Consider the following 72,089-nt stretch of genomic DNA (forward strand, 5'->3'; position numbering starts at 1 on the left):
GGAGAGAAGCTGCTGCCTTGGAGATGTCTCAGTGAAAACCGGTTCCAGAGTTCAATGTTTCTGTGACCATCTTGCTTCAGCACAGAGAGGAGACCTGCAATTTCCCAGGGTTCAAGGGTGAGAATGGGAAAGCTCCATTTCAGTGCTGAGCTTTCCTTCTCCACGTCCCACTGGTGCTGGCATTCTCCACTGAGCAGCAGAGCCTCTGTCTCCTGCAGAGCACTGGGTGTTTCCCCTGTGGGAGATGCACCCAGCAGATAGAGGCTGCAATCCCACGTTGTGCAAGGAGGCAGAGCTTGGCCCAACAAGCAGGGAGAGGGCTGGCTGCTGCAGACGGCTCCATCAAAGCATTTCTGTCCTCTCCTGAAACTTCCTCCACCGCCATCCCTGCAGCCACAGAGCATCCCTGCCCATGGCTCCACAGCTTCAGCTGAGGCTGCCCCTTCATCTCAACCACGACTGATGCAAGATAATCCCTTCCACCTGGAACCTCAAGTCCATTTCAAGACTGTTCAGACCTGTAGGTGTAGATTCTGTAACGATTCATTTCCACTCTGCTTTATGACAGTTTCCCTGAAGAAATAGATTTTGTTAGGAAAGGCACTTTGGGGGAGGTTCTGATGGTATACTTGCATTTACCTTGGGCTGTTGGGGTGTAAAAACACCACTGAAGAATTTCACTTCTAACCACTCTGGCTGCATTATCAATAGAATGTAGACAAAATCTGGCCCAAAGGGAAAGTACCAGGCTTGCCAAGGTTTGAACATATTTGTGAACCCGAGTCTGAAAAAAGGAGAGAAATTAGTGATTTAATCCACCAGTACCACATCAGTCAGACAGATGAAAGGCTTGCAAAGAGCAGCACAAAGTTATCTGGCTATTTCAATCCCACTGAGCACCAATTTCCAACAGCCAGAGACAAAAGACATGAAAAAATATCCTAATGTAAACTGGCACGGGGGCCAGAGCACAAGCAGTTAACGTTAATTATGTATTACCCAAGCACTATAGATAGCACCAAACAGGAAGGGGAAAAACTCATAAAGCTATTAATAATGAACATAAAATTTGTAAATGCACTATGAGGAATAATTTGCATAGCAATATAAACACGATCTCTAATGCTGAAGAGCTGGAAACAGCACTCTGGTTTAAAAAAAATCATTATTTTATATGTTTAAAGCTATAGTTCTATTTATTTATTTATAAGCATGTACTATGGTCTCTTATTTTCAGATTCCTGACTGTGTGGAACGCAACCAGTTGGCTGCTGCAGACATTCCTGTTTGCTGGACACACACAAAAACAAACTTGGAGCATTTGCTTTGCAATGGCCTGGGATGGACAGTGGTTACTGGGGATACCTGTGTGTGCTTGGAGACAAAGGTCAAGCATGCCAGGGGTAATTTACTCCATCCTTGTGTTTTAATGAGCCTTACAAGAAGTCACTGCGTTGGATTTGGTCATATCAAAGCGGGCAGACCTCTGTCAGAGTCAGCCCTGGGTTCTCTACTGAAAGAAGGAAATGGCAGCAGTGGCTTTCACCCACCCCATCCTTGAAGAGCTCACGTGTTTGACTCCAATGGCATATCATCCTGCAACTTGCTGGAATTTCTCTAATCATCAACATTTTGGTGGGAATAAAAATTCATTCGCTGTATGTGGAGCCCAGCTGGTGTAAAGTTTCAGGAGCCCCAGGATGTTGGCAGTGTCCTGACCTGGCTGGGATGGAAGTCTGGACCATGAGCAAGGCACTGCTTCCCTCATCACCCTCATGATTAACCTCAGGCTCCTACTTTTCATCATGGGGAAAAAGGTGCCAATTTGTCTCTATTTTAACCACAACTGTTCCAAAACGTTCAGAATTAGTTAAAACGTGTGGAAACCAATGCCATTTGTTGTATAACCCTCAGGGTTTGCCAGGCTTCTCTGGACTGCTTAGGCTAACCCAAGGGACTGCAGGAGCAGTGCACACCTAGGAGCTGGTCAGGCCTAGGAAAGCTCAGAGTTAATTCACATCTGGAGATTTCAGTGAGAATCCTCTTCCTTGGCAACCTGCACCTCTGGCTGTGACAGAGATTTCCCTGTGACACAGGAGGACAAAGCAGGGAATGGGTCAGCATCTAGTTCTGGGGTGGGACCATCTCTCTCCCTGCCTGGCACTGGTGCAGAGCAGCCCTGCTCTGCCCCTGCCCCTGGCCAGGAGCACAGCTCTGCCCACTCCCCTTGGCTGGGGAACTTTTCTGAGCTCTTCACAGCTGGAGGCTGCTTTTGCATATATCACAGACACCTCTTGGTGGGTTGTGATTTGATTTTCCACAGAGGCCTCCTGGGAATGTGTCTCAGGAACAGGGTGTGGGGGAGGATGGGGAAGGATGTGGTCGCATGCTTGATCAGAAAAGCAATAATGAAAAGTGGATGGAGAAGGGGAGAGAGCAGTGGGAGTTTTCTCATCAATCCTGGGCCCTGTTGGGCCAGCAGCCCCTCTGGTATGTTTAGGGATGCTGTGTGCCTTAACAGCTCCATTTACTAATGCAGTAATGACCTGCTGGAGGAGGATTTGGCTGCTGTGCTAATTGCATTCCTCTGCTGCACAATAACTTAACACGTTATTAAGATTCCACAGAAGAGGGTCAGGGAATTCATCTCTTTCCAGTGCTCCCCTGACCCCAGCACCATCTCACACACACACACACACTCCTCTCCTCTCTTCCCCAAACCCAAATGGATGCTTGCAAAAGCTGAAAAGGGAATACTCCATCATTTGCAATGCTGGTATAGTCACTTTCTTTTTTTTTTTTCTTTTTTTGCTTTCATATTCAACATTTTACACCCAATTCTGAATGGCAATCTCTAGCTCTCCTGCTTTACACTGTTCTTGCAGAGCACAAAAGCTCAGAGACAGAATCCATGGAGTAAGATGTCACAGCTTCAGGAGTGAAGGTCCAAGATATGATGAAGATAAGAGCACCCCTACCAGAGCTCAGATTTTCCCAAGCTCACCCATCTCTGGGGGAAGGACAAAGCACAGTAGAGAGAGCACAGCAGAGAAATGGTTTTTCCTTGGCAGCTTTGCTTTGCTTTAGTTTATGGGTGGCAAAATGCACAATCTGACCCAATAATTTTCTTCTACTGGATCAAGGGCTGGGGCATTGCCCTGACTCACCAGTGAGGCAGAGACCAGCCCTTCTCCTCCCAGTGCCTGCTCTCAGCCCTGCCCACCCCAGCCTTGCACTCCAGGCTGCACATCCTCACCCTGCTCAGACACCAGCAGCAGCTCCCCTGCTAATCTACCCCAGCATTCTCTGGTTTATTTCTTCAGAAATCTTCTTGGGAGCCTCCCCTGTGCCACCCCATGGCCAGGATGTCAGGGTGGTATCAGGTTGTGCTAGATCTAGTTCTTATCCTGCCACTTTTGGACCACTGGATTCCAAGGGGGAAGAGACTGTTTATTTTGTTGGCCCTTAACAGAATAATAGGTACATTCAGCTCACTAAATAAATTAATCAGTAATCATCTTAAATAATAATTATAAATGAAGGTGTGTGCAAGGTTAAAACTCGCTCAGTAGAAGCTTTCCTCTGACTCTGTCTGGTTTGTACAACTATTTGGTTTATAATCTATTATGTTCTGCTTTTTCTTTATTTATATATCTCCTCACCTATCTATGTAAAAGAGCAAATAAAAGGCAGCAGTTCCAGAATATTTCTACTGCTGACATACCACAAAGCTTCAGCATTCATCCCTCACCTGGAATGAGCCAGAGAATCAGAAAATCACAGAATGGTTTGGGTCAGAAGGGACCTTAAAGATCATTTTATTCCACACCTTCCATTATCCCAGGTTGTTCCAAGCCCCATCCAACCTGGCCTTGGACATTTCCAGGGACAGGGCATCCACAGCTTCTCTGGGTAACCTGTGCCACAGCCTCATCACCCTCAAAGAAAAGAATTTCTTCCCAATCTATAATCAAAAACTACTCCCTTTTCATTTAAAGCCATTCCCCTTGTCCTGAAAGACCATTCCCATGTCCTTGAAAAAGTTTCTCTCCATCTTTCTTGTAGGCCCCCATCAGGCACAGGAATTCTGGAATCAGGTCAGGTAGCTCAGGATCAAGCACAGTGAGCTGAAAGCCAGGAGCATCCACATGACCATGCTCCAGTTCCTTCCCCTCACAGCTGGCTGCAGGGAGGTTGGGAGCCTGCACCTGTGCAGGTGCACTGATCCCAGCTCATCCCCACTCACTGCCACCCTTCCCTCCCAGCAAGGTCACAGCAGAGACAGTGCCTGAGTCATCCCAGGGGCTGGATCCAGCCTGGCTCACTCCCAGGAACTCCCAGGCAAGGTGACTTCTGCAGAATAAAAGAGGCTGTAGGGTCATCAAAGTGAAGTTAACTTATTTTGTTGTAATTAAAAGTTCTCCATGAGTGTTGGGGTTGTATTTGTTCTCTGATGCAAGGAATGGTCTGGTTTGAATGTGTCAGTCCTCTGCTCTACTGGGATCACAGGATCATAAATTTGTTTAGGTTGGAAAAACCTTCCAAGATCATTGAGTCCAACCCTCAACTCAGCACTGCCAAGGCCTCCACTGAGCCGTGTCCCCAAGTGCCACATCCACACACCTGGGAGATCCTTCCAGGGATGGTGACACCACCTCTGTCCTGGGGCAGCCTGTGCCAAGGCTGGACAGCCCTTCAGTGGAGAAATGTTTTCCTGATTTTAAACCTAAACCTCCCCTGGTGCAACTTCAGGCTGTTTCCTCTTCTTCTGTCCCTTGATGCTTGGAGAAGGGGCTGACCCCCTGCTTGCAGCTCCTTCCAGGTGGGTTCATAGAGGATGAGGCTCCCCTCAGCCTCCTTTCCTCCAGCTGAGCTCCCCCAGCTCCCTCAGGCTCCCCTCACCAGAGTTGTTCTCCAGACCCTCCCCAAGTCTCATTCCCTTCCCTGGGCAGGTGCCCTTCACGCTCAGGTGCTGAAAGGTGGTTTTGGATTTTCCCCAAATAAGCTCATTAATGTATTAGTCACAAACATGCTCCAAGGACACCTGACCTCAGTGTCTCCACTTTCCTCTGTGATCATCTTCCAACTTCTGCTTCAGCAACAGAAAACTACAAAGAAATGAGATGGCAGAGTCAACAAAAGAAGGAAAAGCCAAAGATTAGGGCTGTGGTTGGCTCAGTAAAGCCCAGCCTTTGTGCCATGATCCCTGTAACTGTTTCCAGGTTACTCCCATGATGTAAATCCAGGTAGTTAAATAAGGAAGGATTTTGTCTCTTCCTTTGGATAACTTTTCACGTCTCTCCTTGTGCTGAGTTTTAAAAAGTTGTGCTCAAAAGGAAAGCACAGTCATCTTAAATGATTAGTGCTTTATTGAATGATAATTAATACAACTGGGAGAAGTCTGACAAGCAGATTGGGTAAACAGCAAAGGAGGCCATGCAGCAAGAAAGGGGAAAAAAGAGCAGCAGACAATCTAGGAGAAAACAGAGTGACTTCTGAGCTGAAATTTTTTAACAAAGAGCTTTTCTTCCCAGCTCTGCCATTCCCCAATTGCATTAAAGTGGTTGGCAAGATGAATAATATTTTTAGATTAAATATACTGGCAGAACAACAGGAACTGCAGCCCCTTTACTGTTCTGCTGGAAATTTCTGCTGCTGTTTCTGGTAAATATGGCTGGTGGCAGGACCTGGCTTGTAGCTTTAACCACATGTGGGAAGTTCATGGGGCAAGGATGCCAAGTCTAAAATTAACCCCCTTAGAAAGAAAAAAAAAAAAAAAAGAATTAAAAAAAGTGCCTGGAGCAGGGTGAGAGTGTTTAGGTTGTTATTTTTAGGTTTTAATTATATTAAAACATGTAAAGATTTAGATTAATTAAGGATAATAAAAAAAATAAATCTCAACATTTTCTGGATTGAAATGAATAAAACATTTCCACAGAATATTTTAGTTTAAATCCTTAGACAAGAACCAAGTAAAAGACAGAGCACTAAGGGTGAGGACTCTCTGAAGCTCCCAGTGTTGCTGTGGAGGATGAATCCAAGGTGTTGCCAGGTTTTGCCATGAGCTGCACATTTCTCAGGGCTCCACTGCTGGCACCCCAGAAACACCCAGAAAAAAACTGAGTGTGATGTCCTCGGGCTTGGGACAATTCAAGAATGTAACAGGAAAGGATCAAAATCTCTAAAGCAAGGAAGAAGCACAGCATCAAAGCATTGGTGTTTCCTCATTTTTATTTTTGTTTCTTTCTCAACTTGTGGAAAATGAGTTCTGATTCCCAGGGCAGTTTAACCCCTGAGCTTTGAACTGGTAACGCACACACCAGTAAAATAACTTTATTAATATCACCAAGGTTAGTCTAAGATAACCACTGCAACACCTTTCACTCCATGCAAAACATTCTCCTCAATGTTTTGTGCTTCTTCTAGTCTGTCCTTTGAAACAAAACTCTTATGGGATCAGCTGTTGTAAAGCAGAGGTCTGTGCTAATAAGGGATAGATTGGAGCTATTTAAGTACATTGGATTCCAAAGAAATATTAACATGGAACTGCTGAGAAACCAGTATTTATCAGTTCCTTCATTAATCCCCACTTTTAAAAACAATCTAAAATAGACATTTAATTATGCCTCTCTGCATATATTCTATCAATTTCTTCATGTCAAATCCCTCCATGTTACTCACTCTGTGGTTTTAAAGCTTCAGTCAAAATACCAATGTCAATTTTCAATTTAATTTTTTTCAATTAATATGTCCCTGTTGAATGTATTATTCTGCCAGCAGACATGGACACTGCTGTACAAAATGCTACATATAAAACTTATAGGAAACAGTCCCTGCTCAAAAGAAATAATTCTATGAACCATATTAATAACAAAAGAACGTCAATATTTTTGCTGATTTCCAGAGATGTCATTTTCAGCACAAATATTTCCCAGAAGCTGCAAAAGAAACTCAAACAGCTCAGAGTCTGAGTGCAAATCTCTGAAACCCTTGCTCAGACCTCAGCCCCCTCAGTATTTGGACGAGGAAGGATGGAACAAAATCCCAAAAATTCCATCTGATCTCAGACAGAAAATATGGGCATCACATGGAGAGGGTGTGATGACTGAGCAGATCCTGGCAGTAGAAACATGAGAGAAAGAATCACTTTCCTGGGGCTTCCTGTTGTCATTCAATAATAAAAATCATCTCAGTGGAGAATTCCTGGCATAAGACAATGGTGATCAATAACCAGGTCCCAGCTGTTGCTGGAAAAGGTTTCTGAGCTATTGCAGACGGGACAAGAGTGTTCTCAGTGTCATTACTGAAAGCAAAGTTTTCAGTCAGAGAGCTAAAATGAAACAAAGCAAGCTTTCAATTAACTTCTCAAAGTGCTCCCAGTTCCCAGGTCGGGGCAGATGAAAAGATAAATATTGAACCAAGAGGGTTGATCTGTATCTGAACCATCTTAATGAGCACACAAACTCATACAGCATATCCTAGGAGTGCTTTTGCCTCACATCAACTGCTCCTTCCTCCACGCCAGGGATGAGGTCATGGCGCCTCACAGGTGATCAGCTCTTAACAGTGGGATGGGATGATTTACTTCATGCCTAAAGTCAAGCTGGAGCTTCCCCCTGAACTCTGGAAAATCAGATTTGTCACTGACAGGAGAGGGGAAATTTCTGATTAGAAAAAACTCAGTTTTCTGAGAAAAGGGGGGAATATAGCCATTATTAGATGTTCTCATGACTCTTGTTTCTGAGTTATGTGGCATGGGCAAATGACACAGCTGCTGCCTGTCTGTTGTCAGTATTATCACCAGACATTGTCCCATCTTGACTACTCAGGGAAAAAAACCCAAACCTGACCTCTGAGAAAGATGCTATTGCTAAACAGAAAAACCAAGATTTTTCAGAGCCTGAATAAGACATCTGCAGCTTCCCAAAGATTATTCACTTTCTCACTTTATCTAGTAGCACAGCAAACTCGAGAAGAATACATTGGAGGGTCAGGGACATTAAGTGTGTATAAATAACATTTGAGGTTGTATTGCTAAGGCCAGAAAGGGATTTCTCTAAGAACTCCAGTAAGTGCAGTCCCTGGGGGGTTTTGCTTTAATAAATTATCTAGGGAGAAAATGGATTAATCCTTGTCTATGCTATGGAATAAATAAGCATGTTTGCAATTTATCTATGGTGTATTCTGATCTAGTGTTACAAACACTGATATATCACATAGTGCAATCATATCAATTCAAATAAGAGAAAGAGATTTTTGTGGGTCAAAAATTCATTGACATCAAGAGGGAGGCTTTCTGCAGATTTCTGTGAGATTAGGACTCCATAAATATGGGCAGGTTATTTCATGGCTGGTCCTGCAAAACCAATGAAACTCGGGAGAACTCTGGTTTGTGTCTCAGGCATCAAGAGTGCACTCATGAACTAAATTGTGACCATCAGAAAGAGCATGGCTCTGCTTCTAAATCCTCCACTGTTTGCAGGGGAGTCCCGAGAACTTTTAAGAACAGATTTGGGATTAGGATCTGCAGGGACAGCAGAAATACCAAACCCTGTAATTCTGAGTATAACTTGTAAAACTTGCAGCCATTGTTATTCCTTCTTAATGTTCAAACAGACAAACCCAATATTTTATTCTCAATGCAACTCAAGATTCAAAAGACACCCAGAGTAAGATAATTCCTGGCACTAAGTTGCCATGAACTGAAACCTTGAAGCTGCAGGAGTTTTGCTGCTGACTTCATTGGGTTAGAATTTCACCCAAAGAAATTACCACAACTTTCAATCTCCATAAATGTTGTGTAATGTTGGATTGTCTAAGCCAGCTCTTACAAATGAATTAAGTAGAATTAAAATTAGAGAAACTGAAGTTGTGGCAGAGAATACAACAGTAATATTTTGACAGTTATAGTTTGGGGCAACCCTCTATGACCTGACACCACAGTCTTGCATGAAGTGACAGTGGAGTTTCACCAATACCACTCAAACAAATAATATTTGCTTAATTTTCTTTCCCTAGCAAAGTATCCTAAGCACAACTACAACCAAGGTATTCCACGTGGACCACAAGAAGAGAAAGAATGACTCTGCACTTTCCTCTCATGTCCAGCCATTCCTTTTTTGTCTCAATGTAGCCATTTCATTTTGTAGGAGGTGGAAATGAAATCTCACATTGCATTAACACTGAGACCCTTTCATGTGTACATGCCAAATAATTCTCTGTGGGTGGGTGCATGGAGAGGAAGATCAGGAACTGTCAACTCCTGTTCCTTTTACTTGTTGTCTTTTACTGGTTTTATTTTCTTCTGGTTTAATGCTTTGCATGTGGGTCTTTCGTGTTTTGCTCCAATGAGTGAGAGTGAAAAAGAGAAAAAGGGAAGGACATCAGCTTCACTTTTGAAATATCTCAAGAAGAGCAACAGATAAAATCCTCAAGAATAAAATAAACAAAAAACAACCAACCAACCCAAAAAAAAAAAAAAAAAAAGGAAAAAGAAGATAACATAAACCATCTCAGAGTCTCATGCACTGCAGTGTCTACTGCTGGATCCACTTTTCCATCTCATGACAGAACAATTTTTTTATTTACAATGACCAAACCAAAGTTGGCTTTAAAGCCAAACCAGCACTGTTGGGCTTTATCCAAAGAAACCTTCTCACCACCTTTTCCAGCCTGTGCCTTTGCTGAAACAGGCTTGTTGTACTAATTCCCTTTTCATCCAGTCTCATCTAGATCTGGGTTGCATGTTAGAGTTGTCTGCATGGGGAACCCAGGTTCTCCTTTTTTTCTGTAATAGGAGCCAGCTGTTGCAGATCCCCTGCTCTTTAATCTTCCTGTTTTAGAGAGAAACAAATAAATGTTATTTCCACATGTTGCTTCGTCCAGTGTGATGCCGTGGCCAAAGAGGCTGCCCATGTAATCACAGCTGGATATGACAAAAACTAAATAACAATGAATTGTGGCATGATGAGGAGTCCAAGATCCAGCCCCTTGACTCTCTGTTCAAGGGCTGTACCAACACAGAGCAAAAGGCAATCCCAGGGAAATAGTGAGCAACAGTCCCTGCCTGCATTTTAGGGCAGCAGGATTGTCTGCTCTGGGCCACTCCAAACAGTTCCATGTGAGATGAACAGTGATCACCCAGAAAAGAACAGGGCTGAAGTTCTGTCACAGACCACAGGCAAGGAGAGCATCCCAAAGCACATCCCACAGGAGATCTCTCTCTTTCAGATCATGGCACAAGTCAGTATGCAGAATATAGGGGTTGACAACAATAATTGATCAGAAATGACACAATCAGTTGACTCAAGTGGCTACGTGATTAATTGCCAGGGTCCAAAAATGCCATTAAAAGCTGCAAATGATGTGAAAATTTGAAGTGAATTTTAAACAAGTGTACATTTCCTGACTCAAAGGCACTTTAGCCCTATAGCCTGCAGCTTAGAGACATCCATCTGGCCTTCTTCCGTCAGTCGATACCATTAAAGCCCTAAAAACCCCTTCTCCACACAGTTATAAAATATCAATTACATACATTTTCATTAGCTGAATGCAGTGATCAGGACTGATACATTGGCTGTTTGTTTCTCAGTGAGGCACTGCTGGCATTCCTCCAGCCCCAGCCTTGTCCAGTGGGAGCATCCTGCAATCACAGGGATGGGGACCCACCCCCTCTGCCCGTGCCCCGTGGCACCAGCTCTCAGTCACTGAGCACAAAGTGGGGGTGCCAGGCTGGGGATCCCCCTGACCATCACCCCAGCAGTGCATTAACCTCTGCTCTCTGCAGAGGATTTTCTGCTGCAGGATTTAAAAGCTGGGAGCAGACACTAATGAGTTATGCTAAACTCACTGACACTCCTGTGGAAAGTGCTTTCACCTCTGTTTCACTGATGTAGACGTTTAGATAGAGGAAAGATAAGTCCCTTGCCTGAGGCCATGCACTGATTGAGTATCAGAGACCAAATTAAACTGACATTTCTTGGCCCTTAACTCTGCATTGTGGAAGTTCTGTCTTCAGGAGAAACTGTTGCAACAGAAACTAAAACACATCATGCCCACATTAAATATTCCAGCTTCTCTGTGCTCTCCCGTTCCTTTGTTTTAAATCCCACCCTGGCAGCAGCAGTGTGCAGATTCCTCTACGTCCATGAGAACCTATCTCCTTTTCAGCTTGGCTCTTTCCCACATCCACCAGTGTGCATTGGCATCCAGATCACCTTCAAATGGGCCAGCACTCAACTGGAGACCTTTTCTGGAAAAGGCAGGAGCTGAACGTGTCCAGAAGTGTAGAGATATTTTTAAACCAAGCGCAAACGTGCACTGCCACCACCAAGTGTGGTTTTGGAAAATGCAATTTTGTTTTCATCCAGCACTTCTCAGAAACAGCACAAGAAAGGGAAGGCAGTGGAAGAAGGTTTGTTCTTCAGAAGGAACATGTTAAACAGCAGCATTAATTATTACTGGGTTTTATCCTCAGGGGAAAAAACACATAAACAAATAAACAAACAAAAAAGACGACACACCTCTCTCCCAACCTGGTGGAATTTATGGTTCTGCAAGACTCATTTCCACTGATAACCCTCTTGCTGGCAGCCTACTTTGGAATAAAAGGTCTCCCTAGTCCCCAGATCCATCCTGTGCAAGTTCAGAATTATAAATTGCAACTGGAGTCCTAATGGGAAGGGACAAGGGCATAACCAAAACACTGCAGAGGGGAAAAAAATTCTGCATTTTACTGCTGTAACGATGGACACAGAAGGGGGCAGGAAATTATTCACCCACTGCAAAATTGTCGAGTTTGCACAGACTAAAAATATTTTTATTGCAAGAAGAAAAATCCATTGATTTTTTTCCCCCTGTTTTCAGCAACCAAAGAAGATATCCAGCTAAACCTTGCAGGAAATATCTGCATGACAGACTGGAGACTTCCACTTTTTGGTTGTTAGAGAAATGGTTTGGCTACTGCAAACTGAACGCTTTCAATTACATGGGGTTTATTTCTTTGGAGGTAATTAAAAACCTGACATTTTTCCTTGAGGTTTCTTTCCATTTTAATGATAGAAAAATATACCTAATGTCAACTAGCTCTTCTTCAGAGCAATTTGCAGCTTCCCATGATCACCAGACCTAGAGGCAAAACATGTCTTAAATAGACCCAAGAGCTGCTTCCCCATGTGGTTATACAGGAGGTTAATCAAGGTTACATGGGCATGTGTGCTGGAGATTTGGAAATTTGAATTTGGGTGGACCAGAGTGCAAAATAGAACAGACCATGTCCGTGCAGCCCTGTGCTAACCTGGTGCCCAGAGCTGAGCAGTGCTGGGAAACCTGCACAGAGGCTCCTCCACGCTGCCCACACACTCAGCTGAGCCCTCTCCCCAGCAAATCCACCACTTCCAGCAGCCCATGGCTGTGTGCCTGCCAAAACCAGAGCTGCCCTCACTCTGCTCAGGCACTGCTGCAGACTGAGCTTCAGCCCCTTTGACTGTTCCAGGAGAGAGTGTGGTTTGATCTGCTCTGCCTCTTGGCTTCTGCTCCGCATCTGCCAGGAACTGAACCTGCTGGGGTTACATCCACACAGGGAGATGTATTTATAGGTAAGCCCACTGCCTACAGCCATAAAAGGAACTGAGTCAGTGCTCTGGATCTGGCCCTCCAAGGCTTGCAAGTTCTTCCAAGCCCATGTCTCACTGGGGAGGTTTTGGACAGATGGAAAGAAGTGAGATGTTTAGTGGTAAAAATGACACCACTGTTGATTAGGAGAAATGGTGAAGTTTCTCTTGAGGGCAAAAAATTGTAAATTGCCATGAAAATATATCTTCCTCAGAAACTCCTGAGTACAAGAAAGCAGAATTTTATAGGGCTTTTTTTTTTCTGCCAAGGAGCTGTGCAGATGTGACTCACTTGCTCTCCCCAGGCCAAATGTTGGTTGATGCCTAGAAAGAGGTTTAAGCCTCCCTCCAGATTCACTGAGACTCTCCATCAGAAACAGCATCCCAGGCCAGGTTCCTGCTGAGAGAAACCTCTCCACAGCTTTCTGGGGCTGTCCACAACACCAGCAGAGGATTCTGTGACGTTCATTGCACATCCAACAGACCTATGACTGTCCTGAACACCTTCCTCTGTTCTGGTCTGTGCCTCATGAAAAACAAGATTCTGTGTTTCTGGAAACAAGCCTTCTGTGGATGTTGCAAGAGATTGAGTGCTTGGCATCAGGAATTTCACTTTGTTCTCTCTGCCTTTGAGCCAGTCAAATCTGATAGGCAGGAAGGGGCCTTGAGAACATCACATTTCTCCAAGGTCTGCACAAAGATTCCACCACACTCTTGCTCCATCTGCTTTTGCACAGGGGAAAGTTTACAATGTGGGGAATTTCTTCCTTCCTCTGTCCCCCTGGGGTGGGGGGAATCAGGGACCTTGTGCTCCCTGCTCAAGCTGTGCCCAGGTGAGGGCTGTGAGATATGAGGAGCAAAGGGTTCCCCACAGACCCACATGATTTGAAACCAGAGGATCTTGGTCATTTTTACAAGCAAAACAACTTTGGGCAAGATCTAGGGTTTTTTAACACCTGGCTTTCAAATGATTTATATTATTTTATAATCAGGAACAAAAGTTTCACCAGCCTGCACTCTGTCATAGGACAAGAAAAACAGATCTTTCACCACATGTATTTTTGAGCTTATTCTTTGTCTATATAGTACCATTGCACATTATTTATATCATTATGCTTATCATTGTTAACATGAAGCTTTCATACTTTTATCAGGTGCCTGGGTTTTTTTATTTCCTTAGATTTTTCTCTGCTTTGCCATGTGCTTTCTTCAGAATACTTCCAGACAGCTTTAGCTGACAGAATCCACGTTCTTCTCTAGCAGGACTCAAAGTCTGTTAGAAAACAACACTTTTTTCTCCAGAGAAAAAACTGCATCTCTGTGTACCTAGGCCACTAGCACATAAATTTAATTGCTATTAGAGGTGGTAGCAACAAAATTCCTGTTGAAAATGTATTATGCAATGCAACATATATGACATTTCCTGTTCCCTGTACAAGAATAGGGGTTATCCCAAAACAGTGATGGGGGCCATACTGGGAAAGGAATTCAACCTTGCTCTACAACAAGTCTGACACATTTCTTGCTGCTACTTATGAAGATTTCATTTCTCTAGAGCTTTATTGCTGTTGGAGCACTGAATGTTTTGGATGTGAAAGAAGATGTGATCAGACATTAGATTCTGAGGGTTCAGCTTTCCAGGCAGTTCAGGTGTCTGTCAGGGTTGTGTGGTCCCAGCTGAGCAGGCTGAGCTGTCTGAGCTCCTGCTCCCACTCAGACTGGCCACTATCAATCAGAACACCTCAAATCCACAGCTTGCTGTGCTCCTTCCAGTCAGGATGAAAGGAGACTCAGGCAATGCATTATGTACTTGGCTCCAGCACCAAGGTGGGTTCAGCAAACTCTGGGACAAAAGCACCACTGGAGCAGCTGTCAGAGCAGCATAAAAACTGTGTTTGATCTCCCCTTTGCTTCCAAGGAGGGTTTTGCAGCCTGGATGTCTTGATGAGGATTTCTGCCAACTGTGACTCAGGAAAAGAATTTAAATGTGATGGCCTCAGCCTAGTCCTTGGTGGAATATTTGTCCACATCGTAAAACCACTGGACACAATATGGAAATGCAATTGACATTAAACCAAATGATATAATCCCATCTAATGATATTATAATGAATCCCAAGTAGACTCAACATGATTGGGCAAGTATTTCAAAGTGTTACTGAAACAGCTTTTATAGTGTAAAGGTCTGCATTTGCCAGCCAGTGGCCAGACACACAGCACAGACTCTCAGAAGTTAGCCAATTCCCACCCTGTAAACCTGTGGCTACTTCTTAGAAAAACATGTTTTTATAATTAGTGCTTTTACTTTTTGAAGGATTCGAAGGCATTTTCTGAAGTGTGTTTCATTGTTTTTAAATGCATTGCTTCTATTCCCAATTAGCTATTTCTGGTCTCTAGTGAAATCCCCCGATGAGTAGAAGGAGATTAAATTTCTGTAAATCTACCATTTATGAACTTGTGAGTTGCTAAATGATGTTGGCCTTTCACCTAATGGCTGGTTGTGCCTGACGTGTCTGCATGGTTTGCTGTGTTATTCCTCTGCTCTGGTGTTATTGTTTTTACTAATTTTGCATAAGGTACATTCTGGCATGGATCTAAAAACCTGATCCAAATGTATGTGAGCACAGCTGACTGTCTGCTTGATTGAATGCCTTCCAAGTGCAATTTTCAAATCTTTGCTCTGGAGAAATGGGGAAGGAAGAGAGAGAGAGCTTTCCCTCCAATCTGGGATTGCATCTTTATTTTTGGCCAGCTTGAGAAATTCATCCCTACAAAAAAAATAGAAAGATCATTTCTTAGCTCAATGCTGCTCAAGGACCTGGATGTTCTTGAAAGCTGCCCTTGGTGTCCCTGTAGATCACTTGAAATGCTGAATACATTCACAAAATTTGGAGATTGTGTCTGATGTCTTCTAATGTGTTTCACACACAAGCCTGAAATAGATGAAGAAGGTTTTTTTTTGATTCAGCAACATTTGCAAAAAGCATGTGTTTTACATTCTCTGTTTATTGATCTAAAGAGCTGCAGAATATTCAAGCTGATAGAAAAAGAAACTCTGTATAGGTGGCCTTACTGCAGCTTGAATTCTATTTTCTGATAATTGTTAAATTATTTTCCAGTGAAGTTTGCCTGGAGACAACGATTGTCCAGAATTACAGTGTTACAGAGAGCACAGGCATTCCTCCAGTTGCATGGGATTGTCCAAATTTCCACCAGTGACCATCTCAGCTGCAGGTGAGCTAAGAGCCAAAGAACCATTGAATGGAGTCTGGGCTCTTTCCTCCCTCCAGCCTCTAGGGCAGACAATTATTCCTCAGAGTTTTGAGAACATATTTTGGTCTCTGTCCAACCCAGACTGCAGCTCCCAGAGGCTTTAATCTTTACCCCTGTTCAAGCTGAAGCAAAAGCATCCCTCATCTTCAGACCTTTTGGTCTGAGCTTGCTCACCCTATTAGACCTCTACAAGGTTCAGCTAATGCTCACCTAACACCCAGTCACCCTTCTGTAATCCTGCCTGAATTCCACTGGGCTCCCTCAGGAGCTGCTTACAGCTCTTGCACCTCCACTGTGGAACAAGACAGGTCTTCTGCTGCCTCCACCCATGTTTGGTTCTGGGACAGAGCAAAAACAACCACCCAAAACACAAAAGGCTCTGAACTGTACAAAGCTGTCTTATACACTGGGGCAAACACAAGGGCAGGACACTTTTAAAGCACCTTTGCTGTTGATTAAGAAGTTCAAGTTCAAGACTGGCTCTCCAAATATACTGGAGACTCTGAGCTGATCAAGCTGAGGCTACCTGATGCCAGGGAAATGTTTGTGCACACACTCTCAACCACAGAGGAGAGCTTGTCCACTGCTCTCAGCAGCTTAGCCTACCTGAACCCTGGGATTAAGAAGATTAAAATGTAAGAATCCATAATCAGTGATCAAAATGATCCCTCTTGGCCTTGAGACACAATAATTCTTTGACAAGCTCAAACACCCTTGGAGATAGCAGTGGATGAGAAGTGCCTCTAGCAGGCAGTTTGAAATTATCCCCACAGAACTTGCTTAACCAGTTAGGTTTCTACACCACAGCAATACCTTCACTAAGACTACTGGAAGTCATTAAAGTGCTTTTGAGTTATTTATATCCAGTGAGGATTTCCCCAGGAAAGAGAACATGAAAGATGATCTTGTCCCAAAATGCCTGGAAAACGAGCAGTGAGCTCTTTCTTGAGAAAACAAAGGATTTGCCATCTTTGCAAACAGTTGGGGTCCCTTCATGATGTATTCAGCAGAACATTTCTGGTCAGATGTGTCAGAATGCTTTTGACTACTCTCATAATGTTAGTGCCTGAAGACAAAAACAGAATGATAAATGTATTAGGCTCAAAAGTAAAATTCACCCTGTTTGCAGATCTCGAGAACAAATTTAGACTTGTTGATATTTCCAAGGACACAGCATAATGCAACACCAAGAAAAAAATTTGGGAACTCAGTCCTCAATCTCTGCTTGGGAAAGGTCAAATTCAAAGAACCTTACTTGGTTTTTTCCTGATTTCAGTGATTCATTGGACTTCTGTGTTGTCCCTTAGAGTACAAATCCTGTATGTTTTAGGGGGAGAGTAAGCAATTTTCAAGGGCACTTTTCCACCCTAAGTGAGGAGAAAAAGGTGTGATCACTCACAGATATATATCATGTTACCAAAGTGTCTGCCATTGCCATAAGGTATTGACTGCTCCATGATTTTCACCTGCTCCTTTTGGGTTAGTGAGTCTGTGTAAGAGCAGCTCACCATCACACAGCAGCAGTCTGTCAAACAAACAACAATTAAACCAAGAAAGAAATGGAAAGAAAGAAGGAAAGAAGGAAAGGGCATTTTGCCAGAGAGAAAAATAATAAACCAAGAGCAGGTAACAGTCAGACAGTTTTAATTTTTTCTTGAGTAAAGTGTGGTAAGTACAGATCAACTTTGTTCAATACTTACTCTATTTTCCTTTAACCTGCTCTGAAACGAGGACTGGAAGCACTTTGCTAAATGGATTGAAATTATCCTGGCTTCACAGCATGCCTTGTAAGTGCCCTGGTACTGTCTGTGGTCCTGCTGTTTGGAGACTGCCTGCAGTGATGCCCTTTCAGGGGTGTCCATAGATCCCCTCCCCTGCTATGGCAACAGCTCACTCAGCTCTGCTCCTCCACAGCTCCAGAGCTGTTTGCACCAGCCAGGGGCTGCTCCTTGGGGAACCAGGCCTTCCCCTGGCTCTGGAAGCTCAGACCTGCCCAAGAGCAGAGTCCCCTCAGAGTTTGTGGGACCCCAGCACACCCAGTACCTGCTGCCAGGTGTTGGAGGCACCTGAGATTTGGCATTTCATTCCTGAGGCCAGGCTTGTCCTGAGAGGAGGGAACAGGGATTCAGGAGCACTGAATCTCTCTATGGGACTTTCACCATCTGAGCCACTTTTCCTACACATCCTGGCCTTCAGATAGGGGTTTCCTTGCAGAAAAGGCAGTCTTGGCACCAGGGAAGCTGAGAGATGCTGCAGCCTCTCCATGGCACAAACTCTGCTGTTTTCAGAGAGGCAGAAGGACTCAATGACATCATGTAAATTAGATGCACCTCTGTCAGCTTATTGCCTCACCTCATTGATTTTAGATCTGGTAGAAAGAATTCTGAACTCCATCCATAGATGTTTTGCCCACAGTCTCATATTTCTAACAAATTTTCAGATGTTTTGCTGTATTTAAAACTTTTAATTGTGGGCTAATTGTACATCTCCTGTGGGCTATTACCTCCTCCATCCCCTTAGCCTGATAGATAATCTTGTGGCAACCTCTTTATGTGAATTATTTGTCCGGCATTACTGATCTTTTCTTAAATTTTTGAAAATTATAGATATCTAAGGGAGCAATCTACACACAGGCACAATACTCACCTCCCCAGACAAATGAAGAAAAGTTCCCACCTATTCCAGGGTGCCAGGAACAGATGGTGGGAGACTTCATTGCTGCTGTATCAGTGCCTTTTCCTCCTAAAACTTCTGTACAGTTCCTGGCCCAGTGATGGAATGGTTTTTTTGCACTCACTGAATTCTCAGTCGATGTGTGTATCTGTTGATTTAGTGTTTCTCTTCCCCATTATGTGGAGGGAAGTTGCCTGAGGCAAATACAGTACTTAGAGGTGTAGTGTTCCAGGAAAGCCCCAGCTGGGAAGTCTGGCCTAGACCCATGGCAGTGTCCTCCCTACCAAACATCTCTCATTTCTTTTCCCCTCCTGCCAGGAGTTTGATGTGAGCTGCCCCTGTTTGTGGTATCAGAATCACTGAAGAAGATAAATATCGGAAAGAGATGCAAATGTAGCACTTGGCCAGTCCTCAGAGAGCCTACACCTTCCCTCCAACCTTCACACAATATTGATGGTTTCATAATGGACATGCAGGAATATGGGATCAAAGGGAATATCTGAGTGTTATTGGTTCTAACTACCCAAGCTTAGCCACACTTTTATCTTTAAAAGCCTTGGAGAAACAGCTTCTGGTTTGTTTTCTATTCCATCTGATACAGCTTGCCTTAGTAACCAATTAGCATTTTGTGATTACATGTAATAATTCCACACGCTCAGGCTGTGCACTTGGTGTTTCTGAATGCTGTGCTTCAGGCTGAGGTGATGATGGGGGACTGTGACCCTGGCCCTGGCAGCTTCAAAACACGTTAGGTCATCATGGTTAAGAAAATCTTTTGGTGTTCAGTCCAGTTTAAATTGCCCCTTTATTTTGTTTTTAATTTTTTTATATTACTATATTGAAAAAAAAAAAAATAAGATCTTTATGCTGTAGAGGAGATCTAATAAAGGGGACACTGTGAGGTACAGTTCTTTACAGAACAGAAGTTATGATGCTTTTATGGTCATGCATGGGGAAAAAAAAAGGGGGACAAGGAAAGCAGTTATAGCTTTTTTACTAATCTATATCTTGTGAGAGCCCATTTTGTGTGCCTATAGCAATACAATTTGAGGACGTGCTTTATTTTACTGTCATTTCTCAGTATTATAGATACTGATCATTAAACTCCCAAAACTATTACAGTTTGTGAACCACTTGAAACGTGCAAGCCATAAATCAGCAAAAACCTGCACCAAAATCAGAATTCACCTCTGCTCCTTTACTTAATTCCTTCTCCCTGTTTCCTCCAAAGAAAATGCCGGTTGTGACAGACTCCACCAGGGGAAAGGAGCAAGTCCCCAGATCCCAGGCTGCAAAGTTTACATGCCAGAAGTGCCTCCGTCCCCTGGCGTTGGGTGGAGCTGATTTGTGGCTGCCGGGCAGCCCGCAGGAGCCCTGGTACCCCCCGAGCCGGGAGCGTGTTCGCTTTCCGGTGGCTGCCTGCCCTGCAGCATCCCTGGCGCTCGGGGCCAGCCCGCATCCCAGCCGGGCCATCCCCGCTCCTCCGGGGAAAGCCGCGGAATCCAGAGCCCAGAAACGCGGGCTGGGCTGTAACTGCTGGCCCCGGCTGGGAGGAATGGAAGGGAAGCTGTTGTTTGGAGTGGGGAATGAAGGAGCAGGGCTGAAGTGGCTGTGAAGTGGCTGGTGATAACTGGAAATCAGGGGTGATGCTGGCTGCAGGCAGTGGCACCCTTGCAGGCTCCAAAAAGCCAACTATTTCCATCATTTGCTGCCTGTCCTTCAGGATGCAGAATAGCTCTGTGTATAGTATCCTTTTCTTTTTTTTTCCCCTTTCTTTCCCCACAATTTTTTTAATCTCCAGATTTAAACCTGTTTCAGTTTGCTTCTGACCCTCTCCCTGACTGAGGGAGCAGCTCTGAAGGACTGAAAACCTGGACTAAAAACCTGGTACTTGAGTTTCCAGCTGAGGAAACAACAGAAGTGAGTAGGGGTGCAAACTTCCACAGCTGCAAGATAACAGCTGGAGGTTTGAGGGGCCTTCCTGGAGCATGAACCTGACCCCTGAGCTGACACAACAGCACAGAAATCCCCAGGGGCCTTTGTAGGACCAGATGTCAGGCTGTGGAAATCAGTTTTATAGTGATTTTCAAATATCTGCATTGTGTCTTGTTAATTGCTAACCAATATATTTTATGTTTTTCAGGCTTTACAGTGTTTTATTTGCCTAGATCAATATGGAATGGCTACAAAACAAATACAGACCTCCTCATGGACAACCTGCCTTCAGGTGGAAAGGTTACTTCAGTGAAAACCTTGGCTTGAAATGAATAATTGAGCCATCCATAGCTACATCCATGTTTAAACACTCTCACCACTGCCTTCTGCCAGCATCCAGCTATTAAAAGTAGCAACAACATAGAGTAGCTTGAGCCAGCTTTGTATTTACTTGTGTGTGGTTTACAAGAGATATTTATTGAATGGTTTCTGATGGTCAACAACCACTGTGAATAAATATCAAGGTCTGTGTCACTCATGAACCATGATTAAAAATCATTGCTGGACTTGGCCTGAGTGGTGAATGAAAGATATTTGCAGTCTGATCTCCTTGGTGCCGTGGTGTGACACAGGGCACTGGCCCTATCAGGACCTCATCTGTGACAAATCTGTGCACAGAATGTGTCACCTGCACAGCTGGGATGGTGCACAGGGGACTGTCCACATTAAAATGGGATGTTTGCCAACACCACTGACACCCAGGCCAAAGCCTGCTGCAAAATCTGCTGCTGTGCAGAACATGGACAATTTACCAGCAGTGCTGTGCTCTTACAGAAAGGGCTTTAGGAAAAGTGCTTTTGGTCATTATTTACAGAAAACCTGTGAAAGAGCAGGACTGTCTGTTCAGAATGCATGGATCCCACAGCTCCAGTTATCAAAATGCTGGTGAGTCTTATCTGGGGCTGTTTGGAGGGTAGTAACAGTGATATTCCCAGGATAAAACCTGGAAAGCCACTGGACAGATGGGATAAGAACTTCTCACAAGATAAGAGGAATTGTACAGATAAAGCAGGATGTCATTCCTCTTAAGCTTCTCCTTTTGGTGCTCCCCAGGAGCTGAGGTGAGATCTGTATTTTACTTGGCTTCCAGCTCACCTTGCTCCTTGACCAAATCATTTATCTCCCTCATATTTCAGCCCAGCAATCCAAAGAAATGCAAATTTACCAGAAATGGGCATGAGCTATGTGCACAGACAATTGAAGTGGTGAGGAGTATAAGATATAATTCCACATCTTGTGCACATCCAGCCTGAAACTAACTGCAAACCTTTTTTATTTTAATAGTGCATGGGAACCTTGGTTCCAGAAACCACTTTAGGTCACTGTCAAGTACATAATTTCCTCACATTTCTAGAGCACTGCATCAGGGAAGTTGCTAGTTTGTGAAATACAGGATTACAGAAATGAGTCACAAATGCTTACTGATAATAGAAAATAATTGTAGAAATGTCATTACTATTTCTATATTTACTACTAATCAAATTAAAGAAATCAACAAGATGAAAGTTTTAAAGTCTGCATAGAAACAGAGAATCTTTCCTCTAAAAGTTTAATTTCCTGTGAGGAAGACTAGACTCATTTCTGCATCTCTGCTCTGCTCTGAACTGCACAGCTCTGTCACCAAGCTGGGAGTGGAGTCCCTGTGCCTCCTACAAAAAGACTGGGAGAGCATCCTTGTCACCTTCTTTGTGTATTTTACAACACCTGAAACATAAAATAACCACTTTTTTCATCTTAATCAAAGGCCAGTTTCTCCATTTATACTTTTCCACATCACTGAATGAAGTGGAAGAGTTTTGCAGGTCCCTGAGGTGTACAGCTGGAACCAGTGCAGGACTGCAGAAGGTGCCTTGCTCTCTGCAATATTGATCGTGCAGCCTTTCAGAGGGAACATTTCCAATTTTTTTTTTTCCAAATAATTAAAGTATAATATTTTACAGCCTGATAAAATTTACAGGGACCCTTGGCAAGTAATTATAGAGCTTCTTTAAAAGAGACCCCATAAAAGATGCATGATTAGAAAGTTAAGGATCTGGATAGAATTACAACGATGTGACAAATAATTTACAAGCGATAAACCATCCCAAGGAGAGGGGGAGGGTGATTAAAAGAAAAAGGGGGAAAAAGACATTAAACTAACCAGTGGTGAAATATCACAATTAAAATAATAAATTTGCCCCCTGTGTTTAGTGTTAAGTTTTTGTAACTACAAGTTTCTGTGCTTTGGCTAGAGAAAAGATTCTCTCTGGCTAGAAAAGCTCCAGCTTGATGTTGATGTGAGGCATTTCTTTTCATCATAGGTTGTTCTGAATTTGGCACTGTAGCTTTCATTTTATTACATACTTAAGATAAATATTCTGTATAGATGTTCTGCAGTACTAATGATCCCTAAGACTGTGGAACAGTAGCTTGGAAGATTTTTATCTGCCTCCAGATGTTGGCCAAACTCATTTTTTATAGAGCACATTTATTAGGTTTCAGCTGGGAAAAAAAAATGGATTCCAGCTTAAAACACTTTGAGATTCGGGGAAAATGCAGGTTTGGATCTGGATTGGAATTTTGATGGCAGGACCCACATTGCAGGAGATGAAGGGCAGCTGTGACAAAATGAATAAGGGAAAAAATTCTTTCTCATTTTTTCCTCATATTAATTGCTCCCCCTGATACAAATACTGAGGTCAAAGTAACAATCAGCACCAGATCAGGCCTACAACGAGTGGCTGCTGCCCCTGGGACTGGTGACCATCAGCTGTCCTGAGCTGGGGAGGGGATCCCAGCTCCCACCCACTGGAGGAAGTGGAAGGCAGGGGTACAACATGGGCTTCACTCAAAAAGTGATGCAGAACGTGACACCCAACAACCCCTGTGTGAAAGCTTTTCACAGCACAGGGCAGTGCAAAAGGCACCTTACACCAGCAGAGGATCCATGTGGATCTTCCCACTCACCTTTCCCCTCACATGGACAACAAAATCAGTCATAATCCAGTCTGTAGAGAAAACTTCCTTAGTTTTAATTCCTGTGTTGGCTCTGTCTCCTATAGCAGAAAGACCTTCAAAGAAAACATGTGCTGAGACTTCCAGCTGATTTACAGAGCAGGGAGACTGATTCTCCACCAGATAATCCATTGCATCCCTCAGCACTTTCAGAAAGATGTATCTTCCTTGAGTCAGTCTATATTTTATATTATATATATACATGTATATATATTTTATTTATATTTATATTAATATATATTTCTATTTTGCCTTGACAACTTCAAGTACTATCTAAGAAGCTGCAGCAACTAAATGAGAAAGGGATATTTCTGCCCTGTTAGCACGTAAGATAACTTGCAGCTATTTTAAAGGCACTGATTTTTTCACTGAAGCCCCATTATTGATAACTCCAGATGTCAGATCATCTGAAATGCTCCATGTCCTGACACTGAGGATTTTATTCCAGCTCTTTTGTACCTAAAGAAGTTTCACAGAGCAAATACCTAAGTCAAGACAGGCTGGGTGCTGAAGGTGTAGGAGAATGAATTTGACACCAGGTTGATTTTAGTGCGCTGCTGATTTATCCTGCAGTAATTGCAGAATCAAGCACATTAATCAGATTGATTTGTGCACATCTGTTTTTCAAAAAACCAGATGTTGGATCAGAGGAAAAAGAAGTGCAATTTGCCTTAAACCAACTGTAAATCAGGAGTCAAATAATTGAAGGTACCTGCAATAGATGCCCTTGGCAATGAGAGAATAACAGTGCCTGAGATCTCATGGTCCTTAAGAAGCCCATTTTGGGGCTCACTTTATTTTATTAAATCACGCACATGAGTCTGCCCAGCGTCTGTAGTTTAGTGATAGAAGAAAAGGCTTTCAGTGGTTTTGTGAGACTCTTGGTGGGATATAACCATCTCTTCTCATATTCTATTATGGCAAAATAATATTATAAAATATTTCTATTCTTAGCATATGTGATAATTCCTCCCTAAACTCCTTTATTGGGGCAGACTCTAATTTATTCACAAGTAACAGTGAATTAACAGGAACTGGAATAAAGTGCATTTTTGCAAATAAAAGGTAAAATACTTCTCTAGAACTAGCAAAACGCTCTGGGCTTATCACCTCCCAAAGATGATCTGAAGAAAGGATTTCAAGGCCTCAGTTGTCACTTGCAATATCAATCAGACCTTACCTTCCCCATGGCCTGAGTGCAGAACAGTCAGTGAATAAAGTCAGAAAGAGAGAAACTAGAGGAGAAACTACAGAGATTTCCCAAAGAAACACCTCTCCTGCTTCTCTCATTCTAGCCCTAGGATCCAAACGTTGTAACCCCGCTGCCTTATTCTTGCGGTTTGCTGAGTGGAAAATGCACATGTGTTCAAACAGCTGTATCGTCAGGGGCTCCATCCCAAACGCAGCACAACATCTGTAGGACAAGGGAGAGGTGTCAAGTGAAGTGTGTAAACCTGGAGCTAACGGCACGGAGCCTTCTGTGAGGGCTGAGATTCCCCTCCTGCAGCGTGGCAGGCGGCTCGACGTTTCCCAGACATTCTCAGGGACGCCTTCTGTGGCATTGCTCGTGCTTCCCTGCCCGCGCGGAGATCCCCGGCGCCTCCCGGCAGCTCCGCGGCAGCAGATTGTGGGATCTCGCCTTCTGGGGGCTGTTTGTTCTCACCGTGTCTTCCGAGCAGCTTGAGAGTGGAATTTTGTTACTCTCCAGCCCTTTCCTTTCCTCAAAGGATTCCTGTCAAGGGTAGCAGGCGCCCAAGGAGCTCTCGCTGCGCTCACTGTGCCGCATTCGTAACTCCTGCGCCAAAGGCACTGGTGGTGCTGGTGGGATTGATGGCTGGGGAAAGAGAATTCTGTCCCAAATTATTTTAGTGAGGCACTACTCTCTTGTCTATCCAACAGGCAAATTGAAAGCAAGATGGTTTTGCAGTTGAAATAAACACAAACGCATGTTTTCTTTTTCTTCTTTATTCTCATCGTAAGAACTGAAATGTAACAATTGCAGGCCTAAAAATGCACCAGCTGAGGAAGAAAGCAAGGAGCATCTTAAGAAGAGGGCAGTATTTCATCCTTGTGATGATCCCAGCATCAAAGACGGGCTGTGAGCTTCCCCATAGTCTGGGAACGTTCTGATCCAGGGTTTGGCTCCAATCTTTGAGTAAGTTACAGCCATGTGCTAAGCTTGGATCCAGACTGGAGTCTTCCCAAAATCTGAGGAAGTTCAGACCCAGGATTTTGGCTTCAGCCCACTGCTAATTCAAACCAAACTGTCATCTAGATTCTAAGTGGGAATGAGTCAGAAGGCCTCAGCAGCTGACGAGGTGTCCACACTGTGTAATCACCACGCACGGTTTGGCAGCCGGCACGGGCCCTGACTCAGGAGTGGAGATCACGGTGGCACCTGTGACTTGCAGAGCTTTCGTGGCTTCCAGGGCCCCTCTGTGTGCCCAGCACCCACACCACAAGCAGTGCATCTTGGAGGAGGTGATGGTTTAGCCCTCTGAAGCACCTGGACTTCATCCAGGTTTCAACCAAGAACCAAATGAGATCTCTTCATGCAATATGACTGCCTCTGTTATTACACAGCTGGAACCCTCTGCTCCTGCACAGGGAGAAGCTACTGTGTGTTCCCATCTCTTTACTGGCTCTACTTGCTTGCTGCTGGGAGTCTCCTGTCTGAACCAGTTGTCACTCAGAGAACATCTTTATTCCAGAACACTGGGGAGACCTAATTAACTGAGCAGAGCTGCCCTGCACGGCAGTGGGGAGGTTCATTGTGCTGCTGGCAGTGTCAGATCTGAGCCTGCCTTGCCCTGTGGCACCCACTCACTGCCTCCCTGCTGCCTGGGGATTCCTGTAAACCTGCAATGGGACTGGGTCTCATCATGTGAGAGAGGTTTTACATCAAATCAGCTACAAACACATGAAGGATTGCTCCCCTACGTCCTCATTTGGATTTCAGAAGCAATCTTTTTCAGAACACCACCCTGCACACGCAGTTCCTTGTCCCAGTCTCCACACATTTGGAAGCAGCCATAGCCAACTTTGCCTTCCTCATGCAGCACCCAGTAAACAGTTTCTTCCTGCTTTCATTATTAACAAAGTTTATTATCAGCACTGTAGTAATACAATCAGACCCTGAAGTGCTTTGCAAACATGCAGGAAGACAGTTTTACAAGATATTCCCCCCTCTGACCAGAGCCTGGGGTGCAGGCACACTTTAGTTGGTCTGCTTTTTCCCACTAGCAAAGAGTGCTCAGCGAGGGAGAAGACAACTTCTTCTCTAACTGCCCATTGCCCAAACATCTCTATTCAAAGAAAGCAGGAGGGGAAAAGCAGTGCTGTAAGTACATACTCGATAGAGAAATTTAAAAGAACTGGATTTCTCCATGTTCTGCCCTCCCAGGATTTCAGCTTTTCTAGAGAAAGAAAAAATCTGTTTCATTCCAGACTCTGTTTCTTCCTTCCTGCACCCATACGACAGGACCCAGATGCCCATCCTCCAATTTTAGGAGAGCCAGAGTGCTCTGGGCTGGCACACAGGCACCACGAGGTCAGTGCTGGGCTCTGCCTGTTCACAGAACCTTATCTGGAGTCGAGGTATCTTTAGTGTATCAAACAAAAAGCAGCAAAGCTCCTTCACACAGCTCCAGCCATGGCACAGCCATGCACTGCTCTCCAAGAGTGCTGCCCTCCTGGGGCAAAACGCCCCCACACCAGAGGGCACTGCCAGAAATTGCCCAGCATGGGTTCCACAGATAGAGGGGCACATATCAGAGTTTATCCAGTGCTTTTCCTCTGAGAGGAAAGAGTAAAGAAAAAAAAAAAAAACAGGCATGGAGTGGTGTCTCTTATGGAATCACGTGTGGGGGAATAATGCAAGCAAACCTCTTTCGCAACGATGCTGAGGTCACTCAACCACAAGCCTCCAGCTCCATTATGTGTGAGGGAGATAATGGGGCAGCACTGTGGGCAAAAGTTCTGTTCCTGGGAATCCTGTCAAACCTCCACAGGCCTTGGAGACACCTGGAAGGAGATAAGCACGATAATTATTTTCTAAAATAAGAGGCTCTTCTATTCTTTCCCTCCACCCACCCCCACCCCACAGCAAGTCAGCAGCCTGTTGTGGTTTTGTTCCACGTGATTCCTTGAAGAGAGACAAAGAAATGCAACATCCCATCAGAGTGAATCACATAACTTGGAAATGACCTGATTCACATGTTTTTTCCATTCCCTGTCGCTGATGTGAGTCCTGACACAAAAGGAGGAATGATATGTCCTGGTGTTTAGTCTGTGAGCTGAGTCTGTGCTCCATTCTGCAGCTCAAGACACAGGAAAACACTTTGTTCTCCTGCAGAGTCTTCTTTTCAGACATGGCTGAATGCCTGCACAGGGCAGATGCTCAAAGACCTTTTGGGGGGGTCAGAAAAGCAAAAAAGTGACATTTGTGTCAGTGTGACCCCAAGACATGGAGTGCTCAAGATGTGGGCCCTGGTTCCCCATGAAACACCTGATGACAGGGTGCAGCCAGAGGCATTCACACAGGTTCTGCTCCTCTGCATGATGGTACCAACCTGCCTCAGCCTCAGCACTTCTGGCCCAGATGGGGCCTTTCTCCCTGAAGGATTCTCACCACAACACAACTGGCTCAGAGAGACTTTCTTCTCCTCAGCCCTTATTGCTGCTTTCTAACATTAGTCACAAGCATCTCACTGGGCATTTCTTTAGGTCAGAAACTGTAATTTTTTCCCTTTTTATGAAGCATCAAGTGTCATCCCACTAAGGAGATGCCCCCACAGAATAAAACACAGACACAAATAAGAAAATGGCATATTTCTGTATCTAATTGCATAGAAAAATCTTATTGATTTCTTATTGCACAGAGAAATCTTCATGGTAGGGGCACTGAAAGCCAAATGATGCAGCTTCTTTTGCCTGACAAATCTATGACAAAAAACTGGTCCCCATAGTCAGCTGAAAATTTCCTGCTGACTGGAAGAGGGAGTCAGGCTCCCTGTGACTGGAATAAAGTTGCATAAGAAGCTCATTCCAGGAGTTAGCCTGGCACAGGAGGGGACACAGGATCTGGAGAACATGCAGAGTGCATGCTAAGTGCTGCCTTGGTTTCAGTGGCTCACTCAGCCATTCAGACTGACACATATGTACTGAATATATTCCAAAAAAACCTGTTTCCAAACCAGTGTGAGCCCCATGGCTGGCATCTCCCAGTCCTAAGTGCCAACTGCTGGCAAGTTGCTCTTTTCATGGTTTTTATTGGAGTCATTTACACAGGGTAGGCCAGCAAAAGAGGAGGGAACAGTGAAAGGGAAAACAGCATTTCCCCCTACTCTTGTTTTCTTCAGTTTGTTTGATATTTGCCATTATTTTGTAACTCTGTTTGGGGCCTCCAAAGTTGGTACCAAGTTTGGTGGCAGTCCTGCCTTGCTTCTGTGGAAAAGCCAGAGGGTTGGTTCTGCTTGGGGTTTTTTATAATTATTTCATTTTGAATTACTTTCTTCTAGGACATGTACCACGTTTGGAGCAGTAATTGTTCCAGATGTGCTTGAGCTTAAAATCTGGGCCTAAATTATTTGGAAACTCAGTGAATTTGAGATGTGGCTTTACAGCCTTTCTCCAAAACATTTTTCCTCCCCAAAGATACATGCTGTCTTTCAGACTCACTTCTGTGTCTGATCAACCCTTTCATTTTAAAGATCACCTGGGTCAGTGTGGATGATAAAATCACTGCAGCCAAGCTGTGCCCAGGCCAGCTGGACAGCCAAGAGCTGGATGGAGAGACAAGGAGGTTAAAGGGTTTTTAAGGGCAAATGGGCACAACCATAATGACAGTAGTATCTTGGGTATTATGACCTACAGCCCAGTGGTCCAGGCATGCTCTTTCCTACCCAAACTGTTCTTTTGCATCACTGGCAGCCAAAAAGTCCCAGTAGATCTCATCTCTCCCAGGGCACCACTGTAAATAACTCCTGGTTTGTCCTGAAGCATTGACGCTGCATGGGTAAAACCAAGGTCAGGCTTTTCAGTATCATCCTGAACTGGGCACTCCCTGGCTGAAATCTGCTGTGCCACAGAATGCAGGCTTTCAATTCTATAACATTTAAATACCCCTTATAACATTTAGATACCCCTTTAGAACCAAGAGCTCTTGTGTAAGTAGATTCTGGATGTGTGTTCCACATGCTCATGTCTTAAAAAAAGGGAAAATAAGTAAAGATTCATTATTTTAAGAGAATAAAACCTAAAAATAAGGTAATGAATGAAGGGGGCATAACATCCCTTGCAGGTGACTAAGAGTTTATAGTTAATATGTGGTGGTTTACACAGCCACAGAAAATAATACCTGTGGCCTCCCACACAGAGCAACAAAAGTCATGTTGGTCTCACCATAGTCAGCTGTGATGGACTCCCACGGTGCCTGCTGGAAGCCCCCCTCCTTTGCAAGGGGAAAGATACACAGTGGTTGTATCTTCCCTGAGGTTGGAACACGAGTTTTTTACAAAATAATTTTCCTGCACTGTCATATCCCTGGTGGGGGCAGAGGAGACAACCTCTGGAGATGGTTGGGATGGCATCAGCAGTGGCAGGCAGCTCTGTTGGGAGCAGCTGGGCTGAGTGTAGGTGTAGGTGGTCCCAGTGGTGAGCCCAGTGTTTAGAAGGGAAAGCACTGCTCACTCAGGGCAGCACACAGTGAAATTCCTGTCATCCTTCAGCCTGCAGGCATGGAGGACTGAGAGGGAAAATGCTGCATCCAGCTCTCACTGATTTGGAAGGCTGAGTCTAGTTCTGTTCTCTGCTGAGGTCTCAGAGAAGAGGAGCCATAGGCAGCTGAGTACAGCTGGTGAAAAGGAACAATAGAACTCCTTCCACTTCCCCTTGAGCATGGTGTTAAACATGGACAAATCACCCAGAGAACCTTTCAGAGACATTGGACACCACCAAGAGGGTCTGGGCTGTCAGTCCTTCCTGCTCTGACCAACTGCACTGTGTGTGTGGCTCTGGGGAATTATATTTTCATTCCAGGTATTTGTGTTTACTTTTTTTTTTTCCTTTTTGCAAGCACTTTGGATCACTCAGGGAGCTACTTGTGGGGCTGAAATAACATCAGACCAGACCTTCTCACGGTTCTTCAGTTCCCTGGGAGCCAAAACATGGGGGACAGAACAGATCTCACAGTGATTTTTGCCACACAAATTGTACCCATGGGAAGGCAGGGTAGAAGTCCATTGAAATATATAATCATAAACAATAAGATATTTAGGTTTAGGGGGGAGTTTCTGTAGAGTCTAAATACCCAGGATAAGGATCAGAGGATGATGGGGATTCCTTTCCTGGTTCCATACATCTTACCTGCTGTTCCCCAAGATTTGTACAGCATCCTGTGCTTCATCATTGTATTTACACCCCAAAAGCACACTGGAAGGTGCTAGCTATGGAATGGATTCCGCATTTGTAGGGAAGATGTGATGGATCTGGACCTTCTGGAACTGCTTGAGAGCTGCCTCAGTGTGGGTTTTTGGAGGATCCAGTGTTTGCTCATCTTAGCTTAAAAGGGATGTTGCAAGATGATTTTAACCCCTTTTAAAAGCAAAGAGCTTCAACTTGCTTTGTTCCCATTCCTTTCCAAGGCTTTGTTACAGAATAAAGCAGAAGACCTGGAGGTCTCCTAGATTTCAAGTGGATTTCCCTCAGCTGTAGGGTGAGGGAGGGGTTTTAAGGAACAGGCAGTGCAATGGTTCCTCTGTGACAGCAGCTTTTAAAGCCCTTGTGCACAGATTCATCACACCAGAGAGGAAGGTAAGAAAATGAAGACCTGAAAAGACCCACATTGAGCAGTAATCCCCTAAAACCCCTCCTGCTCTGGAACAGCTAGACCAGGGCTAGCAGCACCCAGCACAGCTCTGTAGAGCTGGACAGGAGCACCCTGTGGAAATTTGGCATCATTTTGTGGCACTGGAACACCACAGAGCAGTTTCACATGTATGGAGCCACAGAAAAGCTAAGCTTGCCAATGTAAAACAACTCCAACATTTTTAATATTGTACTTTTGCAAAGTAGATAGGAAATGTAAAGACAGTAGACTAAACAATAGCAGGAGTGCTGGAATTAGATGGGAGAAGATGCAAATAGGGAAAAATTGAAAAATGTAAAGGAGAGGTGTTGTGATATTGAAAAAATGCAAGCATGAAGCTATTGGAATTAAAAATGTTTGTCATTTAGGTCCTTTTATATAAAATGACTAGAAAAAGTATGAAAGCATAAATGAGGAAGCATTACTGAGAGGCTTGTGAGACAGGCTGAGAGGAAAATGAAAGGAAGGTAGGGGTTGTATCAGACTGAAGAAAATCTAAAGAATCAAAGGCAATTTATGGCAGAAAACATTTTGCTTTCAAATTGTCCCATTTCAGGAAGATGCCACTAAATTCTGTAACAACCAGCCAAGCCCCAGCCTTTGGACTCAGCATATTGAGCTTTTTACCAGAACCACCAGAAAACATTTGCATGTTTTTGCAGTCCTGTCTTCACTGAATGTGTTAGCTCAGGATTGCCCCCATTTTTAAGGTCTCACCTTGACCTCACCCAGGCACAAAGGTTCTTCAGCTCTTATGGAGCTCTCATTTAGTTTTTCCCCAAGGTTTTACAAGCAGGGTGGCAATTAGGCTCTCCTCTCTTTAAGGCAGAACCTTTCAGGGCAGGATCTGAAGCCATAGCTTGCTTCACAGCAGCTCAATGAGGCACCATCCAGGAGTGGATTTTGACACATGGCACAGCCATGCCAAGGGCTCAGGAGGTGGGACAGCTGTTAGATTTTGCTGTGGAACCATCAAATCCTCCCTTCTTCTCAGTGGTGTGAAATTTCAGGCCAATTTCAAGAGATTTTACATCACTGATACGCGAAACAAAAAGCAAAAAAGCACGGCTCTATTTTTAAACATCAGAGAGAGAAAAAAATTGAACTGAGTTTTCTTAAAATGTGGAAAATGAGTTTGTGATATCTTGAGCTCTTAAGAAACTTGTGGAGGGCAATACCTCACCCTGTGCTCATGCTCTGATCTCCACAGAGAGCTGCTATGGGCACAAACTCAGGCCATGCTGGAGGAGCAGGGTGATGGGGGTGAGTCTGTGGGTTAAACTGCTGGTGATGGCAATCTGACCTCCCTATCCCATGTATCTGGGGGATATCCTGCAGTAGATCAATCCAGTGCACTGGACTGAGAGCTCATTAGCAGTTGAAGTCCTTTGAATTCACCAATTTTGGTCGAAATTTCCCCCAAAATAATGGAATTTGTACATTTCCAGGCTGTTGTGCATTTCAAATTTAAGCATAGTAAATGAAGAGATTTGGGAGATTTCCTTCAAAAGGGGATTGTGAAAAGGCTGGTGTTCAGGTATCTATTTTATTAGCAGCTGGTTAAAAAAACAGCCCAAATAACACAGTTTAGAGAAGGAAGGTGTCCTTGTCAAGAGGTGCACTGAAATCTGACCTGGCCTCCTAAGCTACAGAAAAGTGACCTCTTAAATACCAAAGGTGTGATGGTGAGAACACAGCCCCATTTATCAGCATCAGGTTGTGAATGTAAGGATGAATAATCACCAGTCATGCCACAAATACCTTGATTATATTCCCTACATGCAGAAATTATTGTTTCAGGCTTCATTCACATTGTGAATATACTCATGATGAATAACTGCTAACTTAATTGTTTACCTAGCAAAAATAGAAGACAGCTCAGTCTCTTCCTTGTTTAATGGAAGAAGCATTTCCATGAGCAACACAAGTAATGAATTTAGGTTTCTTTGTGATATGTGGCTTTCTAGCTTACTTGAAATCTAGGAGAGCTGCATCAATGTTTCTTCTCTCAAAAAGCAAGTCTGTGAGAAGGAAAATCTTTAAAGATAGCAGGAAATATTTCAGATACCTGTAAGAGAGAAAAAATTTCACTGAGGAGTGGAGTATCTGCTGTCTAGGACCAGAAAACTGAGCCCCTTGGACTCTGTAAGGGCGCTAGCTGGGTTCTCTCCCCTTCCCCTATCCTCTCCCCATTTTTACAAAACCTAAAATCTTTGGCACCTCTGCTGTTTTATTGAATTTGGTTGCAACTGGCCAACAAGTTCAGATGTTATTGAAGGTGGCTGACAGCTGGACACTGGCACACAGCAAAGTTTGCAGAAGCCTTGTATTGTTTGGGACGTGCCCAGCAAATAAGCCTGGATTTTTCAAGTACGTGGGGGGGGTGCTATATTCCCTGTTTCTGGGGAAATGAGCACTTTTGGACTGCTTCAGAGATTCCAGTCTGAACAAAGTAACTGTCCTTTTGCACTGAGGCTGCACAGATGCTCCTCCATCTGCCCATTGTCATGGCACCAGGAATGGAAATGCTTTGCCCCAGCCCTGGCGTGTTTGCTCAGCCCGTGCAGCAGCGGGGCCTGAGCAGATCTTTTCAGATCTGTGGATCAAAGCAGGAGGTCACTGCGGTCAGCCAGCAGCCTTGGTTACCACCACACCCAGCCCAAGCATTCTTCCTTCTCCTCTGCTGACAGTCAAGGCTGACTCCCTGCATGTGACTCCCCCAGCATCCCCTCCCCACCACAGGTTTCTGGTCTTGCACAACTGACACTACAGATTGCGTGGGCAAATTTGTCACACTGCAGGGCAAGAGTCCCAGAAAACATTTCCCCTTTTCCCTGTCCTCTCCCCCCAGCACACGAGTGCACCCACCCACCAGAGGTGCTGGAAGCTTTCCTCTGCCCTGCTTCCCCAGGGAGCCACTCAGGAAACATGCAAGGAGATATTTTGCAAAATCAAAAGGCTAAAGGTTGTCCCCTCAGATTTGTCATAGGCAAAGAAACATGAGTTAATCTTTCCAGGAGTTCTTGAAAGCTAAGATGAGAATATGTATATATAATTTAAAGAGAGAGAAAATTGGTGGGAAGCAAATAGCTCTTTGGAAAATCCTCAAAATGCAATGGATATCAACAGAATGTTTCCACCACTCTCGGGAAGTACTGCCAGCCCACATCTTTCTGCTAACTCCTAATGGGTCCATTAACTACTCCTAAATAATGATGGAAACCATATGGGTGCACAGGTGGTCTCTCAATAAATACCAAATGAATTCAGTATGATCACCATTAACACAATTAATACCCAGCCAATCTACAATGATGGAACTATTAAAATTAAGCGCTACTATATTTCCTCAGTCCCACAGCAATTTTACAATGGAAACAAACAAAAGACTAGAATTAACTTTTTTTTTATTACAGTTATTTGGTTTTATTTACTTACAGGAGGATTGTAGGCTTCTGTGCAACCTGCTGTGTCTGTGCTCGGTGCATTTTGAGGCGAGTTTTGACTCTGAGAAGAAATAATTTGGGGAGAAATAATTTTAAAAATATATGCATGTTTATTTGGGGGGGAAAATTACATGTATTTGGGTGTTGAAGCACAGTGCTTCCTACTTTCTGCAGAAGGCTGTAAACACAAGTAATGAATATAAGATTGCTACAGCTGCTCTTTTTATCATCTACACTGTGAGTTCATCGCTGTTCCCTGGTGGGACTATTAGTGTGGTCGGGATTTTAATTTTAATTTTTTTATATTAGTACTGTTCCAGCATATATGGTGGTCCACCCAGTTGTCAAAGGAAGGGGAACATGTTCACAGGTGACCTTCTGTAATGAAACACCTGCTGTAGGCCCACTGCTGCAGTGACATTTTGGCTTTCCAAAAAAAGGAAGAGTTTGGGTTTTATTTTTTAGGATAAGACTAGTAAGCTGGTTTAGGTCAGATTGAACCTCCATTCTCATGTTCCCCTTGAAATCACCAGCTAAGCTCCCTAAAGCTGAGCAAGGCTGTACTGGTTCCAAATCCTGTGTGGTCGAGCACAGGTCACATTGAACACCCTGGGGTTTATCCATTTTGACAACCAAGGAAAAAAGAGTGCTTTACATTTTGAAAATTTATGCCTGTTTGTCCCCAGAGCCTGTTCTATATGAACCACTTCAGCCTGGTTTGTGGAGGAAGATTCAGAGAGGAACATTTTGGATCTTCTTAACCATAATGAAGTTGGTTCTGTTGTGCAGGGCAGTGGGGTCAGGGAAATGTTGATGACAGCAAAAACTGAGTATAGCAAAAGTGTGATTTGAAATCAGTGCATTTCACCACTGGGGCTTGTGAGAGAAAAGCAGTGTCTCATCAGTTTCATGGGGCAGCTCAGTGGCAGTTTCGGGCTTGCTGCAGCTCCTGCCAGGTTAAAGGAGAGATTTCTCAATTCATGGGTGCAAGTCCTGTTCTGAAAAACACAAAAGACTCCTTTTTTGGTGCTGCAGTGAATGAGATGGATCCTTTGTTTTGTGGCTGGAGAGATCCTAGGAAATCTTGAGTTTCAGCATGAACTTTTGGACCTGCTCTGCTCAGCGAGGCTGGGATTTCAACCTTACACTCTCCCTGGGGTGTTCCATTTCTGCAACTTCTCTGTGCTCAGTTTGAATCTATCTGGCAAAATCAAAAGGACCCATGCAACCCCAAACTGCCTGTGATTACACTTGTGCTTGCTATTCTTTGTGTCCTTCGACAACAAACCCTTATTTCTCTTTATTGCACCAGATTTACACTTTTCCTCAGAACAATCTCTGTGAGGTTTGGGAGAGCTTGGAACTTCCCTAAAGTTCTATGAAATATGCTACATGTGGAGCACAAAGCTCATTTCCCAATTCCTTCCTAACTTTTCTAATAAACTGTCTCACATCTATTGCTCTTGAGTGTTTCTGATTAACTCCAAGTATCAATGCTCTTGTTCTTGAAGAGACAAGTCTGTGTTTCTAATTTGAATAACATAATTTCCAAATGTATTAAGGTAAATAAGGACAATGCACTCTTGTTCCAGAACTCAGATGCCCGTGAAGTTATTCATCAATCTCTTTTTCATTTAAATTCACTCTTTAATTTGTGTTTCAAATGCAGATGAGGCCTTAATTAAATAAAAATTCAGCAGATGGTTTCAAATTCTCTGTTCAATTTACATTTCTTGTACCTCTCTAAGTGCTGGACTTTATCTTTGGAGACAGAAGCATTGCTATTAGACCTCTTCCTTTAAACAAATGTGTAGGAATTGGTAGCTGGAGCTGTCTAAAGGAATAAATTTAATATGGATTACCCAATCTGAAAAGCCTCAAGTTTATGTTTTGATAAATTTCCCAAACCTTTCTGAACCTTAAGAGATTATCAAAACTCAAGAATGTATCAGAGGTCTTGGTTTTCTTCAGTTAAAAAAAAAGAAATTGGAAGAGTAGCCTCTACCCTTAGGTTTTATGATATATTTGATTATTGACAGGTCCAAGAAGTTAATTAGGCAGAAGTGCCAAATGACCTGGGGAAAAACTCACTAAATATTTTTGGTCTCTAGAAAAAGTTTCTGTGTTATTCAAGCTCAGCACAGGAACTGAGTGACTCTGAGTGTGTTTTGTTCTATCTGAAGCCGCTCATTATTAAGAACTGTGAAAAAGTAAAGGAGAGTAATAAGCAAAATTACAGGATAAAACCCTTCTATTATCTCTGAATCAGGACTCTGCCTATTGAATAAGTAAATATGTCCCATCCTTCTCTGACTGGCTCCTAGGAGAAAATCATTTTCTTCTGCAGCAGTTGCCTCCTTCAGAGGAAATTATGAAGGAAAGGAAAACACTGCTTGTCCATTTATGTGACTTTTGAGGTGGAGGTATAAAATACAAAAAACCCCTTTTCTTCCCCTAGTTCCTTTATTTTATGCACCTAGTGTTGCCCATGACCTTGCCACACACTCCCTGGTACCACTGGGCAGCATTTCTTCTTCTCACTTCAGTTTCCCATTCAGCCCTGATTTACAAGCCCACGTACATTCACTCTGGCACACAGGCTCTCCTACCTCTGCATTGCTAACCATATCACTGGATTACTCAGAGCTAACTCATAAATTGCTTCCTTCCAACTTCCTTCCTTTGCATGTTGTGCAAGGGGAGCAGCCCTGCGGCGGGGCCGTGGATGGGGATTCCAATTTTACACCCTGCAGCTGTAAACCTCCATCCCTGCCCAGCCCACAGGCTTCATTCATTCATTTTGAAATAGCCCCAGCAAATGTGACAATATTTGTGTATTTCGGCAGCCTGGGGGGAAAGAAATCCACCCCACCTCTCCCTTAGAAGAGAGAGCCCCTTGTGAGTGATAAAAACTTTAATAAAAACTTAGTTGATGTGTTGCAGATGTCTCCAAGAGCTGAACACTGGGTGGGCATAGTGGAACTACCAGGTACAGGGAGACAAAATTTGGGTCAGAGAAGCAATTTTATGGCTGCTAGAATTGAATGTGAGTGAGAAGGGTGCCTGCAGGATCCAGCTGGGGTTTGTGCTCAGGCACAGATGCAGCATTTCAGCTGTGTGGCTGAAGCAGGGCTCTGGTTTATGTTTGCAGCTACTAAAATGTCCTTATTTGTTCTGACTGGGCAAGTATCCCTTCAGAACAGGGGAAATGTTATCAGCCTGGCTGTCCTCGTGAGATTTCTAGTATCTGTGGGTATATGCAAGAAAGCATTTCACAAAGCAAGTTCCTCTTTTGGGATCATGGGATTTGAATCTCCTTCTGCGGCCCTTGATGCTCACAACATCTGTTGGCTGTATGTTTGAAGTTCCAGTTTGGACCTGCTCTGGGCTCAGATAAAAGAGGAAGAGCATGGTGTTGCTCTAAAGGAGGGTGCCTGACATGAAATCCTGAGCAGTCCCTTGTAGCAGGGGGCCATGCTTTGTCCCTGGTGTAGAGGAAGAACACACATTTGTGGAGCTCCAGGCTGCTCAGAGGTCCAGATTTCTACCAGAGCCAGAAGACTCTGAAACATTTGTCTCCTCCACAAGCCAGGATGCAGATAAAAGTGTCATATTTGGGGTGGAGGAGATCAGGGGATTTGTCAGGTCTTGGTAGTAAATTGCTTAAATGCAATAAACTGCACAGCAAAGTGAGTGCTTGCCTTAATTCCAGCACTCCTCATTTCCCAGTTAGCTCAGAGCAGGCACACTTAAAAAAAAATAATCAATGTTTTCTTCTTCCAGTGAGTGTTTTAAGAGTACAGACATGCAGGGCTGGGGGAAGCTCTCAGGCAGTGGCTGTCAGCTGTGCTCTGTGTGCTTAAATGAGAATCAGGACCTGCTTGAAGACTTCTGCTGCTCCTTGTCCTGTTGGGAGAACATCACTGCTCTGCATGGCTAGAAATGTTCCTTTCTCCAGCACATTTCTTCATGTTGTGGCTGGTTTTGTTTCTTTCTCAGTAAGGGCTGTAAAACCTTTATTCATGGACTACTACTCTATTCCCTGGCTGCAGTCACAGACCATGTTACTGCTGGGGTAGCACACACAATTTTCACTGCCATTTTTTCTATGTCCGATTTTTTATTTGACAGCATGTTATACCTTTACAATAGAATCAACTGTTTTGGCTTCTTGATGACATTAAAAAAGAGCATGGATACCTTAATATTTCCAGAAAGAAATGAGGTCAGTTACTGATACCTTCACCAATATTCATGCAGCCCTTGCCAGCTAAAATTCTAAGCAATTAAATTTGTATGAAAGTGGAATGGAAAAAAAAGCTGAGTGTAAAGTGACTGATTTTGCTCAGTTCAGGACAGCTTAATTTTGGAAACAGAGGCATGAGAGCAGTTGAGATGCCAAGAGAGACTTTCTGAGGTAAAAGTCCTTTTTTTTTTTTCCACTGAACTTTTCCCATGATCTCTTGATAAAAATGTCCTCATTGAGAAAAATGAGATCAAATAATTTATTTAATCCTTGAAGAAGCCATCAGTGAAGATAGGGTTAAATTTGGAGTGAGTTCTGTTGCAGAAAGAGATTTTGGGAGAGCCATCGATCTATGGAAAAGAGGGAAGTGAAGATATTCACTGCTGGATAAAAATAAGCCACTTGAGCAAGAGATGGCACAGTCTGTTGTGGTTTTCTTTCACGTGATACCTTGAAGAGGAATTAGAGATGACTTGGAAAAGGCAAGGTAGGGCAAAGCCCTCAGAATGATTCATACAATTTCAAGGCAACCTTTTTACTGGTGTGCAAATCTTGTGTCGTTTGACGTGAGCCAAGAGGAGGAAAGGGACAGTCTGTCTTGTGCCATTCCCCTGCACACAGAGCCCATCAATCACAAAAATGGGCTCTGCTCTGACTTCAGCCACGCTGAAGTATATTAGCCTAGGCTGGGTCAAGTGTTTTTAACCCAGATTGCCTACAATATATATGTACACAAAATCCTTAACCACCTGCCTTCCCCTGGTTCTTCCAGAGGGGAGGAAATCTGTGGTTTAGACATCTGAGGGAAAAGTTTCCCTAAAGCCATGAAGAACCACACCAAATTATCATCAAATATGTGCCCTTCCTACCTGTCACAGGTGGAGAGGGGAGTGTGGACTTCATGCAGTGGGAAGGTGAAGCTCTCACCATTAATGGAAACAAGGAGTAAAAGGGAATTGGGAGGTAAGAAGATAAAAGTAGAGCTCATAGAGGCTCCACACCTGGGAGCCACCCCAGGCAGACACTGATCTGGACTCAGAGCATCTTGGAGGGGCTGAAGGACTCCTGGTATTCTACCTGGGCTCTGCAGCCTTATTTCAGAGTTCTGGTTTCTCTCTGGTTTCAGCCAAGAGAGAGGGGCTCTTTCCCTTTGAAAATAGCACCCAAACATTTTATCCAGCAGGTTGTTCACCACATGCCTTGGGTTTGTGTGCACCACACACAAGTGTTCTCACACACCAAGCACAGGAGGGCAGGGAAGAAAAGAGGGATGGAGGCAAAGTGGATCCAAGGTGTGAGCTGTATCCTTGTGAAAGACAAAGCAGAGACTGTGTAACTCCCAGAGCAGCACATAAAGGGTTCATCCCCCTCAGAAGCAACAAGACCCAAACCCTCATGTGGATCCCACAAACCTGGAAGCTCATAATGGTTCACAGAGAATTTTTTGCCTTTAGAAGAGAAAGGTTTGGACATCCAAGGGCTTGGCCTGGCTGGGGCAGCCCCTTGCTCTGCTGCATTGTCAGCTGTGAGACAGCCTTCCCCAGGGCTTCTGGTCTGGCTTTCATTAGGAGGTCTGCAATGACACTGCTTAAAAATCAGAAAGAAATCCAAGATGGCAGCAGCTGGGGTGGCTTTGCTGGGTACTGGACCAAGAATTAAGCATTTTCCTGCTGTTTTCAATATCCCATTTCTCTCTCAGAGAGGAGTCTGCTTGTACTCTTGGCTACACCCACGCCTGGCCCACTGGAGAAATGAGAACAAGGTCTAATGTTCTAGGGCTGATCTGTGCATCCTTTACTTACCCCAGTGAAAACACTTTTAGCCCCAGAATTTCAAATATCAAAAGATACTGAGACTGGTTTTAAAAAGTTATATTTTTCCCCAGTTAAAATAAATAAATAAATGAATAGGCTTCCACGTATTTGCTTATTGTTTTTGGAATCCACACCATGACTATTTTGAAGCCCCTCTCTGTAGCAAAAGCACCCTACAATCTCAATTACTGAAATAAATGAAGGCAGGGATTTCTGGGTAGATGGAGGAGCTGGGGACCCTCTGAAAGGGCCCTGAACCCCACAGCCATTGTCAGGATCACTCCTCTGTGCTCCTGGCTATGACATGGAGCCAGTGTAATTCCTCCTGCTGCTCTGCATGGCCCTGCAGAACCCGTCCTGCAGCCTAAGGACAAGGAAAGGGAGAGCCCTGGGAGCACAACCCTGCACTCAGGGCCAGGAATGGGGCACTCACCCTGTCACTTACAGCCTGCACCATCAGCAGCACAGTCCTCAGGCAGTGCACCAGCCAGGGCTCCCTCCTCTGCCCTCTCTCCATCTGAAGAAAAGACAAAAGTCTTCACCATTTCTCCTTCTTCTTCTTCTTCTTTTCTCCCCCACAAAGAAGAACTTGCCAGGTCTGCATCTTTTTTCCTGAACTGTTTCCTCTTTCTGATGTTAAAAGCATCTGCCAGACAGCTCAGTTCCATGCTGAGATGCCAACTCTTTTTCAGCACTGCTGTCCCTGTGGCTGCTCCGAGGGGTGGCAACAGCCCCCAGGGCACTACAGGACGTTGTGTGTGGAAACTGAGGCTGGGAGGGACAGGACAGCTCTGCTCTGGCCAGGTGAAACCAGGGGCTGCTTTGCCCACCTGCAACACAAACTCACCCACAGGAAAAGCAAATCTTCCTCTGGGTTTTGTGTGTCTGTCACAGGGTTTGTTGGCCCTGAGCTGGAGCTTTGCTGCCCTGCTTGCTTGGCTCCCAAAGGGAGCTGGGGTGAGTCCTTTTGGCTCAGAGCACGAGCAGAGCACGCTCAGGTTTGTACCCAGCACCTCCCATGGTGTTTGGCCAGTTCCTTTGTCCCACAGCTCAGCTGGATGCACAAACCAGTGCTGGGGCTGGGCACCAAGCAGCTCCAGGGGAGTGGAAAACAGCAGCAGCAGGATTCCCTCAGCCCAGCTGAAGTCACCTCAGCCCTTTTACTCAGAGTGATTCAGCTGCAGATGAAGCATTAAAGCTGTATTGGAAATAGCTTTTGTTTCCTGAATAGATGTTTGAAGTTTTGACTGGATTTTTTTTTTTTTTTTCCTCATCTAAATCAGGATAAAAGGGGGAAAAAATTGAAATTTCTTTGCAGATCTGTAATTTAAATATAAGGGGAAAGGCTGGGCCAGTGGAATTCCTTTTTTTATGCTGACCCTTTTTTATAAATGACTATACATTATGTGAATTTCAAACACAAGACTTGTTTCAAACAGAAAAATGGAAATTTTGCTTTTTGAAAATATAGAAACCACACCTATTGTTTTCTTCTAAATATCTTTCAAAGACAGGAATCAGAAAACAGCCCTTTCCCACAAAAAGGTCTGGTTTTCACTGAATTTGCATTTTTGACTGAAAGCCTTGTTTCAAAGTCTTGAAATTAGATCATGAAGCAGCATTTATATCTAATTGGCCTGGAGGAAGAAGAAAGCTCTGTGGGTGGGATCCATCTCACTACTTACAGGTGTTTAGTCTAAATTATACCTCAGTAATCAGGGGCACCTCCAGAAGACTTTTCTCTCTATACTGGTGGTAAAAAGTGCCTGGGGAGGTGGTTTGCACTTGATACCCACTTTTTCAGTGGTTAAAACTACAGGGGAGAAATCCTGTCCTTGCTGTTCACACTCTGGCTGAGGAGGAAAGCTCAGCATCACAGCTCTGATGTTTTCAAGCTGGAGCATGTTGGGAGAAGAAAAAGGTGCCAGGTCCTTCATCAGTTCTTCAAAGAGGAGCCAGATATTTTTAGGTGACAGGAAATAGAACAGTTTTGTGGAATGAATCAGCTGAAGGAACACTGGTTATTTCCATGATCAGGTAAAACTTTTAAACTCAATTTTTTTTCTGAATGTTCCTTGGTATATTTTTTTGCAATTCTCTGTAATGTATTTCTGATTGTAGATGGATTTTTTTTTTCCAGAGTGATGTTTATTTTTCTTCCCTGCTGAGTTCCTTCCCTTTTTTTTTTTTTTTTTTTTGTCTTTCCATCAAAGGGCTTTGAATCCATTTGTAATGCTGCATCCAGGACAGGTAACATCACCTGCAAAACTCCCATCTGGGACTGAGGCAACCTGGTATGGAAATCAAAAGTGAGTACAACAGTGCATGCATTTTGCTTTATTTAATAGTTTCTAAAAGGAATATTTTTTTTTTTTATTGTGGTTGTTTGTCCCTTTTTGCAGGGGTGTGTGGCTCCTGTAATGTTTGTGCTCACAGACTGGTTTGTAAGGGGCAGAGCTGTAAAGCCATTTGCCCTTTAATTTGAGATGCAAGGCCAATTCATAAAGAGAATTCTTCTGATTTCATTTTCAGACACCTGTGCTGGATGGAGCTTGGTCTGTGCCTGGAACATTTTGGAAAGCAGATGTAGGAAGTGACCACAGCAGACTGTGTGAGCAGCAGACATTTATAGGACAACCTTTCATAATCACCAGGAATATTCACAATAATAAACAGCCCATTGGCCAAACCCTGATGACTTTGATGGCCAACTCCTTTGAAATGTATGGTGATAAATACACAGAGAAATTGAGCAGGGACATCTCAGTGAGAGCCTTAGCATACACTTGACCAAAGAATCATGGAAACATGGGGTAGTTTATGCTGGAAGGGACCTTTAAGGTTCCAACTCCTGCTTGGGGTGTTTGATGCAAAATAACCTGGGGTTTCCTTGGGTATGTGTGGAGTTTTACAGGGGATATATTTAGTTAAGGGTTCCCACAGGATAAAAAAGAAAGCAAATTTGTAATCTACAGAAGTTGGAGAAGTTTCTGGTTTTGTTTTTTGTTTGTTTCAAAGAAAAGAAACAGAAAGGGAAAGGCTATTCCTCTATGTGTTACAAAACAGCACAAGTGTCTGTGTGTGACAACACAGCACTCTCTGCACTCTCACCTTTGCTCTGTGCCCAGGGCACAGCCCTTAGCTCTGCCCTCTCACCTGCCTCTGGGGAGGGTTTCAAAAGCACCTGGATCCACTGCAGAAATCTTTCTCTTTCACATCCTAGTGTGCAAGATTCCTCCCAGTGGTGCCTGCAGGGCCCTTCCAGCTGTGCCATGGCCAGTGGGGAGGCAGCTGGGCAGCCCCTCTCACACACTGAGCTGAGGGGCACAAAAGGGATGGAAATTCAAGTTTCCCTTCACAAGCAAAGGGCCCACAGCTCTGAGGTGTCAGGGCCCAGCAGCTCTTTCTGGAGACCTGCCCTGCTGAATTTGGTCTCTGCTGAAGGGTGACAATTGCCAGGGCTTTGTAGAGTTTGAAAAAACAGACTGGTTTTGTCAGCTGGGAGTCTCATATAAGTACAGCTTTTTATTTAGAACTGACCACAAGCCTGGAGATAAAGGCCTAGAGAAGAGTGTGAGGCCTCAGAGTTAAACTGAAGGACTACTTTTATTAATATATAGATTTTTGACAGACTATTTTTAAATGTGTCTCCCTGCAGCAGGCAAGGAAAGACATTATTTCTCTGGCAGCAGAAGGACCAGGCCTAAGGTCCATTCTATTTTCAGGGCAGACACATAACTCCCATTCACGTTAATGGGGAAGCTTCTCCTGCTTCCAGGAAAGACCAGAGCCATTTGAGATCTAGGATATTATTTTAGATCCCCCCATCCCCTGCAGCAGTGGGAGCTGGTGCACAAGTAGGGTGAGGGTCAGAGCTGTTCCCTGCTGGTTTGTTCCTCATAATTCTGTCCCACACCACAAATCTTGCTGCAGTACAGGACCATGGTGGTTTTTGTCATTGCATTGTATCAACCTGGCTTGGTTTTGTTTTGTTTCCCCTTCATGACGTCTCAGTGAGACAAAAAATGAAAGGTCAAACCTGCCAAAGCCAGGATTGCCTCCTAGAGGAGAGCCCATTGGAGATAAGGCAAAGTTCCATGGGTTTGGGACCTGGCATGACCCAGCTGAGGCAGAGTTGTGAGAAGCCCTGCTAGGACAGTTTGTTTTTCAGCCTGGTTTCTCATGGGAACAAGGCTTATGCAATCCTTCTGTCTGTGTGTCTGTGTCTACATCCTCCTCCCCTCCCCAATAACTTTTGGACTCATTGCTCAATTTCTACAGGGGGGGAGAGGTTCCAGGACTGCTTCTGGTCCTGCAGGCATTTTAAAATCAGTAGAGGAGGGTGAGGCTACAGGTGGTGTGGCTCAGCCAGGGGAGCAGGGCAGAGCTGAGGCAATGGCACAGCCACGGTGCAGCACATTCTGCTGCTCCTTCTGGCACTGACACCCTCACTGCTGAGCCTCTCAAACCTCATCTCCTACTTTGTGATTTTTTCTGTAAGACAAGGGGAAATTCAGAGGTTCTGTTCACTAAAAGCCTTTTAAAACACACTGAGGGATGGCAGGGGAGCATCCCTGCTGCAACCTGAGGTGGTTAAAGCAAGGTTAGAGGGGGATGAGGAGCTCCTCTGGGCTCAGGAGCTTCTGACCTGAGCAAAAGTTCCCTCTGCCTTGGCTACAGGGGATGTGATGCTGCTGAGTTTGTCACTGTAACCCTCACCCACCCAGGAATCAGGAATCAGCTGGAGTCAGGGTCTCACCCAGACCTAGAGCAGCTCCTTGTAACCTCCCTGCCTTCCCAAAGATTCCTTGCCAGTGCTGCCACGTGAGCTCAGTTAATTACAGGGGTGGAAATTACAGCCCCACAGACTTCACAGAGAATGCTCAGCGCAGGTACAGCACTTAATGACAGGCAATTAAAGCCCTCTGTATCTAATTCCTGAGAAGTGGTGGCTTTGGAGAGGGACCACTTCCAGTGAGCAGGTGATAATGAACTCCCCAGATCACAGAGGCATCATTTCAAAATGATAGTGTGAATTTATTAAACATGCTATGCAAGACAAATGTTATTATATCGATATACAGGGAAAGACAATAGATCAGGAGAACTCCTTGGGTTTCTGCTAGCATATTACATGCATGACAGCTTCTTTTGGCTCATAAATAACAATGGAGGAACACACATGAATACTTTTAATGATTTGTAGGGGATTTTAGGGATCTTCTCATAAATTCTCTTTTTTTGGGCAAACTGGGTTACATGGTGGATAAACAGATGAGGATGTTTCCTTTTATTTCATTTAAGTCTCCTGAAAGAGCTTGGGAAATGTTATTTTAAACATTGCAGTGTTTAATAAAAAAGGTATAATTGATTAATGAGTTCTTTGGAGTTAGTGCAGGAGGACAAGGACCCTCCCAGGACATAATCCAAAATTGTGATACCTCTCGAGTTGAGTTCAGGACAATCTCAGACTGCTAATTTTTTCTACAGCAGATATTGGAGACTGAAGAGTTTTTCAGAAAAGTCTGTTTGTCACCCTCAGGCTTATTTGTTGTACCTGTCTGTGTCCCCCTAACTCTAGAAATTAGAGCTGAAGTTCCAGCCTACTTCTGCTTTGTCCTGAGAAGAGCCTCAGTCAGAGCTGGATCACATTTAGGTGCTTTTCCTCTTCGCACAAAACTCTTTATAACAGAAACATTGCCCACTCTCCTGAGTGGTGATTGGCTCTGCTAGGGGCTCTCTTCTCCTCCTGAGTTGTGTAGACCTGGTACAGCTCTCTCTGGATTGTTTCCCCTCCTTCCCACCCCGTGCATCTCCTTTGAAGTCTGAGGAGCTACTGTGATTTTTTGCCCCATTGAGATGCTCACTATGGAAGAAGGATATAAAAGACTACTGCTCACAGGGTGGGAGCTGCTGGTTTCCAGTTTCTCATTAATTTTTCACTTGTCTTTCATTTCAGTGGGTCAACACTATGCTCCACCTTTGGCACAGACACAAATGCGATTTTTTTTTATGTGGTTCAGTGGGAGGAATGGTTTTGATCATTAAAAGCAAAGCAAAAATTATTTCAAGCAAAATTCCAGAGCCTCTCTGCATCCATTTATCTTTCCATGGCTGCCTTAAAGCATTGCCTACTTGCTCTCTGGGGAATATGTGCTCCAACTGTGTTTCACCACATTTACAGGAGCAGCCACATATGACCAAGAGTAAAATTTAACCTTAATTGCCCACAGGCTGCTGCCATTGAACCCTGTTGGCATGTAGGGGTTTTAAAGTGTTGAGATGGACCAAGCAGAAACAATAAGAAAGCCAATACCATATTGAGTTGTGAACCATCCTTAAAAATATTAATATGCTAAAACCTGAGCAAAGAAGGCTCACATCCCTTGAAAGAATGTGGGATTTCCTGTAATCATCTCCTTAAAATATTCCTGATTGGGACTTTGAAGCAGTCAGAGAAGAGAGGGGTCTCTGGAGAGCCCACCACTGCTCCTTGCTGAGGCAGGCCTTTGGAAAGTGAATCACTGCTGGGTGACTGCATCCCTGCCACCCACCAAGGATCAATAAAGTTTTATGCACCTTCCTGCCAGCCTCAGGTTTTGGATTCCAGGTGTTCCCATTAATCTGGGACACAATGGAAGGAAGAAGTTGCTATGGTTGCATGGAGATGGCAGCACAATCTGGGCTGATTTTAGTCAGCAAGTGCAAGAAGTTTAATTATCTCAAATAATTGCACTTCTTGGAGCCTTTATGCTGTTTGCTTAAGTCCACTGAGCACTGATGTCATGGGTGCCCCAGATACCAGAGTGCCTGAGGTCTCCAGTGCTCAGTAACACCGTGCCCCACGAGGAAATCTTTGTGCCTGGCCATCCCACCCCTGGCAGAGGTCAATACAATGAACATCCTGGTGCTGAGGTATGAAGGGAAGTCATGGCAGAACAGGACATAAGTTCATTTTAGATTTGAATTTTCCATCTGTGTGATCTCTGCGTGTAAAATCAGCCCTTAGCTCTTAAGAGTAAATCCTTCCTAGGGATTGGAGAGTTTGCATGCTTTTGTAGATTTAGGGCATCATTTTAACCCCTGGGCTTGTGAAAATTCTGTTTAATGACACCTGCAACTGTTAGAAATTATTGCAGCCCTCAGACTGTAGTAATTGGGGACCACAATTTGTGCTGCAAGCTTTTCTCTCTGGAGCTGCCCTTCCCAACTAGAACTCCTCACTGGATGGCTCCTGAGAGCCACCTCTCATCTCCATAACCTCCCTCTCCATAATGTGCCTTTTTTGGTTTCATCTGACATTTCTATCACCTTTAAGAAGCCTCACAGAGAAGGGACCATGAAGTTTGGATGCAATTGGCATATGGATGGTGCTTAGATTTTTTTAATACATCATTTTTATAAGACTGCTTTTATGGTTGCCTTCGCTCTTTGATCTCCACTTGAAAAATGTTTTTCATGGAGTTTGCTTGAAAGCACAAATAATCACTTACCACAACTGAGGGCTAGCAAATAGTTCTAGCAAAGAAAGAAAACCAAAGAGAATCATGAGCTGATGGAGATGATGTCTTGGAAGATGTTTTAGAAACAGCTTGTAGCGGCACATTTCACAGGACTGTTCATCAAGTTAATTCTCCTGCCACACTGGCATTCTTGGATATGCTAATAACAACAAGGAAGGTTGTAATGGATTTCTAAAATGGGAGGGTTTTAATAGATTTGAGTCAATTACTTGTATTCAATACTGTAGTGTTGTGATATGACACACTACAATGAAAGATAAAGTCACTTGCAGATATAATCTGTGGCTCAAAAATAAATATGATGATTCCTACATCAGATGATATTTAACTAAATATGTCCTTGGAAAGGGAGAAGCCCTGAAAACCATAAAACATCACTGCTCTGGTCTGATAGAAGCAGGAGCAGTCACAGTGGATGGGGAGAGCTATTCCAGCCTTTTGCAGAGCCTTTGTAACAGAAGCCCCTTTTGTCATGTCATGTGAGCTGTAAATTGAGATACTCTAACGAAGGAAAGTCCTCTCAGGGTGACTCAGCAGGACTAAAAGTCCCCAAAGCCTTGAAGCACTCCTTATGCAGGGCAAAAACCATCTGCCTCACCCTGCTGATCTTGTGGGTCTTCATAATAATCACATGGGGTGCAGGTGTGTGTAAGAAAGCCCATGCTGAGATAGGATTTATTCCCTTCAAAATCTCTCAGCTCTGGAAGAAATCCCCCTGGCAAAGACCAATCAAAAGGAAGAATATTTCAAAAATGTTAAAAGTCAATTCTTTCTGTCACTAACATTAAACTACTGTAATGCAGACCAGTTAATGATGAGGCTCCATGAAATAAGACATTAATCTCCACTTGTAATGCAAGAGCCATACAACTTGCTTCAGCCTTAATCTTTCATGAGCTATGGACTCTTCTGCGATTCATAAAACAAATAAATCACACCTCTAAGCTACCATCTATTTATTACCACTTTTTAAATGTTCAGCACAGTATAAAAAGGGTATGTTTTGCTTGCCAGGGGTTGTCAGCTACTGAGCAGCATTTGGGAACCAGAGGGCTGGTTGTGCATGCAGTTGGACACAGGTTTTGTCTTTGTTCCTGAAGACAGCCAGCTCTGTGGAAGTGCACTCATGGGGCTGAATGTGCAAATTTTATCCCATTCTTTGAGGCTGTGCTTATAGTGAGGAAGCCAGCTGACCTAAAAGATGACAGAAAGTCCCTGGCCTTCCTTTTTAGAAGGAGACAAAGGCTGGTCAGTAAATAGGACTTGCCAAGTTATGAAACCATGGGGAGAATAAGGGAAAAGAGTAATTTGGAACGGCAACAATCAGACTAGGACAAATATTCTAATTATTGGGAGACTTATTCAAGCCAGAAATCACAGTTCCTCTGGTACTTGAACATGTCCTGTGCCCATTTCAGTGTTATTCTCTTTGCAGTAGAACCAAAACCTCAGAGTTCATAGGCACAGGCTGTCAGTCCAGCAGACCTGGGAGGGGTTTATTGCTGGCAGCAAACTTTGCACCCAATGTTTACAGTGACAGCAAAAAAAAAAAAAAAAAAAAAAAAGGGGTAAAAGCATCTGCTTTTAGGAACCTTCTGTGCCTCCATTTTTGAGGAGAGTCCTCCTGGTTGGTGCCCAACCTACATCCCAGGTTGGCAGTCTGGTTGGCTTGGCTGTTCCCAGATCCTGCTGGTGTCAGCAGGGAATTCAATTCACTCCTTCCACCTCCTGCCTACAAAGACCACAACAACTCCCATTGTAGCTGCTGACCTTGGCCTTAGATTTCAAAACCTCAGGGACTCAGAGGAGTTACTGAAGTAAATAAATAAAATGGAACACATGCCTCTAAAGTGCACAAGGCATGAAGCACACTGCCCTGAAACATGCCCATGTCTGCCCCTGCCCAGGTGGAATTTATGGACACAGGACTGTGCTTTGGAGCTCTTCTCCATATTTGTCTTGTCTGTGATTTGTTTGAAGGAACTGCAAAAATATGGATCTCCCAGGGCACTTCTTGTAAGTTATAGTGAAACCTTGGCTGTGTTAGGATTTCAGCATTGACTGCACTGCTGCAAAAAAAACTGGTCTGTGGACTGAAGGAAAAGCACAGCAATTGCATGTCCTTTCCAGGAGTGTTAAAACCATATAAATACTAACCAAGGGCAATCTTTCCTCTTGTTATATACTGCATATTCCATTAAACAGCATTCAAATCCTATGTCATATCGGGCTAGTTTCTTTCTGTGAAATGCAGGTGGAATTGGAAAACTGGAGCTCAGTTACCCAGATGATGCAGACAATATTTTCTGCTTCCTTTGGCAAACAAATAAAAATATTTTTCTACATAAAGGACTACTATAATAAAGGAAATTCAAGAAACACACTAGTCAAACACAGCCTCTCAAGAAAATAACTGCTTTCCCAAAAAAGAGGGAAAAAAGCAGAATTCAGAGAAAGAAGAGGAAAAAAAGCAGAATTCAGAGAAAGAAGAAGAGGAAAAGAAGCAAAATCAGAAGCAGAATTTAGGAGAAACTCTCCTAAATCTCAACATGAGTAAATGCCTGCTGCTGATCTACTCCTCCTTTTGTTTTTAAAGAACTGAAGTTCTTGGGGTGTAATGGTGTAGTGGTGGTTGCAACTTGAATTTCAGTTAGCTTTTCCCTCAGAGATATTTCCTCACTCCAAGTCCGTGGTGGAGCTGTCTGGGGGAAACTCACACTCTAGATGCTGCTTAGATATATTTACAGAAAGAATCATGGATGTTCATTTTAAACCACCTATGCTATTTCATGTTCTCTAGTATTAGAAAACAAATTCTGGAGCAGCTTCTTGTTTTCAGGGGAGCAAAATGAACAAGTGGAAAAAATGTGGTCATTAATGACAGCAGAGCTGCCTATGAGTGATCACTGCAGCATACCTCAGGTTCCTGAAGCAGCTGTTGATAAATGACACCAGAAGGTGTCTTTTGGCTCAGAAAGCTGTCCAATTTCATAAAGATTTTGTTCTGAAACCCCTGCCATTATATTATACTGCTCTTGCACCACTCTGTGGAATTTTGCTTTTGATTTCTTACAGCTTCACGCAGACTCAAGCAGTTTGGCCTCTTTATTAAACTTAAGCATCAATCTGCAAAAAGCTTCTTGATTGTCTAGACAACTACTTGTGAAAATCAGCTTTGTTTCGTTGGCTCTGCATCCCTGGGGGTACCACACTGCTCCTTCTGTTCCTGTCTGTCAACACTCTTTTGGCCAAAATTTCTCTTTTTTTCCCTGTATCTGCTGATTTCTTTTTTTTGTTTTGGAAACCAAGTGAAAAAATATTTTAGTGCTGTTTCTTGATACTTTTTCATTTTTAATAAATAAATGCCAACAGCCTGGAGCTTATGAGCAGCCCTACAGTAATAAAAGGATGTACACAGCAGGCAGTACTCAATTTGCAAAAGAAAAACAGATTAACATTTCAGGTTTCTGAGGGCTTTTTGTCAACAACAGAACATTTAAAACCATCAATCTAGCAGTAATTGCATTTATCAGTGCATTCTCGGCTGATTCCTTGGCTGATTCCCTTAATATCATGGAATGGAGTAGCTATTGGAAGTCTTTTTTATAGACATAGATATAGATAGATATAGATATAGATATAGATACAGATATAGATATGGATATAGATATAGATATAGATATGGATATAGATATGTAGATATATAGAGATAGATAGATAGATAGATAGATAGATAGATAGATAGATAGATAGATAGATAGACAGATAGATATAAAGTACTTCCTATATATATTATATTTATATTTATATTTATATTTATATTTATATTTATATTTATATTTATATTTATATTTATATTTATATTTATATTTATATTTATATTTTATATATAGGAAGTCCTTTTAATATATATGTATGTATGTATATGTGTGTATATGAATATATGTATATATAGAGGAGGTCCTTTTAATATATATCTATATGTATGAGTGTATATATATATATTTTGGTTTTTTTTAAAAAGTGAAAACTTGGTAGCAATGAAGTAGATTTGACTGCATGTAATTCTCATTTCTGGGATGAGAATTACACACACTAGAATGATGTCAATATATGGGTAATGGTGGGAGAGTGAGCACCCACAGCCAGACTCTAAATAGCTACAAAAACTGGCACCAAGTCCTATTCCTGGGCACTTTTAAAGAAGGAAAGTTCATTGTGAGCAACAATGAAAAAAAGCACTTAAAAAAAAAAAAAAAAAGGAAAAAAATCCTCAGCAGAGACTTGAAGAAAACACCCCGGGAGTATCATTTCCCGTTCCTTTAGCAGATGCTCACCAGCCACTTTTCAGGTATAATACCACTGATTGCATCCAGGCAAGGAACAACATGGAACGAGACGCTGCTCTGCTGCTCCGAATTCCCTATGAGCCTGGAGAGCCGCCAGGAGCGCCCTGAATGCGGCGGGCAATCAGCTCCGGGGCACCTGCTGCTCCTCAGAGCCAGCTCCGAGCGCCTTCCCCAGCGGGCTGCTGCTCCTGCCCCTCTGACAGCAGAGCTGGCATTCCGGGCTAGCATCTCCTGGCAGTGCCACGGGAATACAGACAGCCTGCTCTGGGCACAGAAGATTTTCTTATTCCTTCCTCACACAGCTGCCCCAGCTGTTGTGGGTTTTGTCCCCTCTGGTGTTTCTCCCCTGGTGGAGAACAGAAATTTCTTTTTAAAATTTTGTAGAATAGAAAAGTAATGTGAAGCCTGATCTTACAATAACTCACTTAGGTAGTTCTGATAATTTTGTCTTATGTATATTTATTAGGGTGTTTTTTTCCTTCTAACATCATTAGATTTGTTTTGAACTCAAAGGTCAGTTCCTACACCAGTATAAATCAATGTAACTACATTGATTTCAAGGATTGTGCATCTTTCATTAATTCCCATTGCTGGAGAGAGTGTAGTTGTCTCTGAGGAAGAAGGTAGATATACATATATATATATATATATATATATATTTATATATATGCATTTGATTTAAATCACAAAGAAAAAAGAAAATTCTGGGAAGGCTGACATTCTGTAGCATGTCATTAACCATGCAATTAAGGCAGAGTTGTGCTAAATGATCAATGCAACAGAATCTCAGCCAGCCACCTCCAAAGATTTCTCCATGCCCTCTGCTGTTCCCATTCTATCTTCACAAAAAAGAGCCCTGACCCTCCCATCTTTTTTTTTTTCCTACTAAGAAATATCTGGTTTCTTTATTTGGTTGTACTCCATTAGCAGCCTAAAAGATACAGTCCCCCGTAAAATAACCTAAGTGTTGGTCTTACTCATTTTAATTCAATCATTCCAAAATGAATTCCAATTGCTCATCTAATTACATTCCACTACTTTTATTGGCCTGTTTGTGAGAGGGGTAGTTGCCTGTGTTCTTTGGACTATACATTAAATATATAAGGAGAGAGAGAAAGAGAATTAAAATTATGAAAAAGGTTTCAGTGTTAAAGGGAAAAGTTATGTCTTTAAAAATCAATTCTGTAGTAAAGGTATCTCTGTGGTTACACAGAGAGCTTTCCCCACTTTACAGGGAGTTCCCAGTCTGTGCAGCTCTGCAGCTTCTCTTCCATGCAGGCAAAAAAGCAGCTTCCCATGAAACTGATAACCCTCTCCAGGGAAAGAGCAGCACTGCCTATAGCCAAAATGTGTTTTATTAAAAACAGAATCTGCCTTGTCAGGTCACATCACTCCTGCTGAAGCTGAGGGACGCCAAGCAGCGGTGCCAGGTTTGCCACCCGCTGATAATGCCATCCATGCCTGGTGCACAGATAAAGCAGCCAGAGCACCCAGCCACGTCTTCCTCTGCAAACCAACATTTTCCCTTGGGTTTGTGTGATAACAGGCATCTGAGCTGGTGGTTGAAAATCACTTCAGAGAATGAGGTGCTGCACTTGATAAGAGCAACCCTTCACGGCTCTGTGGGCTGCTGTGCGGTGGAGAAGGGGAAGTTCAGAACCTTAGGAAATGTTTTAGATACTTTTAAAAGTGTTAAATGGAGCATATACCCACTTCCTCTTTCCGCACTGATCTGCCAGTGCAGGTCCCAGCTGAGGTTGGACATCTCCCAGCACATCCCTGCCTGAGCCTCCAGACATCTGGGTGAGGCAGGCACAGACCAAAGGGCTTTCTGAGCCTCTTGTTTCCATGGAGGAAGCAAGGAAAAGAAAAGGAAGCCATAAGCTGGCCCTGAATTAATTAGTTCACAACACATGGCATTAAAAAATCTATTCCAGTGAGTAGATGGCTTTGAGCTACATCTTGGGAAGGTTTGGTCTTTGGTCCCTCTCTCCATTTTCCCTCCCCACAGCCCCTCTGTGTCTTGGCATCGCGACAGTCCCGTGTCACCCACAGGGCTCCCAGTGTGGCACTGGAACGTGGCCTCTGCCATGACTGGGACAGTGACTCCACAGCCTGAGGCTGACAAATCTCTGAATTAACTTTTCCCTGCCTGATGCAGTTTTCTGCCCGCTGCAAACAACAGTGGAATCATGAGATCTCACAAAAGACCAAGATGAGGGTACTCAGGCCTCTACAGGGCCTTGGGCTCTCTACTTCACAATTTATTTTTCCCATCTCTCTTTTTACCCATGTCTAGGTGTACATATAATTGATTTCACATCAGCTGGCAGAGTGACAGTCCAGTGTAAAAAGGCTTTACTGTCACTTGAATTCAAAGAATTAACTTTGCATAGGAGTTTGGGGTTTTCTTTATTCTGGTTTGCTCTGTTCAGGTCCACATTTTCAGCCCCTGAAGCTGAAAGAGGTGATGTCAATACATGGGTATTGATGACTCTGTCATCACAACTCATTGAGTTGGAGAATTGGGCCCATCAGAAAGTTTTCTGCCTCCAGGTCGTTCCCTAGGAAAACTGGGCTGTCCCTCTGGGAGTTCTGGGGAGAAAAAACCCTATTGGATTAAAGTTGCACAAAGAATAGTCAGCACCAAGAGCCTAAGCTGCTGTTCATTTTTCCTTTAGTGCCTTTAACCTGAGGGCAATTAGAACCATAATGTGGACATTAACTATCACAACAGACATAAAGATCTCAGATTAGATGGATTTTACAGCAGGCCTCACACCAGTTCCTTAGAAAGGGCAATTCTCCTGTGGTTCTGTCCCTGTGATCTAAGCCATGTTTCCCAGATCCCTGTGCTGGATGTTAAGCCCAATGTTATAGGAAGTCTTCTGGCAACTTTTAAATCTTTACAGGTGCTATTATTGCAGTGTCAGTTGTCATGGAGAACAGGATAATATTTCATGACATCAAAATACTCTGTAATCATTTCAGAAGGTTGGTGATATTGCTGCTAGGCATAGTCGAACTCTTCTTCACATCACTGCAGACTGAGGCTTTCCCTCTGCTCCACACAGCCCAGATATAATCCCTTCTGATTAGAGCCTTTTCTCTTTGATGCTTTCCTTTGTCATCCACACACTGGGAAAATTGCTCTCTGTTGAATTACATGCTCCATGCCGTTTGCACAGTTGTCTTTTTCAACCTGGAAGCAAAGCTGTCTGTGCCTGAGCAGCAGTAAGATTCTGACTTCTAGTAAATCTTTGATTAATGAAGCTCAGGTAAACAGATTAGTCATTAACCTTTGCTTCTCATGATCAGATTACTTATTGATGTAGAGTGGTTGTGCTGCTCCCATGCTGCCAGGGATGGGAGTCTTGCTTTCCCTTCAGACCTCAGGAATCTTCCCACCATCTCAAAACACCCCTTTAAGGATGGTGATATTAGAGAGCTGCTGCCTCTGCAGGAACTCATCTATTTTGTACGGGATCTCACTGCAACCAGGGCACTTACATGCAAATATCAATTGGTGCTGCCCATTAGAAGAGTGTGCTGCTCATATCCCTGGTTCTGTATTTCAGCTGGACAGCTGTCAGTGAGGGGAACTCAGCTGAGGCACACAGCAAATACACACTAAGTGAGAAAAGTTTTTTTAAATTGTCTGCTCTGAGTCCATGGTTGTGCAGGACAGTTGCTTAAACCCTTGAGAAAGGCCAAATTCTTGGTCAGGAAATCATTGTATAATGTCCATGTCTGTAGACAAACAGAAGGCTGCTTTAAATCTATTCAAAGCTGACTTAATTCTGGCTTCTTTTTCTGCTCTTCAGGTCTCCCAGGATGGGCAAAGGCAACCTATGAGCTGAGGGCAACAAGAGAACCAGAAACAAGAAATCTTTTATCCCTGCCAGCTCCATCAGGTCTTTGTAAATGCCATTCTAATTTCTGTGAAAGAAAGGAACGATGTTCCATCGTCAGTTAAGGAGAGTTTCAGATTCAGACACTGGACAGGAAGCTGGGCACTCCTCTGTGACCATCACTCAGTGCTGCCCATCTAGAAAGGCTTTGCACCCTCCTTAATTTCCAGACTATCTCTACCAGTCTCCACGGGTGCAGAGGTTCATTTACCAAAGGAACTGAGAGAAATCCAGACAAGGGTCTTATTTTCATGACCTGCAAGTTTAGATGTGGGAAGGTTACACAGGACAAATGAGCAGAAGTGACCTGTGCCTGCCTGCAGCCTACAAAAAGCAGAGAGGGAATTCCAATTACGCACCAATCTAATTCATTGATCTCTAATACACTGGATTATATTTAAACCTGCAGACATTTACACTGCAGTCCTGAATGCAGAGAGATACAATGAGAATAGAGAGATAAATCTTCATATTTTCTAGCTCATCAACAGACTGAACTTCATATTTGCACTTTCAGTTTTGCATCCTGCAAACCCCAGCCTTCACTCCCATTTCCAGTCCTGGGATCCCCCGTGCACACAGCTATTAGCAGATGGAAATCTAGCAACCTGATCTGTGGGCCCAGTTGGGTAATCAAACATTTAATTACTAACAATTATCCATTAATACTTATAAATTAGGTTGCCAAACTACTTCTACAGACTACAAATATTTGCATCTAGACTTGTCTGCAAAAATGGAAGATGCCTGTGAAAAGCTACACCACAACATCCAATGCTGGCATTTTCTGGGCTCTTCAGACTGACATAGAAAATGCAAATATTTGCTGCATCAGAAAGGTATGAAAAACTAGAAAATTAGAAGCTGAAACTGAGGGAATCATGAAAATCAGGTCCTAAGTCAAATTCCAGGCTTGCTTGATTTCTCTCACATAAGATTCTTCTTCCTTTTCACCCTTCTCTCTTGCTTCTTCCTCTGGAGTTGATTAAACATTTGCCTCCACCCTACAAATATATATTGGTCCAGAGGGCTCATTTTATTCTGAATTACTTCCTGATAATAATAATGGGTTTTTATTACTCATCATGCATCTAGGAATGTTGTTTATTAAAATAAAGTCTAACAACATGATTTCAGGAAACACTTCAGAGGTGAACATGTGCTTTTCACTACCACTCCTAGCTAGCAAAGACTGCAACCCCTCCAGTCAGAAGACACTGCATTGCTATGCAGAAAATGTAAACCAATTCTGTAAAAGGGTTCCAGTTCCCATCCTGTTAAGTAAGTTTTGCTTTCTATAATTGCCTGCTTTCTACTGTCTGTTTTATTAAAGTGATGTGGTTATGATCTGGTCCACGTGACCTCTCCCTGTGCTCACAAGGGAAATGTTGGAGTGGTATTGCAAGCATTGGGACTTCAAGGCTACATTTAAATTAGTAAATTCAAATGTGTCTGGAAACATTCCCAGGACTAGAACAAAACTGTTTATACAGTCAACTGCTAAGCTGTTCTCTGGCACGAATTTGGCCCATTCCAGCTCCTTTTTTCCCTGAAAGGACTGTGATCACAGCATGGCCAAGGAGCAGTGCACATGAAACTCTCACTTTTTGAGAGGATAAATGAGTTTACTTGCATGTATGCTGTTCACCTGCTGGCCTTGGTGCTTACTCCTGGGTGCATTTCATTTACCTGCTGAGGTAGAACCAAAGCACCTTGAACTTTGCATCCAGGCAAACAATTTTCTTTGGAGAATCACATTGATTGGAGGCAAATGCTGCACGTGGCAGGGACCAAAATTAGCCACTATCACACACAGTAAAAGTTGATGCATATGCAAAATTAGGCTCCCAGAGTCACAATCTGGAAAAGTATCAGTGGGATCTGAATGGTGCAAGAGCTGAGCATAACAAAGACAGGGTCCTCAGCAGAAAACTAATGTCTCTTGTTGCAGTATCAGGCTCAAATGCTCTGCCAAAGGAATAGTGCCAGAGGAACTGCAGAAAGAAGGGGGTGTGACGGTTTAATGGGATTTTAGTAAAATATGATGTATTTTTTTTAATTTGCCTGAGTGTTTTATTCTTTTTAAGTAACTCTGAAGGGATCATCTAATTCTATAGATAAGCCATGTATAGTCACCAGCCCAACATAAATTAATTGAAATGGCTGCTGAACACAACACTTGCTTTCACTGAGAATGAAAGAAGTTCTTCAAGGACTACAAACTCTCAATCTCTTTTTCTGCCTCCCCTGGGGTCTCTCTCCCTGCTTTTTCCTTTTTTTCTCTTCCTGGATGCCCAAGATGGTTCCATTAGTCTTGCAAATATTAATTCCCAATGCAAACAGAATGTGTCAGGTGCAGGGGGATGTAAATGGAAAATTAATTGAAAAGCAACGTGTAGGCTTGTGCTATCCAGTGTCCTCAGCAAGAATACTCAAACAGAAACCTCCCACTGACTTGCTGCCCCTCAAAAGCCCTTCCACACACAGAACACAAAGCTGGGCTGCTGGCACAGGGGGTGCACAGGAGTTTTCTGAGCAGTGCCTGATCTCTGGTTCCTCTCTGGGGGTTTGCTGTTCCAGGGTCACTGGTGCACTGCAGGGTTGGCTGCACAGCCAGGACAGAGCTGCTGCCCTTCCCTTGCTCAAGGCCTGACCCAAACACGGCCCCAGGAGAGCCATGGTGCAAGGTTTTGTCATGCTCCTCTTTCCAAGGCAATCAGTCCCTCAGGAAAGGTCAGGCTGCCATCAGCAGCAAAGTTCCTGTTAACCCTCTCCAGTCAGGAGTGGTGAAAAACCATTGTTGACCCCTGATCAGAGCTGTGAGCAGAAGCTTTTGGAGCTTCTTTCCAACCTCTGACAATGCAAAGTACAGAAAGTGATCAATGAATTTTACTGCTTTATCTGTTTCATGAATTGTCCTCAGATTATGACCCCCTTCAAAATACTTGCTGCATGCAGATGCTTTGTGAAAAAAGAAATTTCTTCAACACTTCATAACAATTATTTGTAATCTGTTATTTTGATGATATCATGATTTTTTTTCCCTCCATTGATTAGAAGAGTTTTACATTTCTGAATTATTAGATTTGAAGGTGAGAATTCAGAATTTGGTTTCAGTTCATCCAGAAGAAATAATAGTTCACTCATTCCATGTCCTTGAGCAGCACAAGCCAGAGGTTTCAGGCAGTTCTTTCCCTCCATACTTTGATGTATGAGTACATTTGACAAAGCTTTATCTCCTAGAAAATTATTCAGTCTTTCTTTCAAGCCATATAGAATTCTCCTGCTTTCAATAAAAACCCCAGATGTTCCCATGACTTCCCCCTCATTAAAATAATTTGCTACAGTATTCCTGGGAAACTAATAGAAGTAGTTGAGAACACAAGCAGAATTTGTAATGAATTTTCACACACTTTTAAAATATTTTCCTAGCAAAAAGTTCCAGGTTTTGGGCTGTTGCTGCTCATTTTTATCCAGACTCACATACCTGGCTTAGTGACATCACCAGTCTGGATCCTTTCTCTGGTCAGTGAAGAAATATAAACTTTCCCAGGTGGATTGCATTTTCCAGGGCTGGTCTCTCTACTGACTAAAATAGGAGGCTGGAAAAACCAGCAGACCTTAAACACCTCAACAAGACATTTAAATTTGGGTGGGAAATGCCCTGGCTCTGCTTGCTCATCCTTAGGGCTGCTTCTTGGAGGGAAAGAATGGGGAACAATTCTGAAAAAACCCAAGGAAATCTATCACCCATCTCCAGCAATCTTTACTGGTCTTTTCTGATACCACTGAGATTTATTTTAAAGAATCCACCAGGGTCAAAATTGTTTCCACTCTCACTGAAATTATAACTCTATTTCTCAGCCTCATCATCAGCTTCCTGAGGCTTTTTTTGCTCACCAGGGGAAAAGCAATAGGTCAGATCTTTAACATGCACAATATTAACTTTCTAAATCCTGCTTTCTCTCAGGATTTACTCGACTAGATAATTTCTATTTATTTTGGACACATTCTGATATCATATCCACAGAGATTTGTGGGGAAAGTACAGATGATACAAAGGACTTTGCTTTTTTACTCTGAACCACCCCCTGACCACCCCCACCAAGAGTCTTTCTGTCTCCTTTCACATTTCCATTTTCTCTCTTCCCCTGTTTCTCTCCACTCAGCATCCTGCAAGCAGTGCTGCACAGTCTTCCAGTAAATATCTCATTTAAAGAGTGAGGAAGCCTGAATTAAACAGGGCAGGGACTCTTGCTGGCCTGAGTTAATGGAGATGTCTTTTAGTGAGTGTCAGCTCCAGACAGTTCAGCTCCGCCAGCCTCGTGACAAACCTTCCTCCCACATTTAACAGTGTGTGAACAATGAGCCACTAGGAAGGTGTCTGGTAGCATTTGGATGGGGCCATGCCTCATTTTTAGGTATTTTCTTGTCATTCAGGGCCACAGCTCATAGCTTCATACAAGGGAATGAGAACAGAGAGAAAACCAAGTCCTGGAACCAGGAGCAGCTGTCATTGGCTCAAAGGCAGACAAGAACCCACATCATCTTGGCCCAGTCTTGATAAATTCATCAGGGTCTGTCCTGCAACCAGTGGAAAATGTGGATGTGTCTACATGATAGCTACAGAAGACAAGCCACCAAGCCTGGGAGGTGAAATTGTTCTAATTGGTGTCAATGAAGGCAGAATTTGGGACAATGTTACCCAGCAGCTGGAAAATTTGTGATCATAATGGTGATCCTCTCCAATCTTCAGAGAAAAAGCATCTAAAGAAAAAGAAAAAGCATCATGTACTCCTAGTGATGCATTGCAATTAAAATAGTGGAGTTCAGAAAAAGTAGCCCTGCTCTTGACACTCCCAAAATTGTGCCACCTTGTACTCTGGAGCAATCATTAGGGAAATGAACAATTTCTCCTGGGTGGTATCTCCCACCACATGGCAGTTTCATAAATGTGATCATTTCAGAAGTGACAAAACTTCCGTCCTTGCTGGGGGAAAAATTAAAAAAAAAAAAGGTTAATTAGCTCCAAGCATTCTTTTCTGAAGCACACCCTCCCAGAGCAGCAGCACACACAGAAAGTTGTGCTACTGATGCTTTTTTTGGTGCAGAAAACCATCTTGTGTTTTCACATATGCTTCCAACACGAGAAGTTTCCTCATTTTGACAAAATGTGTTCCCTATATTTTTAGAGCTGGGTTAAAACTCTGCTGCTGAGGAGAGGACACAGGGCAGTCACACAGCTGCTCCCAGAGCAAATGTCAGAAGTGCTGGCACTAATGGGGAAGTGACAATGTCCTTTGCTTCCCTGCCCCTGCCCTCCACTTCTCCCTTCCTCCCTGGGCCTGACACCCTGCACAGGGAAACCTGCCCCTGGTTTGCAGATTGATCTGCTGTTATCCTGCCCCAAAACAAACAAACAAACAAACAGAGACTCATCTGTGCAGAGAAGATACCATTAATATAACCATGAGGCCCAGAAAAGCAGTGAGAGTGCAAACCCAGGCAAGAACATGTTTGCAGTGTGTTCAGGATGGATTGCCCAACACTGAGGGAAGCAAAACACAAAAGTTACACTTCCGCCAGACAACAGGAGTGTCATTTTTTGTCACCAAAAAAACAGGTTTAAAGGCCACATTTGCCTTCCCTCATGCACTCCTCCCTCTTCTCCTTATTGCATTCCTCTTGTCCACTGAATAGGTTGTGATTAACTCTTCCTAAATAGGAAAGTAACACTACATCTATGAGTTTCTTTACAAAAGTAAGGATATGTCAGATGAAAAAAGAGGGTGGCTTTGCAGAGGGATAAGGAAGAGTTTCCCAAGGCACACAGAGGTGATCCCAGCTCACAGGACACCACCTGAGGTGGGATGCATCACTCTGGAAGTGCTGGCTCACACTGCACTGAGCCCTGAGCGAGGTATTGCCCAGCACCTTCCTCATCAGGTCTCATCAGGACCAACCCACAGCAGCATCTGTTACAGAATTCCTGAAAAGAGTGGGTTAATGGTTCACAAAAATCAGTAAAAGACTGCTGTGGTGGGAGAGCCATCCTAGAATGACAGAGTGGTTTTTCCCTGCCAGCAATACTCTCACATTTACTGAGAGAGCCAAAGCTGTGATATCTAATTCTGGCTTAAAGTCTCTCAAAGCCTGGTGTTCTCCACCTCCCCTGCTAGTGACCAAGCAGGACTTTTTCTGTCGAGTTGATGGCAATGTTAAAGCAAACAGCCAGGACTGTCCCTGTGCCCCAGGCACACAAAACAGTGAGTACAGCAGGGTTCAGCTCCCTGGCTGAATTTGCTCAGTGTTACCACCCAGCAGCTGCCCATGCAGCAGTGTTTGGGGTGTTGAAACACTCCCAGCCTCTTAGGGCTTCCCCTTTGCATGGTCTGTCTTTTCAGGCCTCATCTTTTCCTGCCTGTTTATTTATTTATAATTGTATTTATTTATAATTTTATTTATTTGTTTGTTTGTTTGTTTGTTTTCAGCAATCTCACTAGACTATACACTGACCAGTGCTCTTTAGATCTATTAAAAAGGCTGCAGGCAAAATGGTTTATGTCCCCATTTCCCATTTCAGACTATTTCAGGAGCCAATTTTTTTAAGACTGTCAGGGCAGTGTCCCCCTGGTGAGCCCTTGAACTCCCAGGGTTCAAAGCCCCCTGAGATGGTCACTCAGTTGTTCAGGAGGGGCAGGAGATCTCACAGCCAGGGAAAAGAACATTATGGATAAGAAAGCAGGATCAAGCCTGGACATTTCTGCTTGAAGCTTGACCAAGCAAAGCTTGGACCACACTGACAGAATCTCTTGGTGCCCCTCCACAGGACCAGCCCTGGGCTCCAGTGCACACACGAGGGCTTCACTGGGACAGCAACAGTGGAAACAGCTTCAAGTGCTCTAACAATAATTAACAACATTAACAATGCAAATGCACACTTGGGCAGTATTGTTTTGTTGGGCTGCTTTTACCATGGATCTAATCTCTTCACCTTTGGCACTGAGAATGTGTTTTAATTAACCTACTAGTGAAACACTAGGCTGGGATGGTCTGATCATTTTTAACTTTATTTTCCTGAATGAAAACAGTGCTGGCCAAATTTACTGTACACTGTCACCTTAATTACCTGTCTTAAACAATCCCTTTCACACCCACTTGCAGTTTATCTCAGTGTAACACAAAAACTCTTTCTCTAAAAAAAAAAAAAACCTTTAAATGCTTCTGAGATTCAAACTGTAGATTGCTTGTGCAGCTATAATCTTAAAGAACATCTGCTACATTTGTGTGGTAAAGGAAGTCTCTTTAGAATACAGCCTTTGATTTCTATAAAAGACAAATCAGGCCACATGTTTTTGTTTTGAATGCTTCTCATCACAAGAGGAAATTTTCTGCAGCTTGGAATTTTGAAGGCATGAAAAATGTATTTATTTTTTTAAACAAAGAGCGCACATAAGAACATCAACAAAACTCCTCAGAAGTGTTAAAAACCATTCCTCTATCATCTTTAAAGGAGCACTAACGACTCCCTGACCCATATTTTGATCCACCTTTCTGTCTTAAGTTTATCTGGGTCATATCATGTCTTTGATCCAAACATTTAACTCCCATTGACATCTCAGACCTTAGGAGGTTCACCCATCATTAGCTCTGGAGCTGCTAATAGCCCAGACAAGCAGAAGATTGGGAGGTTTCACTGGGCATTTTTTATTTGTCTCTCAAAGTGAGTGAGTCAATAGTGGTGGATTGACAAACTGGCTTTGACACCAGTGTGCATTGAAGGCAGGAATCAATGGTACCTTGTGGCTGAGTGATCCAGAACAGATTTTCCTTTTCTGCCTGATTCCTAACTGTCTATTTTTTAAGAAACTATGAAAAAATAAAAGCTTCTGGCTTTTCATAGGGAACACTTTGTTTAAGACTTTAAAACTGGTTTGTTGCTGCCCATTTCTTCCACCTCCATCTCCTCTCTCTTCTTCATGGGGATCCTCGAGATGCCTACACTGAGCTTTTTCAAAACAGACCCCACTTGTAGAGAATCATCTTCTACACCTCTCAGCCACCCAAAAGCTTCATACTATCTCTCTCTTCTCTGCTTCTTTCCCCCTGGCGAGAAGCTTTGAGCTAAAACTGCTCCAACCACTGCAAACAAAAGGTGGGATCCTGCCTGAGGTGGGCTCTTAACCCTGGCTGTGGAATGCCATGGTCCCATCCTCCCTTTTCCAGGGCTGGAGGAGCCCAAGGTCCCTGCTGCCAGCCCAGGGCAGAGGGGAAGCAGCAGGGATGTGGTGCAGGAGCACAGCTCAGCCAGGCACATCAGCAGATGGTACATTTCCAGCAGTGCAGCTCTAACACAATGCCTATTGTCTGGGCACATGAATCAAATGCACAGTCAGTATCTGCCTTCTGATGAGCTTCTGATTACCAAGATTATTTTCATTTTTGCATGCTAGGAATAAACTTTTGCCGTGATTTGAAATGCTAAAGCTACATTTCTGCATAACTAAGACACTGATACAGAAAAACAATTATGATTACAGTTTAAAAACTCAGATCACCAATCCTATAGTAAATCCCTTACAGTTTTGGAGGTCTCTCAAGCAGGTATGGCTAAAAAGTCCTTCAGGTCCTGCTGATAACAGCTGTGACCTGAAGCACATCCTTTTTAGTGATAACTGCTGTCAAACTGGGGACACAAGTAATGAAAGCAGTAAGGCATTTCAGTTGTAGCAGCTTGGATAGCTCTCCTATAATTTGTATTTTCATTCACTGAAAATACTTCATTAGCTGTCAATTATTTCTGGTTTCTAGAGTTTTATTTCAGTTCATTCATTTCTCTTGTAGCCAGTCACTCATCCCATGTCTTAATGCCAAAGAGGTATCAAAATTCATATATTTATACCTTAGGTGCTGCCCAGAGCTCTCTGAAGTCAATACAAAGACACCAGTTAGTTTGAGGTCCACTTGTTTGTGCCTCTGCTTTTCCTGCTAAGTTTCTAATCAAATTCAGCTGTACTGTTCTGTGAAATACAGGATCCTTCTTAATGGACACTAGACTCTGTTTTATGTGAAGATTTACTGTGAAAGTGAATAATCTTTCTTTTGCATGTGGAATGGAGAAAGTCCATGGGGATGGACTTGGCTCTGGCAGAGGCATCAGGCCCTAGGCAGAGTGGACAATGGATCAGAGCTCTCCCTGAGCTCCCACCACCCAATCTATCCTGTAGAAATCCCTCTCCCACTCAACAGAGCTCCTCCACTCCATGTCCCCATGCACTTGAGAGAGAAAGCACAGTGCAAAGGCACACTGGGGTCTGCTCTGAATGGTGGCAGATGTTCTTCATCACTGCAAAGGAGCCTCTTGTGCAAGCAGCAAGACAGAGCTTTATGCTTTTTTTTTCCCCACAGAATAACTGTGTATTTTCATAGTTGTGAAATTACTTTTCTGATAGAGAATCAGATTTGCAAAACATTTGGTGCATCTTTTTTTTTTTTTTTTTCTTATTCATGTCTTCCCCTTGCTCTGAGATGCAGCATTCCTTGTAAACAAATATCTCCTCTCCTTAGTACCCTCACCTGTACCATGCATGAGAAAGATCCTGGGCTAGCTGTCAATCCAACATCTGCCCAAAGCCTAGAGGAATGTACAGAGGAGCTCCCAGAAGATCCAGGAGGCTTGGGCTGGGTGCTGAGCCCTGGGTGCAGTGAGTAACCAACCCACTGCACCCTGCCAGGTTTCAGCTTCAATTAATGAATGTGCAACTCTTTGCAGAGATGAATCACAAAGCCTTTCAAGTGCACCAGAGCTCATTTTTGGCCAAAGTTTTCACTGCTTCCATGTGATTTCTGTAGAAATATACTGAAAAGCTGAGGTCTTACTTGAAGCTGTGGTGTACTCTGAGCTCACAACAAAAAGTGTGGTCAGAGGGGAAGCTGAGTCCTCAGCTCACTCCTGAGGTGAATTGGAATGGCACAGCTCCCTGATTTTCTGGTGTTCTCTACTCACTGTCAGTCTGTTCAGAAGTTCAAGCACTTCAAGGAAGTCCAAGCATGCATTTCCCTTTTACTGAGATGAGAAATATCAGCTATGCTAAAACAGCAAGCAGTCAGGATTCTGCTTTGCTGTAAATCTGGACCCCTTTTAAAAATTCAGGTTTGGGGAAAAGTCAGACACAGGTTCACATAATACTATGACAGCTAGATCTTCAGCTCTTCTTTACACCTATGGCACTGAGTTCTAATATATTTAGCCTTTTTTAATATAAATAATCTTGTTTCTCAACTACAAAGCAAGTGTGGGTGAGGGGGTGGTGCCTGTCACTGCAGGATTAAAAAGAGGCAGAAATTCTTCTGCAGTGCCTCACATTGGATGGAGCTCTGACCTTTGCCAGAAGGTGGATGGAGTTGTGACCTTTGGGTGGAGTTGTGACCTTTGTCTCCTGCACCAGAGATGGAGAGGACATGAGCAGCTTTTTCCAAGGAGCTCAGGTCCCAGCAGTTCCCATTATAACTCCATGACTCAGCACCTAACGTGATCTCTGCCCCTGACACAAGCAGGGTGAAGAAAAAAGAAATACCCAGTCACCCTTGGAGCAACATGTCTTGCTGACAGTTAATTTGCCAACAGCACTCTGTGGCTTTGTATATTAATTAAGCAGCGAATTAATTCATTAATGTTGCCGACACAGAGAGCAGAACATACCTTCATTTCACAATGCCTAATTCCATTATCAACAAGCTGAATTCTGCCCTCAGCTCACCTACACCATGGCACTGCTGACTCCAACAGATGCCACAAGGAAACCTCTGGGGGCAGTTTTTGGCCTGACTTGTTTCATTGTGCTGCAGACAGCCATCAGGCTTTTTCATTCCTGTAAGTAAATTTTCCTTCAGAAGCTTGGCAAAGTAAAACCTCAGACACTTTTGGGCTCTTTGCCCAACTTGAGAACAAGGGGCACAAAAAAAGGTTCATTTTTCTCACCAGCTACAAATTTGATTGACGTGGAGGGCTGGTCCTATTAAGCTGAGATCTGGCCTGGGTTCAATGTACTTGGAAGCCTAGTTACAAACGCATTAAAACAACTTTAACAGAGATTTTGTCAACCTATCAAAGACAAATCAAGAGTGATTTCCCTGATGCCTCTGCTGAATTGGGTAAATTCCATTTATTGACTTCAAGCACTGCGTGCTGGTAATTTTTTTCCCTGTCTTTTTCTCCTGAGGAATTTGACATGATCAGATCTACTCTGATGTTTCATAATCACATTTTCTTTCCCCTTCCTCTCTCCTCCTTTGCAGGGTGCTTTGAGTGTTGCTACCTGGTATAGAAGATATGTATGTTAGAAAAAAGAGATGGGCCAAATTCAGAAATGTTCTTAATCAAAATTAACTCAGAAGAACCTACTTTAACCTGCCCTGCAATTTCTTTGGCTTTTGTCACATAGAGGCTCTTGGAATAGCATCTACAGAACTGCTCATGTTAAAAAAAAGAAATATTAAGAACAGCTTTTATGGGATGTAGAATGAACTACTTCAGCTTGATGCACTGGAAGTTCATGGATTGGAGGAGGAAAAGCATGTTAAGTACAGCATGAAAGAGGTTAAATGTGTGTTGGAATAAATGTCACTTCCAGGCAATAAAAAACAACTGTGGGTAATTTCCCTTTGGGGGACAATGGACATCATAGAGGTGGGGCACTAGGTTTCAGGGCATGTGGAATGAACCTGAGCAGGACTGTCTGAAGGATTCCCTGTGTTAGCAAAAAGGTTGGCCTCATCAGGGTCCAGAGTTTTCATTTTGTGTCATACCAATTTTTAGTTTGTGTAACACACACTTTTCACAGATAAGCAGTGACACCTGTCCCCTGACCCTGAGGAAAGGCAGAGAGATTCACACAGGGGCTGCCACATCCCCACTTTAGAGCAGGAACTCTTGCCAGCATGAAAAGTGCACCAGCATCCTCAACCAGTTTGCATGGGTGAAGCTTGGTGTGACTGACACAGCTTGACACATTCCTTGGAGCTTGCAGCCACAATTTTGGCTGAAACCCACAGGAGCCTGAGTGGTTTCAGCTCTGCAGTGGCACTGGTCCCAGCGCAGACCACAGCGTGCTGCTGATCCCTGACACACACGGTGCCACACAGCCAACGTGTGTCTAAAGCCACCAGCAGTGCCTTGCCATGGCTGTGAGAGCAGAAACACCGAGCTCCTGCCATGCAGAGCCTTCCCAGCTCCTCTGCAGGGCACAGCTGGCCTGGGGCTGCTCAGCAGAGCAGCTCAGCATGGCAGCAGCCAGGGGCCAACAGGTTCCCAGTGCCCAGAGGCACCCCAGGGTGCACACTGGGGTTGTCCTCGCTGCCATTCTTTGTCACCAAGCGTGAGGATCAGTCAGCTGGAATGCAGCACTGCCTTGGAAGTGCTGAAGGAGCCTCCTTGGGAATGCACCTCCCTCACCCTCAGCCCGGGGGCTGCGGGAGCCGGGGGCAGCCAAGCACCGAGTGCTCCGAGCGAGCCTGGCACACACATCCTTTGTTCTCTCCGGTTCCTGGAGGAGAAAACCAAAGCTAAGCAAGATTTCAGCCATGTGCTCAAAGTCAGAGCATGATTCAGTGATCAGCTGGGAGGGCAGACGTGCTGTGCTAGCCACTATTCCTGTTTCTCCCAAGTTAATGGGGATGGATTTATTCAGCGCATATTTATTTCGTGGGTGTCTTTTTCATGACATTTCCTCAATTTCTTGACTTACAGTTTTCATTATTGTGAAATTTGATTACAGAACCAGGCAAAATCGCAGAGCAAGGCATGTTTCCACCACGCCATTTCACTCCAAGCTAGCCCCATCTCAGCCTGAGGACTGCATGGAGAGAGGATCGATTCTGAGTTTGCCAACTGACAGACTCATGAGAAATATTCTGATCTTGTTTGGATCCCACTGAGAATATTTCATATGTTTAAAGGCCTGCTATGGTTTTTTTTCTCCTGTTTACCTGCTGCTCCACATAGTGAAATAGCTTGGGACTGAGGGAGCACTGCTTCTGGATCCTCAGCAATGTGAGCTGCTTTGTCCTTTGCTTTCTGTTTCTTCCTCTGCACACGCTCACACAGATATTCCCTGATCAGAGCAGGGAATGCAGGATACAGAGATTCTCTCTGTGTCAAAATGTAGCATGCTGGCCTGGAGCAACTCTTCAATTTTTCACATTTATGTGACACTATAAAAGTAAGTAAGAGCCATGATTTTATCTTGTGCCCTAGCAGCTAGAATTTACATAAACTCAGAGAGGTCTTGAAATCACAAATGTGAAGTGAAGTATTGTCTATCATTAAAATAAATCACTGTCACAGCAGCCTAAAACTTAACTAAAATCTCTCTTTTAAGACTCAGACTGTCTGGTCATACAGGGCAGCCAGCAAGAAGTTTTGCACTCAATATTCTGTAGTTCATATAAGATACATCAATCTCTATTTTTATTCCAGAGTTTCATATTTAATATCATAGAGTTACCTCCTTTAACTATGTTTAATTTGGCTTTATGTTTGTTTATTTTCTTTGTCATGTCATTTTTTCCTCTCCTTGTTAGTTTTGTTTGGCACTTGTATAATCACACTTTGGAAACATTAACTAATTAACCTTCCTAATACTCCTGGGAGGTACTGCAGACTACGTCAGCCTTACCCTGCCTCCCACCTCATGATGAAATAAGCAGGAGTTGTCTGATTTGCATAAGGATCAAAAGAAAGTTGTCTGAGCCAAGACTCAAATCTAGGGCTCCTAGCTGGGACTTTTCCCTTCCCTTTTATACTGGGACTATTTTACAGCTGGCTGTTGGATCAGATTAAGCAGGAATGACAAACTAAGGGGTCCTACCCCATTCCCTGAGCTCCTTGTCACTCAGTACTGACATTTGGGGCATCCCCAAGTCCAACACAGAGTTTTCCCCTCCCACCCTACAGCATCATCACCACACAAAGAGCAAAAGTTCACACTTGTATGGCTGATCTCTTTGGCACCATAAAGACACAAAAGGCATTTTCTGGTGGATACTGTGCAAACCTCTATGAAAAATGGTCCCTGTATTCAACAGCCCACAAACTCCTCTGTATATGCACCTTCTGTCTGAGTAGGGAACCCACCACCAGCTAGAGATCAACTGTAGAATCACAGAATCATTTAGGGTTGAAAAGCCCTCTCAGGCCACCAAATCCAGGCATTAACCCACCACTAAACAAGAGACAGCATTGGAAAAACAGCCACTCCAGAGGATGGCTGGAAGGATAATTACCTTTGCGACTTTATACCTGGCACATGCAATAGATAGGCTAACATTATCAGAGGGAGGAGTAGGAACAGGGCTGGGTAAATCAGCTCAGTCACAGGGATGAAGGCTACCCCAGGAAGCCAACTCCAAGGGCAGGAATATGCCTCAGGAAGGAGGAGGGCTGGTTTGTGCAACAGGGAGTGGGAGAGGCAGTGGGAAGAGCAAAGCCAGTGGAGCCCTCTGATGCTTCAGGCACCCCAAGCCTTGCCCTGGGGCTGTGTGGCTCAGAGCAGGGGTGTGAGGCAGGAGAGGGAGGTCCAAGCACTGCGTGGAAGGCTGGGCTGGGAAGTGCTGTGTAGAAAACCAGCCTGTGTGGAGGGATTGTCCAGCCTTAGGAGAGGGAGAAGGGTCAGCACAGCCACACCCCATGCACCTGGGCAGCCCTGCACCTCCAGCCAGCCTAATTCCACTGCTGCTTGGGGTGAATCCTCTCTTGCAAACTCTTACAGTGAACTTGTGTGTGAGCACACCCAAACATTTCAGCAGCATCCCTTAGCTGCCAAGGGCTTGCTCATTCTCTTCCATTCACCTCTGTGCTCATGGGATCACAAACCAGTCCGTGAGACACGGGAGAGCCCCAGTTCCCTGCAGCACTGAGTCAGGCTCCCACAGAGGGCTCTGACAGGATAGCCAAACCCAGAACAGCCGAGAGGAGCAACAGCAAGGACTCAGTGTGTTTCCCCCACTCTGGTGGATTGGACAGCCTTGGCCATGCAGCAGTGAATCACAGCAATGACCCACTGCACGCTGGAGCATTGCTCCCATGTGCCAGCACACACTTTAAACATTCCTGACTGGGGAGCAGTGCAGTGTGCTGCCCCTCCATGCTGTGACACCACTGCCAGGCCTCAGCACATCCCAGCTCCTCACACCAGAGTCATTTCAGCTTCTGAATACTGCCACCAGACCATTCTCTGTCTTTTCCAAAGAGCAGGAAGGTGACCAGGGCATCACAGGGGAGAGAAAGGGGTTTGATGCAATCTACACGTGTGTGTGAGTAGAACACGCAGCTGTATAATGGAAAAGCACAGTTTGAAATGTTTGTGAAGCAGGCCAGTAGTGGGCTGAA

General features: G+C 43.8%; 2 long non-coding RNA genes across 2 annotated transcripts; one reads left to right on the top strand and one right to left on the bottom strand.

Moving 5' to 3' along the window:
- Nucleotides 1-25,520: 25,520 nt before the first annotated feature.
- Nucleotides 25,521-41,485, bottom strand: LOC108962453 (uncharacterized). Its single transcript, XR_001991076.3, has 4 exons — nucleotides 41,352-41,485; nucleotides 34,851-34,919; nucleotides 33,385-33,480; nucleotides 25,521-27,568 (listed from the first exon to the last, which is right to left on the bottom strand). It is a non-coding gene; the product is annotated as an uncharacterized LOC108962453 (long non-coding RNA).
- A 1,167-nt stretch (nucleotides 41,486-42,652) lies between these two features.
- LOC127060300 (uncharacterized) lies at nucleotides 42,653-43,536 on the top strand. Its single transcript, XR_007779188.1, has 3 exons — nucleotides 42,653-42,955; nucleotides 43,132-43,227; nucleotides 43,451-43,536. It is a non-coding gene; the product is annotated as an uncharacterized LOC127060300 (long non-coding RNA).
- Nucleotides 43,537-72,089: the final 28,553 nt, after the last annotated feature.

This window comes from Serinus canaria, chromosome 20 (genome assembly GCF_022539315.1).
Source record: "Serinus canaria isolate serCan28SL12 chromosome 20, serCan2020, whole genome shotgun sequence".
Taxonomy (NCBI): Eukaryota; Metazoa; Chordata; class Aves; order Passeriformes; family Fringillidae; genus Serinus; species Serinus canaria.